This window comes from Schistocerca piceifrons, unplaced genomic scaffold (assembly GCF_021461385.2).
Source record: "Schistocerca piceifrons isolate TAMUIC-IGC-003096 unplaced genomic scaffold, iqSchPice1.1 HiC_scaffold_2357, whole genome shotgun sequence".
NCBI lineage: Eukaryota > Metazoa > Arthropoda > Insecta > Orthoptera > Acrididae > Schistocerca > Schistocerca piceifrons.
Genome location: NW_025728291.1, coordinates 3,441,262 through 3,513,350, shown reverse-complemented (window position 1 = coordinate 3,513,350; position 72,089 = coordinate 3,441,262).

Here is a 72,089-nt window from a genome sequence, read left to right as displayed (position 1 = left end):
TTGCAAGTACTGGACATCTTGCCAGGTAGATCAACAAAAACATCCGTAGAACATTGAGGTGGCTACCATTGTCATGTCAGCATCCACTACGAGGCCGTCAATCTTCTCCCGCTTCTCGATGGGACGCACAGCCAAATGGTCCAGCCACAGTCCTGATGAAATCGAACTACAGTCCTCCAAGGTCCGAGACACTGGAGTCCATCAGCGCCAGCTGCCACTCTCCAGCTGCCTGTCCAGGTCTTGACCCAAGGCAACACCGCCGACAACTGCTCTGGCTGCATGTTGTCTAACTGAGCTCAGCGTCAAGGGAGCTCCAGTCCAAGGCAGCTTGAAATGAACTGCAAGCAAGTTCGCTGTAGAGTTCAGTGGACGAGATATACTGACACCGATAGGTCCACACCAGTCCATTCTAAGCTGAGGTTTATCGCTCATAGCCTGATGTGTGCATCCTGTGCGCGCACATTTTCTTCGCCTTTGTAGTAAGGCAAAGTGTAAACTGAATCAACCACCAGCTACAGGGATATTCAGCACCCTTGCTCCACCTCCACAAGAGAACCACCCTCCCACACTCACATTCATTCTCAAGTGATTACCATGTGAGTATCCTTCCAGATTCAAAAAAACTGAATCGTATCATGATTTCGTCATTTTACTTTTGTGTAACAATTTTAGATCATTTCGATTTTCATTTTAATGTTGTAGTTCTCGGTTACCAACTTGTTAACATTCGACTGCGTGTAAAGTCTCTGCCACTGACAACCTTAATATATTAACAACATTTCTTGGGATATGACACTTTCATAGGATTGCAAAAAATGTTCGACATTGTCAAATGGTTCAAGATGTTCGGCAAAATGAGAAAAATAAGGGTAAATTACAGGGAAAGGCAGGTAATATACAATATACACAAGAGCCTAGAGGGAAGAAGAATGAACGTGGAAAAAAAAACTGCTCGTAATGAAAAGGATGTCAGGCAGTGATGCAGTCCTTCGCCTCTCCTGTCCAATCTACACGTCGAAGAAGCAATGATGAAAGAAAAGTTCAAGAATGAAATTTAAAATTCATCGTGAAAAGATATCAACGATTAAGATTTGCTTATGACATTGCTATCCTGAATCAAAGATGAATCATAGAAGAAGTGTAGAATTTGCTGATGAAGTGAATAGTCTAATAAGTACACAATACGGACTCAGAGTAAATCGATAAAGGATGGAAGTAGTGAAAATGAGAACAGCGAGAAACTTAACATCAGGATTGGTGATCACGAGGTAGATGAAGTTAATGAATTCATCTACTTATGCAGCGAAATAACCCAAGACGTTCGGAGCAATAAGGGCATAAAAAGCAGACTAGTACTGGAAAAAAGGGCATTCCTGGCCAAGAAGAGTCTAGTAGTATCAAACAAACGCCACATTTTGAGGAAGAAATTTCTGTGAGTGTATATTTGGAGTACAGCATTATATGGTAGTGACACGTAGACTGTGGGAAAACAGAAAAAGAAGAGAATCGAAGCATTTGAAATGTACTGCTACAGAAGAATGTCAAAAATTACATGAATTGATAAGGTAGGGACTGATGAGGTTCTCCTCAGAATTGGCGATCGAACGAATATATGGAAAATACTGGCGAGTAGAAGGGAGACAACTGTAGGAGATCTGTTAAAGACACCACAGAATAACTACCATGGTACTAGAAGGAGCTGTGGAGAGTAAAAACTGTAGGGGAAAACAGAGATTGGAACACATTCAGCAAATAAAGGAGGACATAGTTTGCAAGTATTACTCTGAGATGAAGAGTTTGGCATAGGAGAGGAATTCGCGGCCGGTGGACTCCCTCGTTTACTCACGTCCATCACACCCCAATCTGAGCTTCTGATTGTTCTCTAATTAACAGCATCCGACTATTTAACGCCTAAATTAAAAAATAATAATACTGGTCATGTTGAGTGGTCATGGACTCACTTCGAGGGAAATCGAAAGCCTTTCAAACGTATAGTACTGTTTTTTTTTTTAATATTATGGTTTGTCATATCGTCACTTACGGATTGTTAAATGGTCATACTTGTAAAAAAAGGGTTCACCTAAGAACTGTGATACGTTTTAGGTGACCATTTTCTACCAACAGTACATGAGCTCTTCACAGCACCTTAAAAAGACATAGTTCCCACTAACTCTAAATTTATTATTGAGTGCCTATATGAAATAAAACGTCTGATCTGACCTCCATGATACCCTCACGTGAGGTACTGTGTTCGTGCTGAAAATGACCATTATTATACTCCATCATCTCTCAATAAATCGTTTTAAGCAGAAATATTTGCAAGCATTAAAAGATTGTACAAACTGATGTTCAGAAATTTTCAGGCCATATGGTTCTAGATAGGTTTTAGATTGATATATTACGTCCCTGCGTTTGCCTTTCTTTGGTGGAACATAAGTTGGGCACATGAATATCACTCAAGAACTCACTTTGTCTTAAATGTAAGCAGATGAAATCTTTTACATTTTGCTTCAATTATACAACAGTTTATGTCTGTTCGACAGAATATTTACGTCAGTTTTCTCTTGCAGATACGGCGGACAACCCTGAATCTTAGAAAGCTGAGACACCCTACCTGTATAAGAAGAAAATCCGAAGCTGCACGTCATTTCAGCAATTTTTCATATACACCAAGCAGACATCAGAATGGAATATGTTTTATATCGACATAACACTGCTGTGCGACACAGCATGAATTCCTCAACTCTGTTAGCAGAAAAATGCCGTATTACCTTTTACGTCAGCAAACTAATCTAATTTTGAAATCCTAACGGATACTTTAAAAAGCTATAGATGGGCTGGAAAGAGCAACAAACTACGTTGAATTCATCACAAATGAAGTATTCCCAGAGGTAATTAATTAAACAAAAATCAGAGATATACCTGAAACGTATATGTAATACAAAGCATTGTAACATAAAACTCAATAAAAACGCACGAGAAGCTTTCATTCAGATACCACAAAATTTTATAAAAACATCTTGGTAATACAAAGCATTGTAACACAAAATTCAATAAAAACGCACGAGAAGCTTTCATTCAGACGCCACAAAATTTTGTAAAAACATCTTGGTCAAATTTTGACGAAATGAATGAGCGCAGTACATTCTCAGTTTCCTTTACGGGGGCAAAAGCTTGAGGAACTCTTAGCAGAGAGTATCTTCTAAATTATTGAATAAGGTGTTACTACCCTGGAATCCTATATATAGCTTTACCCTTGTACGTTCTACGCACTAATTTGATGCTCATTCCTCCCGTCGCGTCAGAAATTCGATAGGTGTTTTTATCCATCGCTGCTGCTGTATTTGATTGCAAGTGTTCCAGAGCTCTGTTGAACTCTGACATTTGTAGTTTCTCCGCTATGTCTACCACATCGACTATAATTTCTTTTTACATGCGTTCATATTTACACTCCGTAAGCCATCTTAAGGCGTACGGTGTTGGGTACTTTGTGCACCACTACAATTTCCCCCTTATCTCCTTTTCCAGTCGCGAATGATTCGCGGGGAGATCGTTCGTTTGTAAATTTCCGTATGCGCTGGAATCTGTCTCATTTTACTTTCATAGCCATTGTGCAAGATGTATGTAGTAGGAAGCAATAAAATGACTGACTCTTCCTTGGCCACGCCCGTGATGATTTCACGCTTTATAACTTCTAACGAAACTTTTGCTCTTCTTATGATGTTCTCCACTCTTCTATGAATCCTGTCAGGTACCGGTCGAACAAGGTTTCATAAGCTACCTCCTTTGTGGTTGGACTGCCTACCCTGACGAGTTTCAGAAGGAACAGTGGTCTGGCATCTTCCTTATTTGGCTACTTCCTTACTTACGGTTAGTTTCGTGTTCCTTACATTTGCTCCAAGAAATTTAGTGGAGGTTATGATTTCCAGACAAAATAGAGATCTTCCCCTAATAGAAGCCTTGAGTAACTTTCTGCACCTACCACTCCTCCAATCGACGTTTTACAATAAAAACCCTACCGTACTCTTAATATTAACGCCTTTACTTTCCATTTCAGCGAAGTTTGAGCTGACTTTTCTGATATGTTAATCTGCGCTTCCGTCGCCCGTATCCTTTTCGATTTTTCACATTTTTCTTGCGGAAATTTTAATTTAGCTTCCATTAACTTTCTTTTTATTTCATTTCTCGGTAATTTATATCACTGTGTTCCTGCCTGTCGTCGACTTTTGTTTCTTCTTCTTCCTCATCTAATGCCTAATGTCGTATTTACTATCGTAGTATAAACAGGGTGATTTTCTCAACCGTGTACAAACTCTTCTGATCGATCTATGAGACGATACTTAACAAAAAACGTCTAATGAACTTAAATTCGTAAATGCATGCTTTCCGCGATTGAGACCGTTTATTCAACCGTACTTTGTTACAGAGACTCCGATACGCGCTGTACCATGCAGCCACTGTAGCCGAACAGTGTCAAAGGCAGCGTGAACACGCTGATCCAGTTTCTCCACAGTTGGAATGGGTTCTGAATGCGTAATACTAATGAGATGGCTGCGTAGCCGGTAATCGCAAGGGGTGGGATCTGGTGAACGACTAGGCAATGCAACTGGACCTCCTCCTCAAATCCATCGACCAGGGAGGGCACGACTGAGATACGTTCGGACGTTAACGGCAAAGTGAGCTGAAGCACCATCAAGTAGCAGTCACATAATCCTTTGAATCATGAATGGCACTTCATCCAACAGTCGGGGCAAATTCACCCGCAAGAAGCGCCGATACTTACAAGTGTTAGGCAACATGGAAGGAAGACTGATCCCCCAACATACAGTAGCCAGTTATCCCGGCTCATACATTATGGCTGCACCAGTGCTGATAATTTGCTGTCACCAAAACGTGGGGGTTCTGCATACTATCACACAGATGACTGTTGTTAAAGTTGAGGATATGATACCGCGTAAAGGTGACCTTATCTGTGAATAGGATGGATGACCAAAATACCAGAATAGTGTTGCCTGGTGAACAAAATAGTGGCAAAACTGCGCCCGATGTGGAAATTCTGTCGCTAATAAGCACTGCACGCGCTGTATGTGATAAGGGTAGTAACAAAGTTCGTGGAGAGTGTTCCACACGGTCATCCAGTTTACCCTGTACTGGCGGGCCAACTGGCTGGTACTGACACGGCGGCCGCCTTCCATTGTAAATCACATTTTCCTCCAAGTCCGGTGTCCTAACATTTCGGGACATCTTTCTCGATTTCCTGCTTCCCTGTCAAAGACAAACGGCGAAACAATGTTGCAAACTTTGAATGCTGTGGCTGACGGCAGGGATAGGTCTCCTGATACAACCTTGCTCCCTACCGCCAGTTGCCATTTACCTTTCATTAAGTAAACACCATGTCCGAAAGTTCTCGATTCGAATACGGAACCATTGCGTACAGCGCTGTATTACATCCACTACAAGGTGAGTCAGCAGGAGAAGTGAAGCGGACACAGCATTACCTGTTACTGTGGCTGGAGAGGGCGCTAGGGCATGACGTGTAAGATACAGTACCACCCTCCAAAAGGAAATAATGCTCATTGTAACTGTGACTGCATGGTACAGCGCATATTATACCACAATAAATGTAACAAAGTATGATTGAATAGATGGTCTCTATAATAGAAATCATGGATTTCCGGACATAAGTTCATTAGACACTTTTGTCCTGTATCCTCTCATCGATCGATCTCTAGAGTTCGTACACGGTGGAAAAAATCACCCTTTATGTAGCCTCAGAGAACTTCAAACCCACATCATCTATCCTTACATCACTTTCCCCTTGTTTCCACATTGATTTTTCCCATGATTCTCTTAAAACCTAGACTACCTTCATCACGCCTTATCTGATATAGGAATTCTGTTTCAGTGTGGTATAATGCGACTAGTATCTCCCTGGTCTCCATGCCTTTTCCAATACACTTCACACCCTTGTGGTTCTTGATCACTGTATTAAATGCTGAAATTTTCTAAACAACTAAAGGAATCCTTGTCCTATCTCATTCTACAATAACTATTACTTACGTTCATCCTCCCACTACAGCTTTCCAGTCCTTCAAGATTATTAGACTTTATGTCGTTTCACAGACTGAGTTCACATTTACTTCCTCAGTCTCTTCAATTGCTATTTATAACGCCCTTATGTTTAGTTAAACAATTGTTGTTTGTGATGGTTATCTGTGACAATGATCAAAATAATCCTATCACCAAGACATTTCACAGTGACTAACTCTTTCTCCTGTCCTACTATATGAGATTGTCCGCACTTTGTATTGGCACAGTGAGTAGACCAATGTGTGCGAACCTAACTTACCACTTAGAGCATAAATGGACAAAACGTCTGATCTGTCTTCTCAAGCTCACGGTGTTAAGCAGACATTCTATATAAATATGAACCTGGCCCTGTAAGTCAGCTGATATCATGTCCTGATAGTAACTAAAATCATTAGCAATGCTGCTGTCTCTTAACTAGAATGCATGAATTAATGAAAGTGAAAGTTTTGGGTATATTCTAGAAAGACAAAACAGCTATTTCCTTTTTTATTCAGCACATAATTTAACAACTGTGCTTTCATGGGTCAAGTGGTACACAACAATCATGTTCAGTTACATTCAACACTCAATAACAAAATATTTAACTCTTGGACATAACGAATTGACGATTATTAAAATCGTTATATCTGTGTATGAAAATTTTTTTATCACAGGAAGGAATGATTAAAATTTTCATTAGCTCATTCACATCTATAATGTTGTAGCTGGTCAGTGCATTGAGTTTGTGGATGATACTCTTTTAACCAATGAAAAAACTCTCCTGTACTCAATGTGAGAGTAGGTTAGTATCCTAGTAATTGATACGAAATTGTCAAATTGTACGCAAGTTGGAGTCAGCAAAATCTCGACTACTGTGGCGTAATGCGCAATGGTACTTTAGCAAGTGGGATCTGCAACGGCATTGTCTCCGTGCTTGATCTGAAATGCTAATTCCCTACTCTGGCCTTGACTGAATTCACTGACCCTCAACTTTCCTGCATTCTGTAGAACATTAATTTTTACCTAGAAGAAATAATGGCTATTACACACTCGCTAAAGGTTGGAGCAAAGTGCACAGTTTCTTTACCCAAAAAAATCCTGCAGGTATAATTAACTACCTCTTTGGTATCTATCGCCATGATACGTGAAGCGTTTCGTCCACGCTTCGCAGAGAGCAAAGCTCTCAATGCCTTTGCTATTTTCCACAGACTTGTGTGGTCTGCCGTGAGATGAGAGAGATATCTAGAAATTTTAGTTCTCAAAATGCTTTTATATAATGGGGATCTCTCCACTGCGCTGCGTCTGCGTCGCCCAGTATAGCTCCAGGAAATTGCTATCTCGTTAAAGATGTCCAGCCACTTACCCTCAATCCCAGCCGTATTTACATCAAAAGGAATAATCCACTGTTCCGGCCTTATCCCTTTCTGCACAGAAGCTCGCCGTTCTCTTGTTGAGTGGGGTTTTCTGATGCCATTAACCACCTGCTCGAATCGTCTCCTAAATGTGTTTCTTTTTAACTTATTTATTCATGCCCCTTTCCATATTGGTAGATATTGTTTTGTTAGTTTTTGGTATATGAGATTACTGAAATTGGCCTCTGTTGATACAATATATGTATTATTTTCTGAGGATCTCATACTGTATTGTACAGTCGTTATGGATGAAGCTCATGTAAGGTCTGTAAAATCCAGACGTCTTACACATGCCATCCCTTCTGAATTAATTTTGTGTTGCTGTAATCAATGGTTGAGACATTTCTCATTGCAGTGCAAAATTATAAAATTAGTTCATTTTTATCATATCCAGCTACTTGTCTATCTTCTGCTAGATGATGTCGACTCAAAATTCTATTTTGATTTGAAATTTATTGCTTTATATGGCTTTTTCTATTTCGATGATTATTATGTGAGTTTACAGTCCTTTGTAGCAGATATTTGACTAAACTTACAACATTTTCCTCTAATGCTTGTGATTAAGTTCTATTAAAATGGTTCATCTACCCTTTAGATTCTTTCTTTACGATAACTTAAGGCATTCCATAATTCTCTAACATTCATGTAATTTATGATAAATACTATATCAATATTGAATTGTCATCAATTTAAAAAAGTAATACTTTTGCATAACTAACTTTATATTCATTCACATTATTTATCATTATTACACATTTCCAAAATATCTACAATAGACAAATTTTTATTAACATATCTTTAGATGGAATGGATATACACAAATTTACACATGAAATACCAAATATAAAATTTGGTACATTTATGAATATAGTTTAACAATTTAAAAATTGAATTATAGAATAGAAATGAAAAGCATAAGGTACAGATTCTAAGTGCTACAGGTGCGACTGAATGTTTATAGGCATCTACACTGCTAGCTGCAGTGATTATCTTTTGCACTCATTATAATATTACAATGAGTCCATCACATGCATCACTTTCTTTCTTAATGCACTTCACACTTTAAACTTTGGGCGTTGTTTGCTTCCCAATGCTACTGTCGATCAGTGGTGGTTGATGCTGCTAGTCATTTGCAGACCCTGTGCGATGTTGATGAAGATTATCGACATTTACAGTTCTGAGTGTTTGATCATGAATACCATTACATGGTCAATTCCATGTTTGTTTGGACAACATACTGCTATTCCAAGGCAATGTCATGATGTGATAACATAGGAGGCATCTTCCTTTATTGTTCTTGTTACCATTGAGGTTGATGAGCATCACCCCTTGACGATTGCTGCAGTTTGATGTCCCCATTATGCGTACTCTGTTTGATGGTTTGACTGCCTTTGGTTGGTTTGATAGTTAGAATGAAATAACTGCAGTGGTTTTGTTAAATATTGCTTTCTGTTGATTCTGCCAAATCTCATATTGGTTTAAGGTATAGGATTTAGAAAAGAATCTGGCTGTCTTCTGCCATCATTTTGGGACCCTACCTTCTCTTCATTTCTTGCTGTGTCTTCTTTCCTGGAACTTCAGCTTCTCGGGCATTTGGGGTAGGATATGTTATTCAGTGAATATTATTTGGAAGGATTACCAGTAATCTTGTTATGTGATATGGCCTAGTCTGAATAGATAATTTCGGAAGTGATATTTCTGTGGTCAGTTATTAGCTTCTCCATCTGGTATTGAGAGAAATATTCTGAGCTTATCTTTCCAAGCAGTGTACTACAAAGCTGTTACTGACAGTTTGCTATTGTTAGTCACTACTCTCTATGGAAGTTGTTTCACTTTCCTTGCAGGTGTACATCCTTTGTCCCTCGCTGTTCCTGGACTTTCCCTGTCCTCTCGCCATTGAGGTGAGGCATGGGATAACATTCTTCAAAATACACCAGGCTAGGTCTCCGCACTAATGGGAAGTGTGAGTCAGTAAATTCCTTACTTAGGTCTCCTGTTTGTCGCCAGTGCCATATTGTGCGGTTGTATAAACTCTCACACTCAGACCATAGCCTCCCATCCACCTTCCACATCTGTTGTCAGCTTTTCTTCCTTCCCCAGACGATTGTAGTGACGTGCTGCTGTGTGTGTTCTCCGTTTCACCTGGTTACCTTGACTTTTTGTTTAGTACTACTACTTACAAGTTTCTTTGTCTAAATTTAGAATGAGTTTTACATTGAATATTTGCATGAATAATACAATGAATATTTAAAGAGATTTTTCAGTTATTTACAGAAAAATTATCACATATACCTTAAGTTACTTTATTTTGTAACGGTTCCTTTACTTCTTCAATGGGCATGGATTGATGACATGTAGGTTAGCTAATTAGTGCATCATGCAATTAATTTCCTTTTATTCCTTTCTGACCTACCTTAACGATTTAAAATAATTGTATTATTGTATGTATATTTGAATATTTACATGTTTGTTGCTCGCCCTATCTGCCTTCTGAGATCTACTGCTACCTGAAACATATCTACATTCTTTTGATGTATCATCTGTGCTACATTTACATTTTAATTTTCATGGCTAATTGCCATGGGTCCCTTATAAATGGGATAAAATATATGACAAACCTGTTTTCCTTTATTAGATAATAATTGAGTTTTAACAAGAATCAACTGCCCCACACTCAATACCTGTGTGGATGCCCCGCTGTCTTATCTGAGCTTCCTTTTGTCAGCTGCTTGTTCGATGTTTTCGAATGCTAATTTTATTATCAGCTGGTGTGATGATCTTCTGGAAGGAGGAGACTGTACTGCTTCTCTTACCCTATCCACAGGTCTTTTATTTTTGAGCACTGTGACTGGTGGTAAGTGTTTAGTATTGTGTGGCATTTCGTTAATAATAGTCTTTAAATGATGTAAATTGGCATCCCATGTGGTATGTCATGAACTACAGTACACATGACACCATGTCCCAATATACTTCATCGTTCTTTCTGCACAGTTGGCGTTAGGTTTGTACCTGGATATGAAGATGGGTTTTCCTTTATGTCTTTTTAAAGTTGCCAACCAAGCCTTAGATCTACACAACTGGCCATTAAAATTGCTACACAAAGAAGAAATGCAGATGATAAACGGGTATTCATTGGACAAATATATTATACTAGATCTGACATGTGATTACATTTTAACGCAATTTTGGCGCGTAGATCCTGAGAAATCAGTACCCAGAACAACCACCTCTGGCCATAATAACGGCTTTTATGCGCGTGGGTATTGAGTCAAACAGAGCTTGGACAGCATGTACAGGTACAGCTGCCCATGCAGCTTCAACACAATAACACAGTTTATCAAGAGCAGTGACTGGCGTATTGTGACGAGACAGTTGTTCGGTCACCATTGACCAGACGTTCTCAATTGGTGAGAGATCTGGAGAATGTGCTGGCCAGGGCAGGAGTCGAGCATTTTCTGTATCCAGAAAGGCCCGTACAGGACCTGCAACATGCGACCGTGCATTATTCTGCTGAAATGTAGGGATTCACAGGGATCGAATAAAGGGTAGAGCCGCAAGGTCGTAACACAACTGAAACGTAACGTCCACTGTTACTGCCGTCAATGCGAACAGGAGGTGACCGAGACGTGTAACCATACCATCACGCCGGGTGATACGCCAGTATGGCGATGACGAATACACGCTTGCAATGTGCGTTCACCGAGATCTCGCCAAACACGGATGCAACCATCATGATGCTGTAAAAAGAACCTGGAGTCATCCGAAAAAATTACGTGTTGCCATTCGTGCACTCAGGTTCGTCGCTGAGTACACCACCACAGGCGCACCTGTCTGTGATGCAAGGGTAACCGCAGCCATGGTCTCCGAGCTTATAGTTCATGCTGCCGCAAACGTCGACGTCGAAATGTTCGTGCATATGGTTGTTGTCTTGCAAACGTCCCCATCTGTAGACTCAGGGATCGAGACTTGGCTGCACGATCCGTTACAACCATGCGGATAAGATGCCTGTCATCTCGACTGCTAGTGATACGAGGCCGTTGGGATCCAGCACGGCGTTCCGTATTACCCTCCTGAACACACCGATTCCGTATTCTGCTAACAGTCATTGGATCTTGACCAACGCGAGCAGCAGTGTCGCGATACGATAAACCGCAATCGCGATAGGCTACAATCCGAACTTTATCAAAGTCGGAAACGTGATGGTACGCATTTCTCCTACTTATACGAGGCCTCACAACAACGTTTCACCAGGTAACGCCGGTCAACTGCTGTTTGTGTATGAGAAATCGGTTGGAAACTTTCCTCATGTCAGCACGTTGTAGGTGTCGCCACCGGCGCCAACCTTGTGTGAATGCTCTGAAAAGCTAGTCATTTGCATATCACAGCATCTTCTCCCTGTAGATTAAATTTCGCGTCTGTAGCACGTCATCTTCGTGGTGTAGCACTTTTAACGGCCAGTAGTGTACATTGGGGCCCATTATCTGAAGTCAACCTTTATACATGCCCTACTTGCTTGAGGAAATCACATCGTAATGTGTTACTGATCGTAACACCAGTTGCACATTTCGAAGAGGTAAAAGTGACACACTTTGATATTAACTCTAAAACTACAAAAATAAACGTGTTCTTATTCCTTATCCTTGGTAACGGTCCCATCAAATGCTAGATGTTTTAGTTTTTTCTGTATTATTGGTGATAATGGCGATCTAGTCTGAAAAGTAACGTGTTTGACTCGTTGGTAGTCCTTACAATTTTTGAGTACTGCTCTTAATATGTCTTTCCATGTTGGGGAAATGTGTGGCCTCTTTAAGTTTCATAAAACATTTATTTGCCCCAAAGTGCCCATTACTTAAGTGAATGAACCTTATATACTTGTTCACGAGTTTATCAGGAAGACATGCTGTCCTTAAACTTGTTCAGGGTCTCGTCTGAGGAACATTACATCATTCTTCAGCAAATAATGCTGACGAATGTCAACCGAGTTCTTGTATTTCCTCTTATGTATGACCCTTAAGACCTCTGGATCTTTGTTCTGTTCGTTTGAAAAGCTGTTGTTACGTAATTTTCAAAAGGAACTCCTCTTATATAATATAAACCAATTTGGTCTTCATCTACACCAAACTTCACGTTACTTGGGGTTGTGCCACGTGGACGCCGTGAAAAATTCTTCTAAGGTGTTTAATGGTCCTGGGGTATGTTTTACACAGAAAACATACTCTTGCCAGATTAAAATCCACCTCGTTAGCCTACCATGTGACAATTTCGCTGTGAGTAAAAACTCAAGAGCTTTATGATCTGTGTATACAATAGTTTCCCACCTAAATTAGAAAATATCTAAACTTTCGGAAACCCCAGACTACCGTTAAAGCTTCCAGGTCTATAATGGAATAATTCCTCTCACTTTTTGGTAACACATGACTCCCAAATGAAGTGATTTTATGCATTATCCGTCCATTTTGTTCGTAGTGTTGAAATAAAACCACGTCTAACCCAGTCTTGGCGCGGTCCGTTGTCATAAAAAAGTCTTGCGTGAGATCTGGGTGTAACAGTACCGGTGCTTCCGCTAACGTCTTTTTCAACTTCTGAAATTCTTGTTCTGCAGTATCATCCCATATCCATGGAGTGTTTTTACCAGTTAAACTGCATAATTGGGGTGTGGCTATGGTGTCTATACAGACGAACCTTGTAACAGTGTTACTATTCCCAGAAAGCCTCTGAGCGTCTTCCTATTAATGGTATTACGAAATCTCTTATTGCCTCTAGTTTTTCTGGGTTCAGTTTTATTGCCTGTGCAGATATGACTTGTCCTAGGAAGTCCTTGCGTTGTGTTTCAAATTTGATACCAAACTGGCACTTGGTGAAAACAATTTTGTTCAACAGGTTGTAATATTATTGGTATTTCCGTACTACGAAAGCTTTGAGCATTCTTTGAAAGACATTTGTTTTGTATAATTTACGTAACTGTAAAGATGCGCATCTAGCGCGGACGCTAATACATCGATTGCGCAATCAAAGAAACATTTTAACAGAAGCTGAACTGTCGTTCCGCTTCGATCTAAATAAAAGATGACGGTAGAAAACGTTTGTAGATCTTCAGATTTTAATGTACTTCTGCTTGTGGTGTGAAAGCGTGGAGAAGGTCGACTTTAAGCTAAAAGAGTGAGAGGTCTTGCCAGCGTGCAGACAACATTATTAATTAATAACATTCAAGTAATTTATGTTCGAAATTGTAACTCAGCAAGCTGTTGTTATCGGAGGTGTTGAACAGTGCAAGAATTGTCTTTAACGAAGGAGAAAAGTGACTGTAACTTGTGACAAAAACGCGAACATAGGAGCTAGTAAAGGACAGGCTGAAATGTGATCGCACCATAGAGTTAGATAATTACTTATGTAAGTTATGCTGTCTATAAAGTAGCTCTAATTGCTTGTGAGAACTATTAGAATATATTTAGTGTTTACCAGATTTCTTATTCTATTCTTTTCCTTTATACTTCTTTTTTAACCTCCAGGCCATATTATTTTTAGAAATGTCAAAAAGCCTTTACTACAGCAGAAAATACTGCGGCATCCTGGTCGTAGACAGAAGGCCGCTCCTTGTCTTCTATACAATTCATAGCTGCCCCATTTATGAATGATTTCATTTGCAAATGCATTTTTTTTTACTGTTCATTGTTAAAGGTCCCTTAGGTAATTATAAAATTCATACTGATTACGTAAAGAAATCCGGGTTGTTCTTTTCCAAGTAATAAAAGTCTTTGCGTAATCAAAAACTAGCCTCCTTCTGACAACGATCAGGAGCCGACCAGAAGACGGACGTCTTCGACCGCTTTCGTGTGTCCTGTGGCAAAGCTGTGCCAAACTGGGAACACGGCATTCTAGTATGAAATACCGATCTAAATTGAAAGAATTGAAATATATTTAATAGTAATAATAATTTTTTTTTATCATACTAGATCTGGCGCCCGAACAGGGACCTGATAAAAAAATTTTAATCTGTTCTGTTATTGTTTCATGACATCATCCGGTGGACATCGGGAAGCCGTAAAGGAAGTACTGAACGAAATCGAAGAAGTATAAAAAACAAAGAGAAAAATTCGAAAAATAACAGCAGTGCGCAAAACGACTGATGTAAGTACGGTTTTCATTACGCATAAAATCTCGCGTCTTGTATAATATAACTGATTTCCGGAATTTCTTTCCTTACTGCTTCATTTTATCCTATCGCTGTTATTTCCTTGCAGAGTAGCTTATTTACGTAGTTAGAATTCATTTCTGATCATCTCTTCATGCAAAGTTTATTTGTTAGTATTATGAGCATCTTCATTGTTGCTACGGTTAAGAACAGAAGATGGATGCCATAATAGCAGGATTCAGTGTCTAGTAGGTGTTTGTAACTTATTTTCAAAGTTAGGTGCCATCTTGTCTTCTACCCGGTATAGCTCTGCAATTGTCACCTACCGCGGTGTGACGTTTGACTATCAGCGCGCGCATCTGAGAGTTGACGATCGGCGTACCGCGAAATATTTCTTTGAGCAGTTACGTCACAAACTTGAAAATAAACATGGCAGATGACAAAGGAAAGCCGACAAACAGTCTGGATGACGGTGATGACACAGTTGTCAAGTCATACCCACTACGTTCGCGAACGGGAACAGGCAGACCCGAATCGCGAATGGAGACAACGGTAGACGATGATGGTGTGCGTGACGTATCGTCACAGCAATCATCGTCACAGCAAGCGGGAGAAAATTTGATGGTTGAAATGATGAGAATTTTTTTTCAAGAAAGAGAACAGGAGAAACGGGAAAGGGAAGCTTATAAATTACAAAAACAACGAGATAGACACGAAAGGGAACAAAAAGAAAGGGAAAAGGAACGGGAGACAGAGCGAAAATGGTTTGACCTGAATACCATGATTGGTACAATGAAAAATAGGTTAGATAATATTGATGCCAACTTAGAGGCAAGAATTAGGACAGTCACGGTGGAATATATTTCGGAATTAAGTACTAAAGTTAATGAAAGGATAGAAGGTATTCTGCAGAAGGTAGATGCATGTGAGAGCACAGTAGGTAACGTGCACAAAGACATCAAAGTACAAATCGAAAGTTGCCAGGCAGTTACAACAGAAGTTTCAAAAAAGTCCGCTGAGGTCGGAGCTAAAGTAAACAAGCTTGCAGACAATGTCGTCACTCTGCAAGGCCAGGTCAAAGACCTGACACAGGCGCTATCCGAAATAAACATTGAAAAGAGGGTGAATGATGCTGCCGCCAACGTACGTTCCACGATAGGAAAAGAATTTGTAGAATGGGTCGAGACTAAGGAACAGTACATAGCAAACAAGTTTCAACACGACTTAAAAGAAGCCGTTAAGTCAGCCACAGTTGAAGTTTTAGCTGCTCCAGGTACATCAGGAGATACGATTCTCACTGAATTAGGAGAGATTCGTAGAGTTTTTCACCGAGATCTTCCCGAGTGGAAACGACACCCCACTGAGGAAATCGAGCAGTTGAAACGACAAGTCAATGATTTTCCTAATGACAATAGAAGTGAGCATTCACACTTGCTTTCTTCAGAACATGAATACAATAATAATCCCGTGTCTCGTGTAGAATTCTCTTCACTTGTACATGGACACAGTAGTAAGAATCCTTTAGTACGCAACCAGAATGATCAAGTAACTCTTGTCGAGCTCATGAAAGAAGAAACCGTTCTCAAGCACCGCGTATTCCAGCCTTTTCTGCCAGAGAAACGCAACATCCACCCAATGGTTTTTCTGAAGTCATTTAATGGTGTTTTTCCTGAGAGCTGGGATGACAAGCAACGTATGCGCTTTATAGTAGGTTACATTCAAGGAGAGGGTTCTGTCTGGGGAACAGAAGTAATTGACAGATGTAATAATTACGCTGACTTCGAAAAGCAATTTCTGAACAAATTCTGGAGTTCAGGCATACAACAACGCCTTAGAAAGGAGGTATATAATGCTGAACCATTTAATACGAGAAGTGCTGGTCTCCGTAGGTACTTCGAGAAATACCTGCGAAAAATACAATATTGGGACACGCCCATTTCCCCGAAGGACGTAATTATGATTCTTAAGTCAAAGCTACCGGTATCAATCAGGGAGAAGTTAGTAAATGTCAGTGACGACGACACGGAGGCTTTTCTGTCAGTACTTGACAACCTTGACATGATTCAAGAAGACGTGCGTGCTAGTGCGCGGAGTAATTGTAATCTTGGCCCGCACACTACACAGCCGCACGGTGTAGGCGCAGACTCAGGTATGTCATACCAACCCAACAACAGTAAAGGACACGACGTTCCGTGCGATAATAACAACTACTATTGCCGTAACGGGAAGCAGAAACATAAATTCCAGGATCAAAATAGGTACCACCCCATATACCAGACAACACAACAGCAATACGGTAATTCACCAGTTAATTACAATGATCGCTATAATAATAATTTCAATGGAAAAGGACGTTGGCTTAACACCAACAGTCAGCAGCAGTATGGTAACCAGCCTACATTCCAGCACCGTTCTCAAGGGAGAAATCCTCCAGATCCTTCCAAGCAATACAAACAACAGTATGCTCCAAACTTTAGGAATAGTCCTCCGCCTTTTACCAACTATCAAAGTCACAATCATGAACCTCAAAATTCTCGCATCTATTATGCCCGAGCAAACCCGCCAACACACACCATCTCGACTGAAATTCCGGCAAATAGCTCGCAACTTAGGTGGAATACGGAAGCAAACCTCGTACCGAGCGTACCGCCCGGTACTTCAAAAGTAATTGTGAGCGAAATTCAATCTAATGAACATGCGGAAAACTAAAAGCAGCTTCTTTTTCTTGCCTCCTTGGGGAAGCTGCGGAACATGTTGGGGGCGATTTCATTAGGGGGCAAATCAACCTTATACGATATGACAATGACTCTGACTTACGAGATGACTTGCTGAAGGAGAATGACGTTTCGAATGGTGAGGATTTATGGGAAAACCAGGTTCAGGCATCCACTATGATTCATATTCATGATGTACCACTTGTCGCTATAATAGATACTGGTGCCAATATCAATGTTTTGTCTTTATGTGTATATAAGAAAGTGTGTTCTGTAGCAAAAGTTCTGTCATTGCCAGTACAAGGGTGTACCGTCTCCGGAGCTGTAGGCTCTCTAGTTCAAAAGGTGACGCTACAAATTCATGTACCAGTGAGATTTGCATCAGACACCATACCATGTACTTTTCTAATTGTGAAAAATCTGTCAGTACCTTGCCTCCTAGGAATGGAGTTTCTACGTAAGAATCGTGTCATCATAGATTTGCATGAAGGTACATGTACTTTCAGATGCAGTGATAAGAGTATAGTGATTCGACTTATGAGGACCAAAGTTAAGTTGTCCAGCCAAGAACATAAAGTAAAGCTCCGCAAGCTCACATCTCGGCAACAATATTTCAATTATTTAGACGAGTCAATAGATGCAGCCGAAGACTTTGACTTATTACCGACACATGAAGAATTACTGACGAAGGTTAATGAATCTGAAGGATTAGGTGACCGACAAAGAAAGGAACTATACGATCTGTTGACACAATTTACCAAAGTGTTTTCTAAGAAACCGGGAATCATAGCCAACTATGTATTCGACATGAAGGTTAAGCCCCACAGCACCTACTGTAAAACCACCTATGCAGTTCCGCATTCCCGCAAGGAAGCAGTACGACAGGAAATCCGCAAAATGTTAAACTGGAAAATAATTGAGCCCTCTGACTCTCCATATTCGAGCCCATTATTGTCTATATTTAAACAGGACGGAAGTGTTAGGCTTGTTCTAGAAGCTAGGAACATCAACAAAATTATTGTTCCTGTGTGTACCCGACCGGAAGCATTGGAGGAGCAACTGCAAAGGTTTTATGGTATCAAATTTCTAACCTCCATCGACCTTCGAAGTAGCTATTGGCAGGTGAAGTTGTCGCCTTCTTCAAGGAAGTACACGGCCTTTATCTTTGCGGGTCGGTCATATCAATTTCGTGTCGTACCCTTTGGCTTGAATATTAGTTCAGGTGTCTTTATTGCCGCACTTGACCATGTCTCAGGTCATGATTTACTGGACAAAATAACTGTCTACGTCGATGATATCTTAGTAGCCTCGACTTCATGGGAGGAACATCTTGACTTGATTCGGAAAATCTTCGTGAGGTTTGCTAACTTTGGCGTTACTGCCAATTTACAGAAATCAAAGTTTGTAAAAAAGGAAGTAAAATTCCTTGGTCATATTATCTCTTCTGAGAGAATCTCTCCCGATCCTAACAAACTGTCTGCAATAAGGAACTTCCCTGTGCCCTGCACCAAAAGACAATTAAAAGGGTTTCTAGGGTTAACGTCTTTCTTTCGTCGCTTTATACCAAATCAATCCATGAACAGTCCAGTGTTGCACAATCTATTAAAGAAAAACGTTCATTGGGTATGGACCTCTGAATGTCAGCAAGCCTTTGACAAAATCAAACAAGCTCTTCTGAATAGCAATATCCTCAGTCATCCGGATATGAACTCCGAATTCTGCATTTCTTGTGACGCCTCATTTCAAGGTTTGGGCGCTTGTTTGTTCCAGCTAAAGAAAACTAGAGATAAAGAAGAGATTAGGATAGTTAGTTTTGCCAGTCGTGTGCTGACGGAGTGCGAAAGATCGTATTCTGTTACAGAGTTAGAAGGATTGGCAGTTGTGTGGGCGTTCCGCCGTTTTAATTATTACGTTTATGGCCATCCGATCAAAGTGTATTCCGACCATCAAGCTCTTAGCTTTCTCCTTTCGTGTAAGCTCTATCATCCGAGGCTTACTCGCTGGTGCCTATTTCTACAGGAGTACAATTTCGAAATTGTTTACGTGAAAGGCAAGAACAACATCGTTGCAGATGCACTGTCACGCATGCCGGAAGGTATGCCGGAGCCTACGGAACTTGTAGAACAGATTTCCAATCACAAGATACTCCTTATGAAAGATCCCTTGAATCGTAGTTATTTTCTACGTCTTTGCCGACAGATGGGTACTCTGCAAGAAAGTGACCGAAAATGGAAGAGAGTCAAACAGCTTCTACAAGACAACCCCAATCATCGTTTGTCGAAATTTTATAAATCACACAATGGTGTTTTATTTCATCGTACATCTATGTTGACGGAGCAATGGTGTGTTTGTATTCCTGAGGAGTACGTTGAATATCTCATATGGTACACTCACCTATCCTGGGGACATTATGGCCCCGAGAAGTGTAAAAGAAAGATCTCTGCCTATTGCTACGTACCCAATCTGCATAAGAGAATTCACAAACTGCTAAGCACTTGTGTAATCTGTCAGAAGGCAAAGCCCTTCAATCTTTCGAATGTCATACCATTGAATCCTATCTACACTGAGCGTCCTAACCAAATAGTCAGTCTCGACTATGCAGGTCCACTTCCTAGAGGAAGAGGAGGTGCTAAGTACCTTGCTGTTTTGCTAGACCTCTTCACTAAGCACGTGCGTTTATATGCGATGAAGTCTTCCAGTGCAAAATGTTTAATAAGACGAATAGAAAAGGATTATTTTCCTCGTTTTGGTAAGCCGGAAACCATGTTGTCTGATAATGCTTCAAACTTCGTTGGAAAAGAGTGGAGACAGTTTCTTGCCAATAATGGTATTAGACAGATTCTAATCTCAAGATTTAGACCGCAAAGTAACCCGACAGAACGAGTCTTCAAAGAATTTAATCGTTTTATTCGCACCTATGTACCGAACCAGCAAACACGGTGGGTCGATTTCGTTACTCCATTTGAAGAGATTGTAAATAATCTTCCGCACACTTCGACCGGTTTCACACCTTCAGAATTAATCTCAAGGCAATGGGAAAGCAATGAATGGACTGATCCCATTCCCAAGATAGAAGGTCCAGAAGTCAACCTAGATAATAAGTTAAGACAAGCCCTGATCTCTCTCACAACTCATGCCAATTTAAGAAAAAAGGCATTTGACAAGCATGTCAATAAAGTTCTGTCGTATCGCCTGAACGAGCGTGTTCTTCTGAGGACACACTTCAAACCATCTCTCATCTTACGTAAAAATCGTAAGTGGCAACACTTATACGAAGGACCGTTTGTTATAGTCAGGAAGCCACATATTGGTTGTTACGTGTTGGCAGATCCAGTTAGTGGACGAATAAAAGGACTTTACCACCATGTAGACCTGAAGAAGTACCATGAAAAACATTAAAAAAAAATATCATTTATTATGTTAAGCTGCAACTTGAAACAAGATTGTGATCTGTTTAGAAAGTAAGTGAATCAACAGCATGTACATGTATTCTGCAGGTGACGTAATCATTTGAGTGAAGTGGTCATGAAGTAATGATGGAGCTTGAAAGATATGAAGTGATTGAAGAAGGTACTCTACGTATTTGGAAAATAAGATTTGCTTTAGTTTTAAGGTAGTTTTAAGTTTCTTGAGCACGAGAAGACTGCAGTCGTTGGATTGAGTAAGGGATGTGCCAAAGTGCCACCTGCTGCTTTAGTTTTAAGTTATGGCAAATCTCCTTTCTACCAAGTAGTAAATGTTTTCTTTAAATCCCTCATTCAGACCAGAATGTCCGTATATGTGAAGTATTAACCTAAGTTAAGCCTTCAAAGGATTGATATTTTAAGTCGCTAGAACCATGTACGATGCAAAACTGATACATTGTAATCTGTAGATTACACCGAGTATAAGCAGCAACATATAGTTAATGTACAAAGAAATGAATAATGGTACTCGCAACTGGAGAGCAACCTTAATTTATTTGTTATTATGAGTCAACCAGTTAATAAATTTGCATTTATAATAAGAATTAGGTCCTGTATTGGAGATACTTAGAGAGACTATTCCTATGTCACGAGTATTATACAGAAACCTTCGATATTAAGACACCTAGTTGAGGACTGAGATAATCTGCTTATATTCTTCTGCTATGTCCGCATGCCGTGATGTTGAGATATATTTGAAGATGCTTTGGAAACGGATTTGTGCGAAATTTTAATACTGAAGTCAAGTTATGCCACGTGGATGACATTAAAAACGGTGGAGCCGAAGAATGAATTTGCTCAACTGATTATTTCACCTATTATCTATCTTCGTATCTTTCATTTCCTTGCACTATCCTATTGTAGTTTTCTTCTTTAGCGTTCTTACCTTTCTACCCTACCCGGTAGGGGAAGAAATTTGGAAATTGGTTCAAAAGACTTGACGTGTGTATATTGTGTGTATTGACGATCGTGGCTCGTTGGTTAATGCGTATCTGCGGTTACTTATCGGAACGTGATGTAAATCTGATTTGCTGTGAGCAAAAGCATCCCAGGAAATAGGAATAATTTTCCCGATTTCTACTAGATGAAGTTTTGAACGTTATAGAACAATAAGAAAAGGAAAAGAATCAGATTTAAAATATATATAAAATCTAACGTGCTTCAGAAGCACCATTCAGAATAGCAAACACGTTTTTCGTTAGGTCTTGGACAGTAATTAAAAAAAAACTATGTATATTTTGTAAATGATCCTTTCATGATAAGTAATTTTAGCATTACCTGTGCTACTCTGTGGTATAGAGAGACCTATACGGACACGTATGGATTGCTGCGTGTGACTCTGTGACAAAATGATGGACACGTGTGTAAAATAGTAATTTGACACATGTATGGGCACGAGAAACTAGTTATCTCTTGTGTGAATCACAACTGTAATAAACTTATGGACACGAGTGATGTGCCGCGTGTGAAGTAGCATTACAAGTATTCTCACGTTGCAACGACGATACAGTGACTATCAGTCAAAGGATAGACAAGCTATTGTACTTACTGCAATAGGAGACAGTAGTCATTTTCATCGATGACTGTTCTTCGTCGCTGGTGCAGTCAATTTACCGTCCAGGTTGACCATGTCGCCTTGACGAGCTGCTCCAGTACCCACGATTCAACAAAATGCACAGGTTAAAAGAAAGGTTGGCAGCCACAGAACTATCTGCCTCGTGCAGGACGCGGACTGCCAACGCTGTTAAACCGCCAGTTCGTTACCACGTGACTGTGAAGCACTGTGGCAACATTCAATGACTGCTCGCCGGCCCGTACTCAACAATAAGCATTCCTCTCCATAACGGGCGCAAGCGTGCTCCAGATTTGAGATGAAAATGGACATAAAAATAATAAAACGTTGATAAACTACGCACGATTTTACTATATTTACATTTAAAGGACACTAATGATGACTTTTCCTTAACTATAAAAATTGCTACGGCAATATTGCTAAATACATTGCTTAAGAAAGACCTGTACCAGATGAAACGTGTTTTGCTAATATTTGCTAACGAAAGAACATAAAACCTAGACACAAAATATGAATAATATATAATGTATATGTACATAGTCTATGTAGTAATTTTTATTGTCTTAAATTCTTACTCTATATTCCCTTAGATTAAGATGCTAGTTAATGAGCAAGTCCTAATACAGATTTTTTTTCTGTATTTTCATGTGCTGAAACATGAATTTGAATGAGATTAAGACAGCCACCAAACTGACTCATTCGTCATTGAACCAGTCATCAACTTTCCTGATTCCCGACATGACCCGGTGGATTGTCGAGTTAAGAAATATCACTTCCCCTTCACATAGTGAAATTCCCAGTGTTTTTCCACCAGAATGTGAAAAGGTGATCCCCAGTTTTAGTGCAGTGAAAAGTGACAGGTGATGAAAGAATTCCCCTGTGAAAATCACCCGAGTTCATGGGAAATACTCCCAACTACAAAGTGAAGAGTGACGTCGCTACGAGAAAGACTGATAAAAGTTTTATGTTCTGTTCACAATTGGCGGAAATGCACCAATACTGTAATAGATTTTTTTCTTATTGTCAATATTTATGTGTTTTGTATCTGTATGTGTATTTAATTTGTACTTGTATCTATGTTAGTATTTCAATGTTTCAATTGACTGAATGAGAGTAATTCTTGAGAACCTATGTTAAATCCTTGAACACTTATGATGACATCATGCCACAACCAAGTTTGTTAATGATCAAGCAACTGTGAGTGGCTTTGACGACTTAGTATGAAACGCATATAATTCTATGTGCCTTATGTTATGTCTGTTTTGCTCCCTACAAGGAGACATCCTTAAATACTTCATTCATTAAGTACGTGAATTCAATAATATTACGACTGCGCGTGAGTCGTAACGATCTTTCAGACTCATTACTCCTCACGCGGGAAGCGATGTAATATTATTGGTATTTCCGTACTACGAAAGCTTTGAGTATTCTTTGAAAGACATTTGTTTTGTATAATTTACGTAACTGTAAAGATGCGCATCTAGCGCGGACGCTAATACATCGATTGCGCAGTCAAAGAAACATTTTAACAGAAGCTGAACTGTCGTTCCGCTTCGATCTAAATAAAAGATGACGGTAGAAAACGTTTGTAGATCTTCAGATTTTAATGTACTTCTGCTTGTGGTGTGAAAGCGTGGAGAAGGTCGACTTTAAGCTAAAAGAGTGAGCGGTCTTGCCAGCATGCAGAAAACATTATTAATTAATAACATTCAAGTAATTTATGTTCGAAATTGTAACTCAGCAAGCTATTGTTATCGGAGGTGTTGAACAGTGCAAGAATTGTCTTTAATGAAGGAGAAAAGTGACTGTAACTTGTGACAAAAACGCGAACATAGGAGCTAGTAAAGGACAGGCTGAAATGTGATCGCACCATAGAGTTAGATAATTACTTATGTAAGTTATGCTGTCTATAAAGTAGCTCTAATTGCTTGTGAGAATTATTAGAATATATTTAGTGTTTACCAGATTTCTTATTCTATTCTTTTCCTTTATACTTCTTTTTTAACCTCCAGGCCATATTATTTTTAGAAATGTCAAAAAGCCTTTACTACAGCAGAAAATACTGCGGCATCCTGGTCATAGACAGAAGGCCGCTCCTTGTCTTCTATACAATTCATAGCTGCCCCATTTATGAATGATTTCATTTGCAAATGCATTTTTTTTACTGTTCATTGTTAAAGGTCCCTTAAGTAATTATAAAATTCATACTGATTACGTAAAGAAATCCGGGTTGTTCTTTTCCAAGTAATAAAAGTCTTTGCGTAATCAAAAACTAGCCTCCTTCTGACAACGATCAGGAGCCGACCAGAAGACGGACGTCTTCGACCGCTTTCGTGTGTCCTGTGGCAAAGCTGTGCCAAACTGGGAACACGACATTCTAGTATGAAATACCGATCTAAATTGAAAGAATTGAAATATATTTAATAGTAATAATAATTTTTTTTATCATACTAGAAGGTGAAGACAGTAAGTAATAAATTTGTAGAAAATGAATCATTAAGTAACAACAAAACCATCACACTAAAAATTAGTGTTTATGTGCTGTGCCGAAAACTTGAATAATTGTCCAGTGTTGTAGTTAATAAAATCTTGTTAACAGTATTGGTATCATGTTTTGCAACATTCCAGTGCATAGCTTTTCAGGTCAATGTAGTTTACATTCTGCAAATTTTCTGCAGCATTACAGAGATAATTTTGCATTTAATATGACTGATATTATGAAAATCAAGTTTGTTAAGAGGTTTGTAGAAGGTGGAGCATTAAGCTGGGCTAGTCAGTGCACTAAATAGTGACACAACCTGTGCAGTTCTTGAGAATGGATTTTGAAATGGATTTAGGTCAGGGACTGAATAAGCTAGAAGAAAAAGTGAGTTTCTCAGTGGATCGAATTACAGGTAAGGTTGTGTTAGCATGAAGCAGTTTTGCAAAGACCAACTTAAAAAATTAGCTCATTTGAGCAAACCTTTCAATGAACTCACCCAGACTGATGCTTTGAAAAGGAGGTTAGCAGCTGAGGTACAATGGGACCTAGTCTATTGACCAGATGGCACGATAGACCAGTTTTAAAATATATAAATAAGTTAGATAGAGTTTCGGAAGGAATGAGCAAATGTAACCCCAAAATTTTGAAGATTGACACAGTACTAAACACAAGAGGAAGGAACATACTAACCAAACTGGTAACAACTGTCATCTGATGGAATATTATATGGCAAATGGTAAAATAATAAATGGGCATAAAACTGGATATTGCGTGACAAATGTACTAGGTGTTTTGGGATCTTAAGAAATGAGCTATTGCCAAGTTGAAGGCTCATAACCCAAAAATCCACTACCATACAGCTGGGACCTAGTGTCTCATCTAAGTATGACCTGTTTATTCCATCCACCGCCACCAACCTGCCTCCATCGGTGCGCTCTCGTCTTGTTCTTGATAATGTTGTGTTCCACGCGGTGCTGAGTTGGAAGCCACTATCTAGAGATAGGCCAACTCGTTCATTTGTGCTTGGTGTATGGTTCTTATGAAAAACTGAAAACTAGTAGTGTAGATCACTGAAGGATGGAGGGCACCAAGAGGGGGCACTTGCCTCCCCCCTGGAATATAGAGTTTTTATTCATTACAGAATTCTTACATACTTTTAGAAGTAATTTCTGTGATTCTGCAGAGCCTATCATTTAGCCAACTGTAGCCTTGGCGAACTACCCATCTCTACCACTATCCCAACTGACCAGGTTATCACTGACCCATACTCCACTACCTCTTTAATAATAGAGTCCCAGCTCTACACAGTTTCTTGGTTTCTTCAAATCGAAAAGTGTGTTCTTCACTGAGGTTGTGCTCCGCTACTGGGGATTTTTCTTTTTGTCTGAGGCGAAATCTTCTCACCTGTTCAGAGATTAGTTGTGGTATGCAACGCTTTATCTGTCCAATATATTGTTTCCCACATTCGCAGTAAATACTGTAGACACGTGCTGTTCTTAGACCCAAATTGTCCTTCATTGAGCCCAGCGTATTTCTGATTTTTGCTGGAGGATGGAAGATGGTTTTTATCTTGTTCATCTCCAGTATCCTGGCAATCTTGGCCTTGGGCGGCCCTGCGTACGGGAGGAACGCCAGACCTTTGTTGTTCTCTTCTTCCTGAAGGTCCTCCTTCTTCTTCTTCTTCTTGCTCATCTTGAGAGCACATCTAATCTGGGTTTCGGTGTATCCATTCTTCCAGATGGTTTTCTTTAGGTGCTAAATCTCAGTAGATAAACTGTCCTTGTCGTGTATGCCATGAGCTCTGTGGACAAAGGTAGTGAGCACGGATTTCTATTGTGCTGGGTGATGGCAGCTGTTTGCGTTTAGATACTAGTCCATATGTGTTTTCTTTTGGCAGACTGAGTGTCCCAGTGTGCCATCCGTTTCCTTCTTTGTTGGGATACCAAGGAAGGGTAGGCACCCATTTAATTCTAATTCCATTGTGAACTTGATGTTCTCGTGTATGCTGTTCAGATGGTTGAGAAATTCCGTTAGTGTCCTCGCCGTGCTGATATGTATTGTCTAATGAAATGACTGAAAATATGTCTGCTCAGCAACAGAAAGTCCACCAGTGTTCATATTATTTAACAAAAGGAAGGTGAGCATCATTTAGACTACGAGTCTACAACTTTCAACACTGAAAGACAATTAGAAGATGAATTTTATGACAACTGTTTATAGAAATTCTACTGTTGCTACTCTCTCTGCAGTGTGTCACTATCTCAGCATACTGAATGGTGTGAAATTATGACCAGCTGCCTAAATTATTAACTTACTTCAAAATTAATAGATCAGCTTTGGACTGCAAGAGGGTGGTGATAGACAGAATGTGCACGTAAGCAGGACTAAAAATATTTCTGTGGTTTCAGACTGTGCTCTTGTTCAGAGCTAACTAAAATAAAGCAAACAAACACATTCTAGGTTACACTGTACGGGCGCTGGAGAAAGTGCCCATTTATTTAGATTAGATAATGCAGTTGTGTGTGTGTGTGTGTGTGTGTGTGTGTGTGTGTGTGTGTGTATGTATGTATGAGTATCAATCACTCCACAGACCACTATAAGTTGCATAGTTCTTTATATGCTGAACAGTGATATGACCACATACACTTTTTCATATCTTATCTTGAACTTTTGGTTCGTGTAAAGTATTTATATTAACGATTTGTTTTGTAAAAATAATTCAATTGGACACAAACAAAATCCACTTACCAAGCGACAGCAGAACATACACGTAACAGAAGGATGCCATTAGACAAGCTTTAAGACAGTGCCTCCTTCTTCAGACAGAATGGTTCGAGGGGAAGGAAAAAGGATGAAAAAAGAAAGACTGGAGAGATCTAGCAAAAGGGACAGATTTTGGGAAAGCTATTCAGAACTGTGGGTCAGGGGAGATTTAGCACCTAGTATGAGAAAGAAAGACTGATTGTTGGGGACTGCATCAGATGAGGGTTGAAACCTGAGAACTTAAAGATGGAAGACTTGGTAATTTACAAGACAGAGTTTACTGCTTCAACATCTTGCCTGAGTTAATATGAGTGAAAAGCTAAGTGCCTTGTATGTAAATGAATTGGGAGGGGCAGTGAAAAAATAATTGTAAGACAATGAAAGACAAAGAAAGCAGAGTGTAGAAAACAGTAGTTACTTTGAAGAAGTGCTGCAATGAAAGAAATTCCATTAAGGCCAGGTGGGTGGTGTGAATGAAGGACACCATCCAGTGCTAGTTCCAACATCCAGAGCCTTGAGAAACTGACATCTGTGGGAAGAATCCAAATGGCGCCCGTCACGAAACAGGAGTCAATGCCATGACTGTCATGTTGTAGAGCATGATCGGCAACACAGTGTTGCATGTTGCCAGTGTACATCCTCTGCCTGTGTTTATTCACACCAGCTGAGAATTTGATAGTAGATGTTCCACGTTTTGTATGTTACCTTCATATCACATTAATGGTTCTGGTATTTTAATTCCTACTCTTCAGATATTTAATGTTTTCTGCATTCAACAAGTCGTATATTTGAGTTCACGTGACGAAACAGTGATGTTTACGTGATGTCACGGATCTTGTGTAGTAATTGACTGATAAGAGCAACCTGAGCAACCACCATAGAAGTTTATACAACATGTTTGTCGTATTTTCACTTGTACATTACAAAAATATGCCTTTTAATTGATGTGGCATGCACAACCACTCAGCTGCATTGTACCTTACTCTGTCAAAATTTCATTTTTACCCTAGCCAGGAATTACACTGTTTTTGTTCTAGATTCATGTTTACATCATATCTGGGTGCACAATGCTCCTTGCCTTTCATTGTAACCAAACGTTCCAAAGTTTTAGCTGACAAATTGAACACTCAATTTTTCTTCTATTGTTTGTCAACTTTTGGCAAGCTGCTGATATTTGAAAGAAAGTAAATTTCATTATACTCACAAGAAGCAAATGGCTAATAATCCACACTGTCCACATTCAGCATGCGAGGAAACCACAGTAATAGGACTTACTTCACGCCCTTTTTCCTGTAATCAATCAGAAATCCTTCTTAGGTGGCGATACTTACATTATCGTATTCTAGTGCACTCTGTGAGACATTTTCAAACTTATTTCAGTGGTGGATAGAATTTCCAATAGAAGAAACTAAAAATCTTTCTAAAACACTACCAAAACATTAACATTAAACATTGACTACAGACATACCAAACGATAAGAGAGATATACAGAGGCAGGTGATAGACTTCTGTTTATTGGTAGAACGTTGGGGAAGTGCAATCAATCCAGAAAAGAGATAGCTTACAAATCACTCTTGTTAATGTATACAGAAAAAGGGAAGCACATATGGTCACAGGTTTGTTAAATCAATGGAAGAGTGTCACAAAGATACCAAAGGAACTGAACTGGAAGACACTTGAAGATAGATGTGAACTCTAAAGAAAGTCCATTAAGAAAGATTCAAGAACTGGTTTTAAATTACTGGTCTAGGAGTATACTATGTATTGCTCACATAGGGATCATGAGGATATGATTAGAATAATTATAGCGTGTACAAAGGCATTCAAACAATTGTTGTTCTAATGCTCCATACATAAATGGAACAGGGATAAACTCTAAAAACTGGTACAATGAAATCTACCCTCTTGCATGCATGTCATGGTGGTTTGCAGACTATAGATGTAGATTTAGGTTTCACTACAGTAAGCAGGTTCACCTGTATGAGTTAGAGTTGTGACACAAAGATGAAGAAGCTTGCACATGATAGACTAGCGTGGAGAGATGCATCAAACCCATTTCCACACTAGAGTCCACAACATATAGGCAGTGTACTACTTGTGTGAAGTTTGAAAGTAATGGGTTCAGTTTATGGTGAGTTGAAACCTCAAGACACCAAGGTGTGCTCTCATAGTAGAGATGATTTTGCACTGCCTCGAAAGATCTGTATCCTTACTCATGCCCTGACGTTCTGATGTTTTCAACTTGGTGCCAATGATGAAGGAGTCAGAAATCACCAACAAGGGATTCATCTTAGAGCACTTTTATTCACTTGAGACAATAACACACTGAACAAGCTTGTGAAAGCCCACAGACAGGAGTAAAGCAAGAATATTTGTCAAAGAGCAGCAGCAGCTCATAATTAAAAGCTCTGAGAGAGAGCCACCCTAAAATGTACATTAAAATAAATTTGCCATTGATGTAATGCAGAATATAAATTTTAAGAACGCATCTCGCATATTTCTAATATGGATTTAAATAATGCCGGTAAATATTTCTACAACTGTTGATTTATGTCTCATGATGTTTATAAAACTTGTAGAAGCTAGTCTTAAGGCTGTACCTTGAAACCCCCTTTAGCTCTATGTGGCAGAGGTTCAGGGTGTGGTTTCCTTGGAGTACAGGATTATGGGTGTTTCAGCCTAAGGGTGTCCTACCAACCTACACATAATTTTTATGGTCCACTGCATACATGGAAATTTACGCAATATAACTGGTAAAACTTCACGTTGAGGAGGTCATTTTGCTCGAGATACCTCACTATGTTTGAGTTCAGAATATGTTCTAAGATACTACAACATATTGATGTCAAACATATTGGATGGTAGTTTTGTACTACCCTTCTTGTACACAGGTGTTACCTTTTGTCCAATAATTGATCACAGTATTTTGTTTGAGGTATCTATGGCAGATTATAATTAGAAGAGGGTCTAACTGAGCATCAAGTTCAGTATAGAATCTAATAGGAATTTCATCAGAGGCTGGAGCTTTGTTCAATTTTAAGATTTCAGCTGTTTCTCAATACTAATACTTATTTCAGTCATCTTTCAACTCGCATTCGGGAGGACAATGGTTCACTCCCGTCTCCGGCCATCTTGATTCAGGTTTTCCGTGATTTCCCTAAATCGTTTCAGGCGAATGCCGAGATGATTCCTCTGAAAGGGCACGGACGATTTCCTTCCCAATCCTTCCCTAACCCAAGCTTGTGCTCTGTCTCTAATGACCTCATTGTCGACAGGACGTTAAGCACTAACCACCACCACCACCATCTTTCAAGTGGTGTGAGGATTAAATTGTGGCAATTCTCCTTGGATTTCTTTTGTAAAGGCACATTTGAAAATTGAGGTGCTGGTGAAATTTCAACCAAGTAACAAAAAAATCACAGGGGACTGAACATTTATTTCATCACATTTCTTTGCATGTTGGATTCAGTGGATAAATCCAATTTACTGAACAAAATTTTTTCATGTTATTGGACATTTGAGTTTTGGAAAAATAAATCGATATTTCTTCAAATCGATATGTGGGGACTGTTGGCTATCATGTATTCACAAAAACGTTATGAGCCAAAAATTTCCAAAATTGATGGAGGATGGGATTTTTTCATTTTATCCAATCCAAATATTTTTTAAAGAAGTTGATGTATAGCGAATTACTTAACAGTATTTAATGGTGGGTAAAAAGTTATAACAATTCTGTATTTATAGTACATGACACGGATTTAGGACACAATAAAATTACTATAGCATTATGCAATCTTTGGCCCAGCATGAAGGAAAAATAAATAAATCACGATTTGATACTTTGGAAAATTGTGTTCTTCATTTTCAGTTTACATATTACATCACACAGTTCCATCTCCACTGCAACTCCATGTGTGGTCATCAGCCATGGGTATAGCTCACACATGGAAGAAAAGTGAGTCTTTTCTGGTGGGCAGGTGTTACATCATCAATGGTCACCTAGCTTCTGCATTGTGATATACTTGAGAGCCTGCAGACTGCAATGTGATACCTCGATAGGGTGTGTAGGTATTGTTGAATGAATAAAGTTATGTAAACTACCTGGACTGTAAACTAACTGCTAGCCCTGAGAACCTCACACTCCACTGCCACCTATCCTGAAACAGAAAGCTTTATAATGAGTCCACCATGAGCTTAAATCTACATGTCTGGAAATTGCAAAAAAAATGGGAATTATAGTTACACCTTTTTTATATAAATTGATTTCAGATGTACATGTAGACTAGTGAAATAAGCATAGATGTTTATAGCTGTTTGTACAGATTATGCACTATATGGGCTTATTCATATGTAATTAATGTGTCAATTAAATTTCTGCACTGTATCTATTTTTTACTGATAGAAAACTACTTCAACTTTCTTGAATAAATTAAATGGTCACAATAATAAGTGCTACTTCTCCATCAATTTGAAACATTTTTTGCTCATACTTGTTCTGTAAATACATTCTGTGACAACTAACAACCTCACAAAGGGTTTGCAAAAACAGATTTTTTCAAACCCATAGAAGAATATGAAGATTTCATATTTCGAATTAATAAATTTTTGTAACTTTTTCAAGGTATATTAAACAACAGTTATGTCTATGGTTTCTCCATCAAAGTGAACAGTATTATTTTATGATGTACTATTTACAGTTACTAAAGTTGAATAAAAGACACTAGTCAACCACATTTACAAGTTTCCTTTGATGGAACAGTTATTCATTTTTCACAGGATACAAGAATTATCACTCATTTGAAATTATCTACTAATTTATATTAGTAAAAGTTATGTGAAAAAATTATAGATTGGGAACCAAAAATAATAATCCCAGAAAAGAAATTAAAAAAAACCATGGTAAACTTTTACCAAATTTTATTGATTGTGTGCAATTCTAGGATCAAGTGGTTGTGGAAAAACAACATTGAGGATTGATAATTAAACTTCAGCACCTGAATGGCTAAACTGGAAAAAAAGTTATAACTTCATGTTTATTCTAATAGTTAATATCAACCAAACATCAAGAATTTATAGAAATATCTGAGAAAAATTAAGGACAAATTTAATTAAAAATTATTTGTTGTATTGAAAATAGTGATGAAATCATTCCATTACATGAATGTGAAGACAATTTAATTGCAGTTTTTGATGATTTCATTATTGAAAATCAAGAAATAATTTAGAGAATATTTTACTAGAGGATATATAAAGTAGTAGTTTCTTTTTATTTAAGTGAAACTTATTCAAAAAAACCAAAACAATTAGATGGGGATAATTTTAATTTCTTAAATACATTGTGACAAGATGATATATATTTAAAACATATTTAACATGTATTTGTAAGTGATCATTTACATGAATTTAAAGAAATATGCAGGAAATGTTGGCATAAGGATTTTATTGCGATATATATGACAAGAAAAATTACTGAACATTAATATAGAGAAAAGGTTAAGAGTTTATGAAATCTTGAATGTAAACATTAAACATAGACGTTAAACATAAATGCTGATTGTATGTCATAAACATAGACATTACATGTAAAATTAAAAAAGTCAGTAACGTATTTTTGATTCATAGTAAATGCCTACAAAATATGAACCAGAAATTGTAACAGAAGGTAACTGAAAGAGAAAACTGAAGGAACGGTTAAAGAAATATTATAACAAAGAACAGATAATGAAAAATATAAAACGGAACATGAGCCAGTTATCGATAAAGTTAACCAAGGAACTAAAAGATTAGGGGAATAAGCTCGAAAAGCAACTGAAGAAAATAGAGAAGTTGCAAAACATTTGCTTCCTTACAGACCTTTCAGATGACATCATTTAGAAGAATTTATTGATATTGTGTCAATTGATTAAAGTGATACTGATAAAATAGATTGTATTTTAAATGAATCAGAAAACAATTATGGAAAAGAAAGAAAATTAAGTGAAAAACATGTTAAAAAGTTAAAGTAAGCGCTAGAATGTTAAAATTTGATAATCATTGTAAAGATAATTTTTTTGGATTCAGAGAATTTAAATATGGTGGAATTAGGAGGACAATTGAATGGTGAAAAATTAAAAATTTGTGAAAAAGAATAAGAAGGAACAGATAGATTAATTATCTCTCAATTGGAAAACATATAACTATGTCTTTTCTGGAACAGAATATGATTCTCTAGATTAACAAAGTAGTGCAAGATTATCATTCGACTCAAATGCTGTATATAATTTAAGCAATTAAAATACTATAAAATTAAGTGTAATAAATAAATGTAATAATTTGGCAAAAACAATGGTTGAATAAAATTTTCCTACTCTTGCAGAAAGAAATCTTTGTTACTTATTTGAAACAGCTGAAATACGTTTCATAACAATATAGTCAGCAAAACGAATCGAATATGTCTTGATGGATAATGTTAATGAATTATTTGATAGGTTAACAGTAACTTCTAGTGAAGAACTAGCTGGAAATGAATAGCATCACAATGAAAAAGTTGGAATATCACAAGTTACAAGAAACAATTTTATTGATTTTATTATTAATGGTCCAAAAGGAAATCTTTATTTAACCAGAGTCAGAAAAAATTTTAGGTGCTTCATTTTGGAAGATTAGAAATTGTGGAAAAGTTTCAGATAATACTCTGATTATCAAATTACCACTTCAAATGCGTTTTCATGGTTACCTAGTATAGAGACAAAATTAGAAAAAAGATTATCCTGAAAAGATAAAGGAAATAATCCAATAAACAAAGAATGTATAAAATATGATATTTTAAATAGAGGTAATAAAGAATCAGGAAACGATGTGAAGCAGATAAATAACTTCAATAGCTTGCAAAAGAAAGAATATATTGTTAAGATTTTTCATTAGAAGAAAAAATTGCTGTGATTGCGTTTAGCTGTTCAATGTATGGAAAAATAAAGTCAACAATGGGTATACATGTTGTTAAAAATCGAATGGATTATAAAAATTCTTTATCTTTTGTAGACTGTAAAAGTGAATAATTTTCCAGTTGATATTCTTTGGGACCAATGGTAAATTAAATCATAACCAATTTAAAATTAAACTGAATAATGAACAACTAAATATTATTACCGAATTTAAACTGGAGTTCAAAAAATAGAAATAGGAAAAAAGTGGTTGAATTTTACTTATTTCATTAGATATTGCTGTTGTGATGTTGAAAAATTACTTAAAGAAATAATAATTAATAATTTTCATTGTGTTTTATTACTGACGATTTTCCTAAAGAACCAAAAAATGTAGAATATGGTTTAGTAATTTTAGATAGTCCAGATCACAATGGTACTCACTGAATTTGTTATTAAGAAAATAAAACTATAATATTAATTTCTTATCCATATTGAGGAAACATACCAAAAACAAACTACTAAGCTATGTGTAAAAAATAATCTCTACTATAATATCAGAAGAAAACACAAATCTGGAATTTAGTGTTTAGTCGTTTGTGTTTATTTTTTTGGAAATTATTATGTATGAACTCTAATTTTTGACGATAGTTCACATTTAAAAAACGTATTTTTTAAATAAACTTAATAAAATTACTCAATCGTCAGAACAAAAGGTAACAATGCTATATTTTCTAAAATCAAATATATTCAGTCATCAGTAGAGTGAATCTTAAGAGGTTGTCAATCATTAGAAGTAAAAATAAAAAATTATTATCTATCACTAGACTCAAACATAATTACTATAATTAAACAAAAGAATTAAACAACATTTTTAAGGTACTACTGGGTACGTAGGTTTTGAAGGTAGATTAATTGCAAATGTAAATGAACCAATAGATCCAAAATATGTGGTGAACAAACATTATTTATAGAATCAGTTATAAAACATTGTTGCAAGACCGGAATATACAAGTATTTTAAGACATTTAAATATTTATATAGAGATAAACAAGAGCTGAGTAAATACATGAGAAAAAAGATATTTAAGGATGTTAATTGAGAAATAGATTTAAGTGTATGCTCAAATAATTAGAAACTTATTTATGAATGTATATATACACAAAATACTGACACTAATTTTATGATTGGAGGCAATTAAAAAATGCACAGTTTTAATGACATTGTTTATATTCGTAAAATGTTGATGTTGATGTTGTTCGTAAAAACCAAAACCAAGGTTCAACATTTAATAATATTGACATTTCCATTAGTGGTTTTAACAAACTTAAGAAAATAAATCCTGAAAGTTAATCAACAAAAATAGTTCACAAATAAAATTTTATAACTGTTACATTAAAATATTCTCCTGAACCAATTATAGCTGATCAAAAGATAATTACATTTGGTGAAATAATTATATTATTTTTTATTCTATATGAATGGTGAATGATAATTACATTTACTATCTGAATTGCCAAGTGTTTACTGAAACACACATCTTCACAAAATTAACAACTACAATGGAAAACAAAGAACTGAGGTGATGTGTTCTATTTGTAAAAGTAAAGAGAGTAAATTCTTTAAAACAAATTGGTTGGTTATCGTCTAAATTTTCGTGAACAAATTATTTATGAATTACATAAAACAATTACAAAAGTTTTTGAAAGATAAATGTAATGTAAAATGGAAAAAATCATTTATGCCAATCTAATTTGGTCTAAATGCATTCTGGTAATCTGTCAGAAGTTTCAAAAACAAATGAACGTTATAAATGTTTATTAAATATTACAGATGTATTTTCAGTGTTTGCATTTAAAGATAAACATGTAGTTGACTCTTTCGACATAATATTCATCCCTAGAAAACAAAAAGGTTTTAATTAGGTAATTTTAAAGCATTTTAAAACAAAGATTAGTAATAGTTGATGAAAACAATGAACATTAATCATAATCCTACTAATCAACATTTGTTGAACGATTTAATGTAATATTGAAAAAATGTGGAATAAATTTGCTCTTCAAGGAAATTATAAATGGCTTGATGTAGCTTTTAAATTAATCGATGAAAATACTAACACAAAATATGCAACTATAAACCAGGCACTGAGAGACATGACTAAAGAATATGAAAACTATTTATGTAACACACTTACTAGATACTGAACCTAAATATTGAATTGGCAATAAGATAATAAGAAGTAAATTGAAAATAATTTCTGAAAAGCGATTTACAGCAAATTGATCAACTGAAATTTGGGAAATTCATGTGATTCATTCGATTTCAACTCGGTGTAAGTTGAATGCTCTTAATGATGAACTAAAAGGAAATTCTTATGAGCAAGAAATAATGAATATAGATTTACCAGATGTTTACCTATTTGAAAAATATAAATGTGAAAGTTAATATAACATATGTTAAATGGTTAGGTTTTGATCATTTTCGCAATAGTCGGGTAATGTAGGTAATGCAACTTTTTTAAAATGTTAAATAACAATTTCATACACACAAGGACATAGTTAAGGTAATTTTAAACATGTTTGGTATTAAAAATGACTTGGATATTCTTATGATTTTATGAAAGTGTTAGTTATTTTTTTTATTTAATAAACGTTAATAAACGATTTAATATCAAAATAATTTCATGATTTATTCTTAGTAGCATTATTAATCAATTTTATTTATTAGATTTACATAACAATTTTTATGATTTGTGTTAAAATGTAAATATGAAAAAAGTGCTTGGAATTTTATTTTTAAAGTTAAAGAAACGTTTCCTGGTTAACTTACATCTTCACATAATTGTTCTTATGAATACTCAAACAAAATATTGCGATAATTTCGGTGGTAAATATTTCTTAAAATACATAATTAATTCTTATAAATTCCTCACAAGTTGAATATCTATTTCTGATAATATACATTAGCGCTTGTACATTTTTAAATTGTGTTCATATTACATAATAAATTTAATAAAATTGTTAAATTTTCATCAGTTATTTTACAGCAAAATGTAGTAATAATGAACCTATTTAATCATTTATTTCGTTTATTATCCCCACTACATCATGAAATATTTGTTTCATATCTTCAGTACTTTCACATTTGAATTTATTTAAATATCTAAGTAAGTTATATTATATTATTATTTTATATCCAAAATGAGTTCTAACAGGTGGTAGACTTCTTCTAAACCCACTCTTGACAATTTTCTACAAAAGGCATTTTAGATTTCATAACTTCAGAATATAAACCAGGTTCATTAACAATTATTGTGTATGTATGAATAGTTTTAAATAGCATGATTTCAGTGCTATAGAAATTTTCATTAGTTGTACAAAACACTAGTTGTACATGACATGTTTACTATGAGTTGTTTGTTATTAAATATAAGTTTATTATTTCTTAGATCCACATTTATAAATAAAATAAATTATATTTTGATTTTTTTAGCTCTGGTAAATTTTTCTTATAGTGGAAAAATAAAATGATTTGTCCATTCTGCAGTCAAGAAAAATTAATTCATAAATAAATTGAAATTAAAAAATAGAATAGTCTTCCAAAGTAAGGTTTTAATTATTGTAAAAGAAACAAATGAAACGAACTTTTTCATAATTGGCATATTAAAACACTTATTGGTGAAAAAATGAAAAGCAAATTAAAAAAACATTCTGAATATATTCACAACAGTGGTCACTGGGAAGATGAGAAAGTAGCTAAAAAATATCGAAACATAAATAGAGAAATAAATGTTGATCGTTTTCTGGAAAACCTGTTGGTAAATTGTATTTGAGTGGACATAAAGACCTACAATATCCCAAAGAACAGTAAGAAACTGATTACTTATATAATTTTATTTAATCTTCTGTATATCTGTTTAAATCTCATGAGAAATTCTTTTTTAATTTATAATGACCATATATTAATATATTAATTCAATTTTGAAAAGCAACATGTTTATTAACACCAGACCATAAACTAATTTTGTTATATTCAACTGTAAATAATTCATGAGTAAATTATATAATACATTGATTTTTCTAGATTGTTTTGTTTGGTCAGTTAACCCTTTTTTTATAATAACTGCAGGAATTTTCATTTTTCACAATAGATTTCGAAAATAAAATTCATTTTTTTCCTTCTTTATCACCAATCTCGTATGCATACATTTTCGATCTTAAGCTACCATGTAGTAACATAATTTTTGAATCATTTTCATTTTTCATTTTTCATTTTTGCCAAGTCCATAAATATTAACATTCTTGATAGTCACTTGTATGAAAATAGGCAATCATTGATTTCAAATCTTAATTGAAATCTTCAGTTCTTACACTGTAAATGAAAAAATCAGTATCCATATAACGTAAAACTATATTTTCTTCATACTTTCCTTGCATAACATGTAATGAAAGCCACACACTTTTTTAATTTTCGAAGTGTCTGGAATACCCATTCCAATATAATTTTATTTATTGAACATAATTTTTATTTTCTTCAAATGAACTGCAGTTAAATTTTCTGAAAATACAGTAGAATGTTCATAATTTGGTTTTGAAATATAATTCCTTTTTTTTAATCTTCTAATATTTTCCATCGTTTTTCCAAGCACTGAATTATTCATTAAGTTGTAGAATTGATTTTGAAAATCGTTTCCTGCGTTTTTTCTCATTTCTGTACTAAAATCAATACTTTTTTCAATTAATATGTTTGCTCAGATGGTATAGTTCTATGAACTTTCTTTACTTTTAATCAAGGTTTAAAGACTGTTTAAGGTATCTATACTAAAAATATATTTTGATTTGTTATTTAAAGTGGTTATTTATTTGTTTCATCCTTCTGATGCTGAAGGTAACTCTGATGGTGAAACGTGTAACTTTCTGGATATTCTACATCAACTTTTAAATGTGACCATATTTATAATCATATGGCATTTTAAGTATTTTTTTCATAACGAAAACACACTTGTTCTATCAAACTGAAGTGTGTAAATGGTAATAATTGAGTAATTTTCCAACCATATAAATTATTTGCATCAAAATATGCAAGATAATACGATTTTTTGGTGATATTATTTCTATATATTTGTTACTTGATTTTTCAATAATTTTAATACTTTGAGAAAATGCACCTTGTATTTGTTTTTGTCAGAAATAAAATCGTATCATAATGATGTAATCAATGTAGTTTAAGTTTTGTCATTTTCAATGCAGAATCCAATTATAATCGTAGTGCAGTAAAAAACCGACATGTAACGTACCAAGATGGAACTGCTAAATTTAAAACATCATATTTCTAAGACATTTTGAATATTGAATTATATTTATAATATTCATCAGAAATAATATATTTGTTAATTCGTGAATAAAGTCTTCCTTTTTGGGGAATTTAGTTACTTGTAATTTTACTTCAAGATCCATATATTCACTATCAGAAAATACTTCAAGTTATTAATTTTAATGCATCCAAAAGTTTTAATATTAATCCATTTTATAAATATATTCTAGAACAAGTGTATATACGGAAATTTGTAATTCTTTATTAAAAAAATGGTTGTCAATATTCGGTAAAATTTTCAATATAAACTGGATCAAATTTAGGAAATATGGTAATTAAGATTGCAACATTTATGTGCACTTACTAAATATTTTCCTGTTATATGGCAATGATCTTTCACTTTCTTTTCTAAAGGATACATTCTATTTTACAAATATGACACATCTCTGAATGTTTAAAAAATTTTATATACTTAATTGTCATTATCATTGCAATATTTCGTTCACATATTCCAGGAATTTCTCTTCATTCTTCTCTTAAGATTTCAACGAATTTTTTGCTGAATCTTTGAAAGTGCAAGTAACCAGAATTTTATAATCACCATGCGAATATTTAACGTAATAATAACATGTATCTGGTAAATATATTTGATATTTTTTCATGTAAGATTTTTGGAATTTTTTCATAAGTTTTAATATCTTTTAACAATCTTTCTAAACATTCACAAACTGCAAAAGGAACCCTTAATAATTTGATATAATTTTAAAATCAATTTTTTTATCTTTTTCAGTCAAATACATTTTACTTCCTTATATTCTTTACAATCGTTTACATGAATGTCTCAGTTTTCTTAAAAATAAAAATAAAAATTCTTCCATTTTGTTCATTTCGGATAAACTAATTAAGCTACATGGATATACCCATTATTAATGTGAATTATATTCATATTTAATTAAAAGAAGAATGACATGTATTACTTATTTATTTAGCATATGGTATAGAGAATGTAGGATGCTTTTTCCTTTTCTTCATTGTTTTCATATGATTAAACTTTATTTGATATACATCATTTCTTTTCAGATTTTGGATATCTGTCAATTTAACTGAAAAATTAATGTTTTTAAAAAAATTTCATGTAGTTCTAATCCAATATTATAATAATTGTTAACCCTATCCACATGATCCCTTGCTCAGTATATAGCCTGATGTTATTGAAAAATTGAAACATATTTTGGCTTGATTTTTTCCATTAAAGACAGTTTTTATCTTTAATTACTTTTGGTAAATCGATATAAGGAGAACAAAAATTCGAAAAGATGTGTTAACACTTAATTCCAAACTATCTATGCAAAATAAGGACCCACTGCATTTATTCTTTGCATTTCCTCCATTTCAGTTAATTGTTTAAAATATGATTTTTGTTAATAGCCATCTAAATTATTTGTTCGTAATAAAACTTGATTGGTTGAATTAACGTTAAATTATTATATCTCTTCTTCTCTTTTAAAATTACAAAAAAATTCTTGTTAGCTTTAATTGCTCACCTTTGTATTAAAATATTCTTAATTTTGTGATTTTTTCTTCTTTAACTCAGGTAATAGATTTTTGTGATTCAATAATATGATCATTATTGGTAGTTTTATAAGTTATTATTATTCATTTAAAAGTACAAATTTTGTAAAATTTGTTTAATGGATCTAAAAAAATATTCACCATTCAAACCTGATATATTTGATAACTGGTATATTTTTATGATATTTTTTTGTTAAAATTCTAGCTATTTTTCTACTACAAGTTTTTAAAGATGTTTCTAATTATCGATAGTAATAATACTTTACGATTGTCATCATTATTAATTTTGTTCTCAGATCTATTGTTAAGGTTTGGTAATTGTTGTTTATTAATATATTAATAATTTTTTAAATATTTTGTTTTATATGTTTTAAGAAGATCATGTAATGGTTTATTTACACAGATAATTATTATTAATACTTTTATCTATAATATAAATTAATGGACTTTTGTAAGTTTGGAACAATTTTTTGTTGTGGTTTTACGGATTTGATGAAGTTATTTTAAATTTTTTTTATTTACTTCATTATCGTCCATCTACATCCACATCTTCATGATTATTGTTATATTCACAATAAAGTGCCTGTTGGAGTGTTCAATGAACCACCTTCAAGCTGTCTCTCTACCATTCCAGTCTCAAATGGTGCACGGGAAAAAGGAGCTCTTAAATTTTTCTGTGTGAGTCCTGATTTCTCTTACTTTATCGTTGTGACTATTTCTCCCTAAGTAGGTTGGGGCCAACATAATGTTTTCGCAACTGGAGGAAAAAATGTGACTGAAATTTCATCAGAAGACACTGTTGCAACGAAAAACGCTTTTGTTTTAATGATTGCCAATCCAATTCTTCTATCATGTTGGTGGCACAATCTCCCTCATTTTGCCATAATACAAAACGAGCCGCCCTTCTTTGTACTTTTTCGATGTCATCTTTCAGCTACTGCGATCTGATGCAGATCCCACACTTCACAGCGGTACTCCAGAATAGGGCAGACAAGTGTGGTGTAAGCAGTTTCTTTAGTAGAGCTGTTGCACCTTCTAAGTCAGTAGAGCCTTTGCACCTTTTAAGTGTTCTGCCAATGAATCGAAGTCTTTGCTTTGCTCTATCCACAACATTATCTATGTGATTGTTCTAATTTAGGTTATTTGTAATTGTAATCAATAAGTATTTAATTGAATTTACAGCTTTCAGATGTGTGTGACTTATCGCATAATCGAAATTTGATGGATTTCTTTTAATACACATGTGAATAACGTCATCCTTTTCTTTATTCAGGGTCAGTCGCTACATTTTATGCCATACATATTTCCTATCTAAATCATTTGCAATTCGTTTAGTCATCTGGTGACTTTAAAAAATGGTAAATGACAGCATCATCTACAAACGATCTAAGACAGGTACTAAAATTGTCTCCTATACTGTTAATATAGAATAGAGCACCAGAGGGCCTATAACACTTCCTTGGGGAGCGCTGGATATTACTTCTGTTTCACTCGTTGACTTTCCATCTATTACTACAAACTGTTACCTTTCTGACAAGAAATCACGAATCCAGTCACACAACTGAGGTGATATTCCATAGGCACGCAGTTTGGTTAGAAGACACTTGTGGGGAACGGTCTCGAAAGCCTTCTGAAAATCTAAAAATGTGGAATCAAATTGACGTTTCCTGTCAATAGCACTTATCACTACATGAGTATAAACAGCTAGTTGGGTTTCGCAAGAACGATATTTCTGAATGCATGCTGAATATGTGTCAATAGATCGTTTTCTTTGAGGTACTTCATAATGTTTGAATGCAGTACATGTTCAAAAACCCTACTGCAAATCAGTGTTAGTGATATGGGCTTGTAATTCAAATGGATTACTACTACTTCCGTTTTTGGGTATTGGTGTGACTTGAGCAACTTTCCATTCTATAGGTACGGATTTTTCTGTGAGCGAGCAGTTGTATATAATTGCTAAATATGGAGCTATTGTACCAGTATACTCTGAGAGGAACCTGACTGGTATACAATCTGGACCAGAAACCTTGCCTTTATTAAGTGATTTAAACTGCTTAGCAACACCAAATATATCTACTTCTATGTTTCTCATCTTGGCAGTTGTTCTTCATTGGAATTCAGGAATAATTACATTGTCCTCTTTCAAGGAGTCTCGCATCTTGCCACTTATGTATGACCAGAATCTCTTTGGATTTTCCATCTGATTTCGAGACAGAGTTTTGTTATGGAAATTATTAAAAGCATCTCACATTGAAGGACGCACTATATTTGAAACTTCTGTAAAACTTTGCCACTCTTGGGGATTTTGCTTTCTTTTAAATTTGGCGTGTTTTTTTTCGCTGCTTCTGCAACAGCGATCTGAGCCGTTTTGTGTACTATGGGGGATCAGTAGCATAACTTATTCATTTATGTGCTATATGTCACTCAATTGCTGTCAATACTGTCCCTTTGAAGTCATTCCACATCTTTTCTATGCTAACATGGCTAGATCAGAAAGAGTGAAGGCTGTCTCTTAAAATGGCTTTAAGAGCATTTTTATCAACTTTCTGAAATAGATATAATTTTCGTTCCTTTTTTATGGTTGTAGGTGTTACTGCATTCAGCCTACTCACTTTTTATCCAGGATAATTTGTTGCTGAGAGGTCAAGTATGCTTTCGCAATCATTTATGGTTTGAGTTGGCTCATAAACTAGTAGTTCAAAACAATTTTTTTATAAAGCATTCAGTACAATTTCAGATGACTTTTTAGGCCTGCTGTAGGTTATAAACGTAAAATTTTTCCAGCATATCAAGGGTAGGTTGAAGTCATCGCCGACTAAAACTGTATAAGTGGGTTGCCTATTTTAAATTAGACTCAATTTTCCTTTGAACTGTTCAGCAACTATATCTTCTGAGTCAGGGGTCAGTAAAACGATCCAGTTAATAGTTTAGTCCGATTTTCAATTATAACCTCTAGCCATACTACTTTCTGGGAACTAATTACTTCAATTACCCTACAAGGCATTCTGACAGCATTAAAAACTCCATCATCAACTGTATTTAATCTATCCTTTCTGAACACAGTTGGATGTTTGAAAAAATTTCATCTGATCTTATTTCCAGCTTTAGCCATCTTGAGCTTCCATGCTCTCTATTAGGGCTTGGAGCTCTAGTTCTTTCCCAACAGAGCTACAACAATGTAAAATACCGATCATTTCTAGAACTAACTTACTGTGTTTTGCCTGTCCCCATTCAGACAGACACTTTTTCTCTGGTTCCCTGAAATCCCCTAACCAAAAAAGCAGCCCAGTTCCTTCCACACAGACCCTGCTACCTGTGTAGCCACTTCCTGCGTATAGTGGACTCCTGACCTATTAAGTGAAACCCAGAAACCCACCAGCTGGTGGCGCAACCTACATGGTCACAGAACCACCTGAGCCTCTGATTCAGACTCTCCACTCGGCTCTGCACCAAAGGACTACAATCGATTTTCTATGGACTATCGTTATAATTGTTATTAATATTGTGAACAGGATTTACATTAAGATCATTTACATTTTTATATTTTAGTTCTCTCTTCTTCATTTCATTATTCGTTTCTTTCCATTTAAAATACTCAATACATTCCATTAGACCTTCTCTAGTTACATTTGAACAACCATTTTGTCTGCAATAATTTTCTAAATGTTTGTAACTCAATCCATACTTTCTTTCACTATAATTTTCCACATTTTTAAATAACTCAACTTTATAGTCTATTTTTTTTGTTTGTATTTATATAGAATTTAATTCGATTGTCAGTTTTATTAAAACTTTTACCATTAAAATGTATCTTTGGGATTTTAGGCCTGATGGTTCTAATTTATCAATAATAGAGTTTATTAGATTTATAAATTTTTAAATGATAAAATAAAAATTCGCTTCTCTCAATACAGGCAAATGAATATTGATGATTCTTATTGACAAAGAATAAAATTTATTAGCTTTGAAAATTTTTAAATGAGAAAATTGAATTTGGATATAGGAAAATGATATGTTTTGATTGGGGAAAACTGCAAAATTAGATTCTTGGTTGGAAAACTGGAATTTTTACACCAATATTGTCTTTGGTCCACAACACTCTCCAATATAATACTTAAAAATAATAGAGGATTGAGTATCACTGTAGAAGAGCTTATTGTCTGTCTATAAAACTTAGAAGCCTTTACAGATATAGTCATGGTATGCCGATCTGAGTGCCACATGACTACAGGAGTAGATGCAGCTTACACATGGAGAACATATTTGGATAAAGGAGGAGTTGTTACCCATATTAAAACAGAACCACATATATATATATATATATATATATATATATATATATATATATATATATATATATATATATATATATAGAGAGAGAGAGAGAGAGAGAGAGAGAGAGAGAGAGATAAGTAGGTTTCATAGGGGTCACCACACAGCAGTCTGAGATTGTGAATTAATCCTGAAAAATAATTCACTTTTAAATGTGACTCTATATAAATCTCTCTGTGAAATTTTGAACTGCTTATGAGAAAGTTGGGTTCTTTAGTATCCTTTATTTACTCCTTTTTTGTGTTCATGACTATATCATGCTTTTTTAATTTGAAGACTCGATCTGAAGCCTCTTCTTTGTTTAGTCCTCTTGTGTTCTGTCTACTTACCTTAATCGTTCCTAAAACGCCAAGTCTCTTGCCCTTTTGTTGACTAGTTCATCATCTTTTAAATCCATCTGGCCTTCTCTATACGTGGAGTAAGTGTGGATGTCCCTTAGTAGAGCAATGAGGCCTGATGAACTGCTCAATTTTTTGTTACGTTTTTCTTATTTTATGGGAGCTGAACTATGGACAATCGTCAGAGTCTCAACTGCCACGAATTTATTTCCCATGCTAGACCTGAAAGGGTTGCCTGTTACACCATCTTTGTCGCATCAGAGTCCCTCTCTTCCATCATCATAGCCGTTTCCGTCTTTGTCGCCACTCTGACCAGCGGCCACTAAGAGGTAGTGTCGTTTGCCGCGAAGGATTAGCCGAGCGGTCTAAGGCGCTGCAGTCATGGACTGTGCGGCTATTCCTGATGGAGGTTCCAAAACTCCCTTGAGCATGGGTGTGTGTGTTTGTCCTTAGGATAATTTAGGTTATGTAATGTGTAAGCTCAGGGACTGATGACCTCAGCAGTTATGTCCCATAAAATTTCACACACATTGGAACACTTGTAGTGTCGTTTGGAATCAGATGATCCCCCTTTCCTGAACTAGGCTTGAAACTAGTTATGCCGTTGATGTATATTCTCGCCAAGGAAAGTCTAATAAAATCAAACATCTGCCTTACTTTGAGTTAAACATTTCTAAGAATGTCTGTAGTACTGTATTATATTGTAGTGAACCATGACATGTGGTAAACCTGGAGAGGAAATGATGAAAGCATTTGAGATGTTGATATTAAGTGGACGGATTAGAAATGCAGAGATCCTCTGCAGATTTGATAAGGAAAATTATAGAAGCAATGTTGAGAAGTAGGGACAGATGATGGAATATGTGTTAAAGGCATCGAGGAATAACGTCCAAGGTACTAGAGGGAGATGCAGAGGATAAAAGCTGTAGAAGAGGACAGATACTGGAATATATCCAACAAATAATTAAGGACGTCTTTGAGGGGGGCAGGGAAAAGCACTGAAAGTTTTCGCGTGAAAACTCCGTGGTTTTGTTGAGTTGTAAAATCCCCAAAGCTTGAAGTGCCTAATTCGGATCTCCAAGAAGGGCGGCGGTGGGGGGGGGGGGAAGGGGGCAGGACTGAGAGGAGTCTTTAGATCAACATCATAGAGAAAATTACACCTGAACTTGTAGAAAAGATTGCAACATGGTATGACTAATTCAAACGGGAATATTTGCCATGAGCAGAATGAGAAACGAGCACAGATTACCTGGATATTCTTGGTCTTGATATTAATCACTGGAGAGAAACTGACATTTCGTAACCCAGGGAAGGATCACTGTGTAATTTTCAGGGAGTAGTGAGTAAAACAGAAATGGTGTTGCAGTATCATTCCTAGAAATACAACTAACTGTTTTACCAGCTATAAACCAGTTAATGACAGAATCATTTCTATCGAATTGAATGCTTCTTCAGGTAAACTCAACATCATGCCGATCTAAGCTCTAACTACTGTAGCGTCGGACAAAGGGATACAAGAGTTATATGAATAACTGGAACAAGTCCTTAGTAACATCTGTAACTAAGAACAGCCAATAAAACTAGGAGATTTCAGTGCAAAACTTGATGGTAGTACCCAGACATGCACTTACAATCTGTGGTTACAGCTGATAATTCAAGTGAGAACAATGAACAAGGCAGGTACTTGTAGTATTACTGTGAAAGAAATGACGTGTATATTTGTAACACTATTTTCCAGCATCACCCAAGACGACTGTAAACCTGGATATCAACTGGTGATAGATTTAGAAACCAGAATGATTTAATCTTGGGGCGAAGATTTTGGTCTTGGACTGTGAGACCATTCCTGGAGCTGACTATGGAAGTGAGCACAATCTGCTGCCTATGAAATTACAGATTAAGCTCAACTCCACGAAGAAGACCATAGAAAGACGTTTAAGACTCGCAAACAAGGAACAGATTTGGCAAACATGAAAGACAAAACATCAGGGTGCTCTTAGCCAGCAGCGGAGGTGAACTTATCGAAATAGTAACAAAATTAACGAAAATTAACGAAAATCATATGGATGAGACATCAAATCAGCAATTCGAAACTCACGGCAATTGATCGGTGTGCACAGATCCAACTCACTAGTCGATAAAAGCAAATGGAAGTCCTAAATTCTTTCATTTATCTTTGGTTAAACATCTGCGACAGGGGAAGCTGTGAAGATGAGGTCAGAAGACGGATCACACTGAGCGATTGAATTTGAAGAACTTACCTAAAGACGAGAGAACAGAGTGATAACGAATGGCACAAAAATCTGGCTTGTTGACACACTCATGTTTTCAGTATTCTGTTATGCCTGAGAAACATGGACTGTTAAGGCGAGGGACAACCAGTGTACTGATGTATTTGAGCTTTAATGATAGCGCTGAATGCTGTGCATAATATGAATCGAAACTCAGTATTCTCGTGCCAGCCGAACGTTTCTCCAGTTATTTGGCCACATTGTGAGGAGATTCAGCTGTGATCGATACAAACAGGGAACTAGGTAGGCATTAACAGGATACCAAAGTGAAATACTCCAAACTAGTGGAAGAACAGCATTAAGATTTGCTCGTGAGTGTGGAAACTAAATTGTGAATGTTAGCCATAGTTGCCTTGAACGTGACGGAAGGAGATTAGAAGACGACACTACATCGTGGTTAGCACCGGCGCTGGGGTTGGAAGAAGACGGTGTATCACTGCAAGTTATCTGAAAGCTACTGAACGCGCTCAAAGGCGCCCAGGCCCCACTTGAGCTACTGCAGTAGGCGATAGCCGTCGCCATCCTTACAGCCTTACCCGCTGCTGCTGCCTGCATTACATTGCAACGCGTAGCATCAGGTATGCTGGTAAACCGCGCGGGCATCTCTCGTCGAGGTCCAGCAATTAAGTCAAGAACATTTTAAGTATTTGATAACTACTTGTAACAGGCTATTAGAAATGGAATCTGCTGATAAGTATGACGTGAAAGTTAAGATGAAACCAGTCGCTGGCGAAGAATCCTCCGAAATAGAAATTGGAAATAACAAGGATGGCTCTTTCGGAATGATAAATTGAAAATCGGGCGGCTATTTGTCAAAAGCAGAATCGGAGGTAAATTTCAGTGTTACTGCAAAGTTTAAATCAATTACTAGTCTTGGTGTAACTGAAGCTGAAGTGGAAACAGAAAAAGTAGAATTACTACAGTTATCAGATAATGAAACTGAGTTCAGTATTTCTGAAACTCAGTCAAGTCAGAGAATGCAAGAATCTACTTCTATACAGGTTGAAATGTCAAGTAAGAAGGTAGAGGCATCAAATTGGGTGCAATTACTGTTTTCTAAACCTGAAACGCACAATCAAGAACTGAATAATAAGATGAAATCCAGTAGTAAACAGTTAAATAGTAATAAAGAACTAAGGATGAAATGAATTCAAAACTGAAGAGCTTAAGTTATAAAACTGAAAGGTGAAAGGTAGCTAAATTCCATAGTATTTTCAAAGGATGGATGGATGGAGAGGTTTGTATGGGCGCAAGACGGCAAGGTCTTCAGCGCCCGCGCAAGAACGGGTTGAGACGGGTGTCCAGAAAATACCCAAAACAGGAAGATAAAACAGAACGTAAAACACAGGTAACAAAGTTTGGAAAACTATTCCCATAGCCATACGGAGGCGTGGTACGAAGCATTGCGTCAGTAGTAAAACATGAATGGCACAGAAACAAAGTGGCAGAAGGAGCTAAAACAATAAGGCAGATGGAAGTGACTGGTTTACCGCAAGGAAAAAAAGGGAAGAGCCGGTCTCTCTGCACTACACTAAAACCTGCAGCCTAAAAGTTTAGGTCAGAGTCCAGACACACTGAAAAATTTTAAAACCCTTGTTACACTCGTCTCATCATCAGTTAAAACAGAGGGCAGTTCCCCATCAATTTTTGCTTCTGTCCTTGCACTCCGTTAAAATGTGGCGGACACAGGTGTGCACACCACAAGCATCACAAAACAGGGGATTCTCCAGCCTTTAGAGAAAGCTATGTGTGAGAGGGCAGTGCCCAATCCGAAGAAGCATGAGGGTCATTTCATCCCGCCTGAGCAACCGGCAGGAGGAACGCCACTGCCGAGTTGTTGACCTCACCAACCGCAGCTTATTGGCCCTCACCGCCAGCAATTCATCTTCCCACAACTGCATGCACTTTCTGTGGAGTGCAGGAACGACAGCCTGCAAGGGAATACGACTCTGTGCCACATCAAAATCGAAATTGTTGAAATTCGTTAAAGTTTCAAAGACGCAGAAGATCTTATGGGAGGGTGGATGCCAGAAAGCACAGGCATTGAATCAAAACATTGCTCTCCTCGGTTTGAGGAAGTATCTAATAAAGTAAAAGCTTGTCTGAAGGATACTAAGAAAGTAAAATCTGAGTGTTTGAAATTATGCGAGGATACTGATAACAGATTTTCTGACAGAATGGAAGCAGTAGAATTACAAGTAGAAGAACTGAATACTAGTATTACTGACATAGAAGATAGAGTAACCTCTGGCGCCCCTTGTAATAGTACTGCACAGCATGTTGCTTCAGTTGACGCAGCTTTTATCGGATGTCGTCAATTCTTAAGTTTTGATTCAGATAAACAAATTGACCCGTCAGAGTTCTGGAACGACTCTGAGGATGTTTCACCAAATGCATAGTTATAACGTGAGGAAATTTCTGTCATAAGAAGTCATTTGTCAGAGGTACGTTACGATGGTCATCTGACGTAATGATTAGATGTAAAACTCTTTCTGTACTTAAGACACCGTTTCTTAATGAGTAATGGTCAGACAACAAACAAAAAGATGTTTTCAGACAATTTTAGAGTTATAAAAGTTTACGATTGGAAGTGAATCAGTTAAACAGTTCTCTAGGAAGTGGGTTTCACTGCTGTCACATCTGACACAAAGACAAAAACGAAAACGATGATCATGGGACGAGGGGGTATGCTGCCCTCGTATTGGCATAAAAGAATGATTTCCGCACCTAGAAATAATGTGGACAGTTCATTGAGTACCTGGAGCGAGTGGAAAGAATAGCTACTGTTAAGAAGCAGGTACAGAATAATAAAAGATCTTTTAATAGTCATACAAAGAACCGAAATAATTACAGTGGACACCTGAGTGTTAGAACTACGGGCGTTCTGAAAACACGATGTAAAGAACGTACCATTGAGATCAGATGGAAAGTAGAATGCTACCCTATCTAATTCTGAATCGAATGAACACAACAGATGGCGTGTGGGAAACTACGAGGAAACTGGCCCTCACCAAACGGAAGCAGTGACACAGCCAGTAACAAAATGCAGACCTCACTCAGTCATAAAACGCAGACCGATAACAGGAATGATGAAATAGTAATAGTCGGTACCAGTAATGTGCTAAACCACTCTCATCATCTTTCTGACTGGATTTTGAACACATTAGAAAAATGGGACAAGAAGGGAAAAGAAAACGCTACAGATAACGGGGAAGAACAATTTAAACGGTTTGAATAAAATAAGGAAGCAGATGAAGACTTACATCTTCGTTAATGATAGCACTCTGAAAGCTAAAGATTCGGTATAGGAAGTAGAGTCAGTTTTGCAAGATTTTGAGGAGAAGGGAAATGTTAATGAAGGAGGTAGTAATAATAATGGCGATGTCAGAGAATTCGTTAGCTATACTGACTTGCCGCAAACTGTAAAAGGAAATGACAGTGTTATAGACAGCAATGTTGGGCAGGGATGCAGTTGCTTTTAATCAAATGTTTAACGTTATTAGTTCTGGAGTGATTACGGAGCCTTTCGTTATAAATTGTGCGGGTAGTAATAACGAAGAATGGGAACTGCCCATTAGAGTAATGACGAATAAAGAACGCGTACAAGAAGATACTAAATTCGGGAATAAGGTGCAACATGCAAATTCGAAAGAGAACTATATCCTAGAAGAGACAAGGACGTTTATGCACATTTATCAAGCACAATTCAGGATAGCAGATAAGCCTCATACAAACACATGCCAATTGGAATACTGGAAAGTCAGAAAGACCAAGGCCCACGAAACGTAGTAGATCTGAAGCCTTTAAAAATTGACAGTAGTTAGATTCTGTAGGGAGTCTGCCACTCTTAGGTGGATACACAGTTTCGCGTACTGCTAGGTACCAGATGGATGAAACTTATTACACTTTGAAGTTTCATTCTCTGTCTATAGTAAGTAAGGAATATATACCTTCACGCTGTGCATATGCAACTAGTTTATGGTATATTCCACAAAGTAATAAGGATTTCCGAAAGTGACTGTACCTAAATGGTGACTTATAAGAGAATGTGAGAGGTAGTTTGCAACAGTAAATTATAAATGTTAAAATAATACTTAGTAACTTAGGAGCATTAATAATAGAGTAATAATGGCTCAAGTAAACAATAATAAATAAGATCCACAAAGAGGATTAGTAACAACAAAATACAGATATGCTGCGTTGAAAGAAGTAATTGAAGCTGAAAATCCCAGGAATCAGAAAGAAGAGACTCTGTATAAACTAATAATTTTCATGTTGTTAGTAAGATCGTGTATAGATAAGAAAGAAATTATATAATGCCAACAAAGGCAGCGTTTTTATATTAATTAAAGAAGATGCGTGAATGTGGTGTGAAGATCACACCAAAAATAGGTGCAAATAATGAAGTCAGTCGGCTGACAAAGATAGAAGGCAGAAAGATAATCGAAATATTTATAATTGAAAATAGGGAAAAATTGGACCAATGACGTCAGTAAGCTGACACAACAGGTACAATGGTGAAAAAATGGTGTGTTATTCCATCACGTCCCATCTTGCTTAAGGCAGATCGTCGATTAACAGAGAAACATTATCAGATACGGCCATCAATACAGATGAGGAATCTGTTAAGAGATCACATTGTGACCTACTGGTAGGTTATAATTAAAACAGCTTTTTCATTATGTGTGTAACAAAGCAAAGTAACAGCTGTCGAACATATAACTTTAGCTTACTAACTCATATGATAATTGAGTCATATGAAGATAGAGCTTACAAAGGTTGCCCGGTTTTCTAAATAAAGTAACATCTACGACAATGAAGTAAATTGCACTCTTGTCCAAAATGTGACTATTTTCAAACTAAAAGTTGACTTTCAGAACCCAATAGCTATGGTTTATAAAAAAGTTTCGAAGTTCGTGATTCAAGCTTAATGATGAAATAACTAGTAAAAGTGAGCTAGAGTAAAGTCACAATCTTATGAAGCGGCGTATTATCAATGATAATTTAGAAAAAACTAATACTTTTCGAAATAACAGATTTTAAAAGAAAAAATTCCTTAAGATAATTTCTCAATTAATTATTTAAACAATCGATGGAAAATAAAAATTTATTTTGTCCTCCCTTAGATATAAGTTGAGAGCAGAAGTATAGGCTGTTTATGTTTCTCAGAGATATGAAGTCTTCATGAAAGGCAGCATACAAACTGTAAGTAGAAGAAATGAAAAAGGCCACAAACTTGGAGACTTCTCTCCTTCTCCTTTATGTTGTAGAGTGTTGAGTAGAACACCAGCTTTAGTGACTTCCAGTCCTCTACCTTAAATGTTTTAGTGAAAGTGGACACACATAACAGTGCCTATGCCGTGATTAAATGAAAGAGTACTGAGAAGCTGTAAAAGAGCGAAATGTATTTGTTAATTTCTCTCTCAGGTAACACAGGTAAATACTAAAAAATCAGAATCATAAAATTAATTATTTGATAACTGAAAATTTTATTTCGTATTTCTATGTTATTTTACGTACATGACTCTAAGAACACTATATATACATACACACACATATATATATATATATATATATATATATATATATGTGTGTGTGTGTGTGTGTGTGTGTGTGTGTGTGTGTGTGTGTGTGTGTGTGTGTGTGTGTGTGTGTGGTGAATTGGTTAATTCTGTGGCTGTAGCATTAAGGAAAATTTAACTAAAATCCATTTCATTTAAAGGAGATCATCTATAGTAACATCACTTGTTTATAATATTTAATTTTGTTGAAAAATAATTTGTTTCAAAAATTTATTTCAAAAATAAATTCAGGATGATGAGGCGAAACAAGCGCTATACCACTGTAATGGGTATAGAGGCGGGTGAGTGTCCTGGGGTTTACCCCAGTTCACTACCAGCAGCTCCATCTCATTACAATATGCTTAAAATACAAAGGACTGCACCACAATCTGAGAGTGAAATTAAAAATTAATATTAATTTTCCAAATTTCGTCGGTGGGTGCTTAAGTACATTAATGTTAACATTGTTAAGTCACAGAATGAAAGAACGAATATCTTAGGTGAAGTATATGATCTTAAGGAAAATTGTGGTGATTTATTTTCCACTTACAAGGCGAGCAATTAACTTCTGGTGATTAGAAGTCAGAGTGATAGACCATTTTTCTTGGAACTTGCTGCAGAATTCGCCTCTAATGTGTTTATAATGTTGTTTCCGTTAGTATTATTACTTACAATACTGAGACATTTTGTGCATGTGAACGTCATATATCAATCAGTTAAAACTGAAGACTTTTACTTACAGCCATAGTTTCTGATCCTGCTGAGTAAATAACAAGCAGAAACATTTGTCAGTGAGCACAAGGAGTAATGTGGAGCTGTAGACTGGAAATAAGGGTCAGTATATCTGTTTTGTAAATAAAAAACGCCTTCTGGTGTTCCACTGGTCTGATTCTCCCAGAACGCCTTTCGCATTTTTTCACTTTAAGGCATCATCAGCAGGGTACACCTTCGCGTTTCCTCCCATCCGGCCCATGCTAGAGGTCGCACTAGCGCTCTGTTTACGAAACATAAACACGTTTTCTGAGTTTCGAACATTTTTTGGCAAACTTTTCATTTTGTTTGTCCTTGTTGTTGTCATGCAGTATTAGTCTTCTGTCAACTAATGTAGACATTTGATCGAAAACTGTAACTTTAAGACGTAACAACTTTTAGTTCACTGTGTATCCCATGTTCAGATGAGAGGAAGCGCAGATGACAACTATAAAAGAGAAGAACTGTCCCATTGATGATGCGATAAAGTAAAAAAAAAAAGGCGAAACGCATCTGGGAGAATAAAAACAGAGCATCAAGGGAAGGGGCTTAGTTATTTACGAAACAAATATTTCTCTGCTTGCTGCAGAGGATGGCCACTCGTTATGGTCGATATGTTCTCTATCGCTTTTTGGCTGATCTCAAAAATACTTTTCAGCCTCCTGTAAAGGGTAAAGGCTGGTGGAAAGCAGACACAGACAGTTTGTCTCCTTTCATAATGATGTAACGAAGTAATACATATTTCCAGAATGTGATTTTCTCTCTGCAGCGGAGCGTGCGCTGATATGAAACTTCCTGGCAGATTAAAACTGTGTGCCCGACCGAGACTCGAACTCGGGACCTTTGCCTTTCGCGGGCAAGTCCATCTGAGCTACCGAAGCACGACTCACGCCCGGTACTCACAGCTTTACTTCTGCCAGTATCTCGACTCCTACCTTCCAAACTTTACAGAAACTGTCCTGCGACCCTTGCACATATTTCATTACTGTCTGCCACCCAACAAGTGGTTCTTGGGTTGTGTAGCACTTCGCCAGAATTGATCAAACAAGAAACGATTATGGATTATAGTTTTTTGGTAAACGTGGAACGGCGTATTTTTTAAATTTTTTTATATGTGGACTGGTGCTTTTGATGGAAGTTTTTGAAGACTGCTTTCGGCTGAGGGTTCCTGCAGAATAATTTTCATTGTTTTGTGAATGCTTAGGAGCTGTTACAAATGCTATACTTGACAGTGAATGAAATTTTCTACAACAGTTCTCTAGTCCTTAACTTAGATTGTTGCTGAATACTAATTTCACCGGTCTGACAGTGATACCTTAATTTCGCAACCCATGATTATTAGTAGAGTTCTTGTGCACTACTGGCCATTAAAATTGATACAACAAGAAGAAATGCAAATGATAAACGGGTATTCATTGGGTAGATATATTATACTAGAACTGACGTGAGATTACATTTTCACGCAATTTGGGTGTATAGATCCTGAGAAATCAGTACCCAGAACAACACCCTCTGGCCGTAATAACGGCCTTGGTACGCCTGGGTCTTGAGTCTAACAGAGCTTGGATGGCGTGTACAGGTACAGCTTCAGCACGATACCACAGTTCAAGAGTAGTGACTGGCGTATTGTGACAGTCCCCCAGCCAAAACATCACACCACACAAAATCCAGAGAGCAGCAGGTCGTAGTAAACATGTCGAGTCGGTTTTTTCCAGCAGCTGGCATAAAATAAAGAGAGATTTGAAGGACTAGGCTAATTCGTTGGAACCATGCTCGGTATATAAGAAACCCGAATAACGTGTTCGCTGAGTGATTTAATGACGTCATTTGCACACAACCGGATCAATGAGTAGGTGTGTTAATTTCATGAGAACGACAGTCATCGATAGCAAACAAAGCTTCAGCGTCAACCTTGTCTGTTGATGGAGGCATAGCAGAATTTCAAAGAAGAAACAGACCAAATGGGCATCTACATAATTCAGTGGTGAAAGTTGAAAATTGGTGTCAGACCAGGACTCGAACTCGAATTTCTCACTTAATGTTAGACGTTGCCTTAACTGCCTCGGTCACCTGGACACGCTTCCGGCTGACCCAAATTCTCGGCCGGTCTCAAGCTAGTAGCGCCCTCTATCCATTCACTTACTTGAAACTTCCTGGCAGATTATAACTGTGCGCTGGACTGAGACTCGAACTCGGGACCTTTGCCTTAGGACACAAGGTACTGGCAGAACTGAAGCTGTGAGGACGGGTCGTGAGTCGTGTATGGGTAGCTCAGATGGTAGAGCGCTTGACCGCGAAAGGCAAAGGTCACGAGTTCGAGTCTCGGGCCGGCACACAGTTTTAATCTGCCAGGAAATTTCATATTAGCGCACACTCCACTGCCGAGTAAAAATCTCATTCTGGAAACATTCCCCAGGCTGTGGCTAAACCATGTATCTGCTCATCCTTTCTTGCAGGGCTGCTAGTTCTGCAAGGTTGCGGAAGAGCTTCTGTGAGGTTTGAAAAGGAGGAGACAAAGTACTGGCAGAGTTGAAGCTGTGAGGACGAGTAGTGAGTCGTGCTTGAGTAGCAGAGCTGGTAGAGCAGTTGCCCGCGAAAGGCAAAGGTCCCGCGTTCTAGTCCCGGTCTGGCACACAGTTTTAATCTACCAGGAAGCATCATATGAGCGCACATCCAGCTGCAGACTGAAAATCTCATTCTGGATTCACCTACTTGCTTGCTGTGAGTCCTGTATTCGCGCAAGGGGTATGGAGCGTGTTGTGCATCCGCACTAAAGTTATCAAGGCAAACATGCGGACATGTATACTAAATATATGCGTGATTTGTGTTCTGTTTTATTTGTCTCATAAAATAGAAATCGTGCATTTATACAGCATGTATCAGAATTGTAAAATTCTTGATTTACAGGAACCGCTGAATACAAAAATAGATTCATATTAGCGTCAACATATGTTTTCGAAACTACCTTACTAATATTTCTATTGTAATTCATGTGTACAGACGTAGTTTTTGCCAACTGCAGCTACGTAGGAGTCATATGCCGGTTCTGTTTAATGAATATCTGATTATTTTAGAATTATTGTTTCTGGATTGTTTGTAAGGCGTAGGAACTTGGGGAAGAAGGATACCCACAGATATTGTGCTGGCATGGGCTTTCTTTGACAAACTACTTTTATTAAACCATAATTATATTCTTCAACAAATAACAAAATAGCCATTTCGCAGACTGAATTAAAATATGTAGTCCAGTTATAGTTACTGAAGCATGGACATTAGAACAACACATTTCTGAACTAAAAGTTCCCCAGCACAGTAATAAAACAATTTAAAATTAAGCTACTCCAGTAACACTAAAATTAGGTGCACAATAAGAACACAATCAATTCACAACATTTGATCTCTTAGACAAAAAATACAGTAATTATCAACTGAAAATAGCTTGCAAACAGTCCCACTTAACCCACCAAACAAAATGAGAGAAACAGCCCTCGGACTGCAGTGGGCATTCTCACGTTTACCTTTAAATGTATAGCACCTCCACTAGCCATTCTCTTCATCAACTACTATTAGCAACACTCCTACCAACCATCTAAAATATTACATGTTCAAAACTAGCGACTGTAATTTTCTGTACAACAATCTATTCAGAATTGTTTACGATCGTAGCGTAATAATCACAAACGAAATTGAAACAGCTTTCGTTTCGAGAGAACAACTGCGTTGCCAGCGTACAAGAAAAAGTAGTAAGCTCACGCATCACGTTGTGCACACCGCCCTTTCTCCTGGAATACGACTGACAAATCGCTACTCTCGGTGCACATTGCTTGTGCCTTCTCACCGTGCACTAAAGAGAACTTAAATCAATTCAACCGACCAATATTTCACTGTTGCACATTTATGCTACTGCTGTCTTCCGGATTAGGCAGATGAAATTTTCACGAAATGTGATACTACGTCTCCAAACTCATAGTTCTACACGTCAACTTGATTAGTCGCTTGGTTGCCACTTCCTTCAATGATTTAAGGAATTCTGAGGGAATGCTATCTGTTCCTTATATTTTATTTGTTCACAGGTTTTTCGAAAATCTCTTAAGTAGTAATAGTAAACTGCTTATGTCTTTCAAGTGAACTCCTGTTTTCTCCAGATATCAGACAAGTCCTCCTCGTTTCAGGGACATTCAATGTGGCCCTTCCCCTGCCCCCCTCACCTCTTATCCGACCAGTTTGCTTTACACTCTTTATATTGACGCACTTGCCTTTAATCTCACTGAGTTTCTTTAAGTTTCCTGTATGCTGATTCAGCTCATCAAACTATCATTTCCTTTATGATTCTTTCACACATTTCCTGCAGCCCGTTCACCTTCGCATCCTAGAACATTTTGTTTATTTCAGTTCTGTGTGGCTTATATTTCAGTGTCCCTGCATTTCCCTAAATAATTTTCCCCTTTTTTATTTCGCCGATCAGATTTACTATTTCTTCTGTTACGCAAGATTCTTAACAGTTACATTCCTTCAGCCTACGCTCGTAAGTCCAACTAAAGTGATTGCTTTTTTTTTTTTTACAGATGTCCATTCCTTATCAGCTGAACTGCCTACCGTGCTATTCATTATCGCAGCATGAACTTCAAATACATCTGATAATTACTCAGTATCACTGTATCTCACTACTTTGCACAACGAGTCCCTGGACAAGTGTGCTTGACTTAAGCCTAATTTTCATCACCACTAGCTTGTGATCCGTGTCTACAGATGGCCTTACAACGCAGCATCTGATTTCTGAACGTTTGTGTGACTGTGATTTAGTCCAACTGATATCGTCCTACATCTCCAGACCTTTTCCAAATATAAGTCTTCCTATTGGGATTTGTGTCGTTGTATTGTCTACCACTAGTTGAACTTTACTGCAGAACTCGATTAGCTTTTCTTCCTCCCATTCCTGCTACCAAGTGCATATTGTGCGATAACTGTCTTCTGTTCCTTCCCCTAATTCTACCTCCCAGTCTTCCATGGTGCCAGCCGAAATGGCTAAACGGTTCTAGGCGCTTCAGTCTGGAACCGCGCGACCGCTACCGTCGCAGGTTCGAATCCTGCCTCGGGCATTGATGTTTGTGATGTCCTTAAGTTAGTTAGGTTTAAGTAGTTCTAAGGTCTAGGGGACTGATGACCTCAGATATTAAGTCCCATAGTGCTCAGAGCCATTTGAACCATTTCTCTTCCATGGTTATGAAATTATTATTTGCTTTCACTTACTACGTTATCCGTTCAATATACTTATACACTTCCTGTAACCGTTCATAGCCTTCGTGACGTAGGAAGAGGACAGCTGATGCAGCTTTGTGAAGACAATAATTCAATTTTTCTCAAAATAACATTGTCTGACAACAAAATGAGACAAAGTGGTTGCAATAATTGTCATTTATTGCACTTAGGACTGTATTACAAGTGAGAAATGCAATACACCAGAAAATTTATTTCAAGCACAAATTGAAATCGTTATATATGGTTGACAACTGTATCTACTCCAACTAATTTTTTACAAGTGTGTATAACGCTTGTATGTGTGTGTCTGACTGTAATTAAATGTGAATCACTATGCGTAAAAAAGAACTCTGGTAGAAAAGTCTAATGGAAAAAACTATTGTACAGATAGTCAGTAAGTTATATTTTTCCTTGCCAATGGGCATTATAAGTGTAAACTAACTCGTTCAGCATTACAATGAGAGAACGGTTTTGTGGTCCATGGAACAAGCTAACAATCTTTTGAAAATAACCTGAGGGAATGCTGACCGACACCGTCGAAAACCAACGCATCTGACAGATAATGCACTCTGTCATTTTAAGGCATTTTCCAATTTGTGCCTTGGAAATTATGTGGGTTACTTGTCATAATATCGGATTTTGACATATTTATACGGTCACATTCTCGTGAGTGATAGGAGCATGCAACACGCTGGGAAAACTCAACTTCTTCTTGTTCAATTTGCTGAACATTTTAGTCTGCATACCTCATAAGGTACAAATTCCTAATCAATAAAGTCTGGAAGTTCTCACATACTATGTATTCTATTGATAGGTTGACTAACAAACTTTTTAAACTATTGGTCTATAAAAACCTAGAAATATTATTGCTTCACTTATTTCCAAATTCTACATCGTAATACCATCGTCAATGCTATCTGATACCATGTCCGAAACACCTGCTTGTACGTTTAGGATGATAGGTTCAGGGCTCATATCCGTCTGGAACACACTATGAAAATGTTCCTTCTGAAACTTTTCAGTGGACCCACATGATTGTTTCACGCACAAGCGATTCAAAGTCCGTTATCTTAAAAGTTTAGTTTTTTTATCTCAGGTACCTTTTAATCTGTGCCCAAATGAGTTATATCGGTTTATACTGACATGATATTTCAGTAAACGTGAAACTGCATGACGACATTCACGTGCAAGAAAGTTAAATTTGTATGTTCCTTCACTTGACTTTTATAAATTAACGAGCTACAGAAGTTCGGCACTAGTCTGGCTTATACAATGCGGAATATTTTTATTCCTAAGCCAGAGCGCAATATGCGGTTTCCTGGTTTTTTTTCGTGTTTTGTCTGTAACAGCTGAATGATAATTGTCATGGTAATTACAGTGACTGACTTCTAAAAAAGATATGGCTAGAATTGTTCATTGAACCATTTCTTCAAACTGATGGCGATAAAATCTGAATAAGAGTCACTGTTGTTGATCTTACACCCAAATACAAGTTTACTCTCAACAACAAATCTAGAAGAAGAGAATAATTATTTTAGAACACTTTCCAATGGGAAAGTTAAAACCACCAGTATCATCACTTATTTTCCAGCAGGTAGTCATGAAACGATCCTGATTCATCGATGATTCATCGAGGTACTACACTTCTAAACAACCTCTTTCTCTTATACCGTGCACCTTGATAAAGCATGTGGTTCGTGCTGCACCTATGTCAGTTCTTTCAATCAAAAACACTTTTCTTAATATATTTCGAACAAATATCACTTAAAATTCATTGCATTGACGAAGCGCTACCTTTGAAGCCAATTTTCTCATGCATAATTTAACAAGGTTTTGTGATGTCGGGTATTCACTACTTGTATACATTTCAAACACGGACCGTTTTAAAATATCGTTGTCAAAAACCAATCATTTGTGCTATAGCTGTCTTGTGGTTTCGATGTTTTTCAGGTAAAATTTTCGTGAGATTTCTGTAGCTTTGACTACTTGATTTCTTATTCTCTGATCAGTTCTCTTACCGGCATGTACCTGTGCAGTTCATTTCTGTGTCTTCCGAACGTCAAAAATAGGAATGCCACCTTAAGATCCACGTTTGAAATAATCGTAAATGCGATAAATAAACTTACTCGCCTGCTTCTGGAGCTTTCACGTTTATTTCCGTCACCTGGCACATTTAGTAGGAAATCGCACTAAAATATTTACAGGGAGACATTCACAGCTATACTGCAAAAAGAAAGTAGCGTTGAAAATTGAATGAATAATTCGGTTGCTCCGTGAATGAAGTGCATTGTCGTCGAGTGCAACAACGCGAAATGCGGGAGAGAGACTCTCGCAGTCTAGTTGTAACACGCGGCTTGGCGCTGGCAGAATGAATCTTATTTTCTGCTTGCAGCTGATGGAAGGGGATTCGCAGTACGGCTGAAAATTGGGCCGCCGTCGAATTATATGAAAGGGAGACATAGTCAACCGCCATGTCGCTTGCCGAATGAAATCATAACATTAATACAATGAGAATGGTAGCATTAAATCGCAAAGATAAATCATGTACGGCTGCCAACATAAACACGTAGGTGTCGCGTCGGGATCGTGGATCTGTTGAATCCCCGTCAATGGTTCAACGACTTCAGAGAAATCGACCAGCAAAGAATCTGCAACTACGAAATACGAGAGGCACTCCTTGAAAGAATCTTGTCACTCTATGCTCATACGATACATGTGACTCAAGAGCATAATCAATGAACGAGGTTAAAACTTACAAGTTTTATGTTTGAAAAACAAGCATAATTATCAAGAAATATCGTGAGATGAAAAGAAACTTTATTTTAAGAGGATTCTCCTGCGAGTGAATTTGAGTGGATAATGGTACCAGCGAGTAATTTTGGAAGGAGATGTGTGATGTACATGTCAGTGTTCAGCTTAGGTGGCTAGTGAAGCTCGGAATTTTCTGTTTAATTTACGCCAACAAAATCAGCATAGAACGTTAGCCAGAATTTTGTTACTTCTTTCTGTCTGTGTGGCTTCCCCCACCGTTCAGCCTAATTCCAAAGACGCAAAGAGATACATAGCGAGCAAAGAAACTGGATTTCTTGTGAATTAAATTTTGTCACTGGATGATTTCTCCTATCAGAGGCTTCAGTCATTAATAAGATAAATAATATGTGACTGCTTTCCTTGAGGAATTTTTTTACATGTAATGACTATTCTGACAATCCAATATCAAGCTCCTTGTTTAACCATAGCAATAACAACGTGTTTACCATAACGCACATTACCAGAAGGCTAGTTTATTCCCTCCTTACAAAAGGTGGTAACAACACACTGCTTAATGAGATATTGATGTTCAAGTAAGGTCCTGAACCTGAAAATATTGAATATGAAGTTCACTGGGAAAGTGACATCAACTAGTAACATCTAAATTTTTGGGTTATGTTTAAGTGAAAAAACAACATTTAAAAAATTTGGCAGAAGACTTAATTAAAAAAAATATTTTTTCAGAAATTTAAAATGTAATGTATCTGGTTAGATTAAAATATTTTCATAAAATGTACATATTTTACTTCTCCCCCCCCCTCTCCCTATAGCGGTTGGTATCGCTAAGGTTAATGCGTTGATAATTGTAATTGTAATTGTTTACTTAAAGCTCTAACCTTAATTGCCGAGATATTGCAAAAAAATTTTATTCGTTGCAACAAATTGTTGATTCATGTGCATTGTTTAAAGTATGTTGAATTACCTGGAATATGACTTGTAAAAGATTGCGACCAATTTCCTTTGTGGGGGCCTCTAGAAAATAAAAATCATTTATTGTATTAAAACCTTTCTCTCCTGCAATCCAATACCTACCGCTTCCCTGCTTCATTCAGGTGCTACCATGGTAATAATTTAAGAATAAGCATATGGTAAACATTAGTTCATTGGTAGAACAGCAGGAAAATGTTATCAGTCTGTAAAGGACATCGATTACAAAACACTCATGGGACGTACAACAGAATAATGGTCATGTGCGGGAGACCTTTACCAAATACGACTAACTAAGGATAGTCAATATATACTAAGTTTAGTGGGACACTCTGTCCCAGCAACTAGATCACAACTGCGGGTTAATGACAAAACAGGACTTGAATGTAAGTTCCACAGACATTAAACAAAAAGCATTAATACGCATACATCTCCACTGGTTATTCTGCTCTCATAGAAACAAGACAGAGCCAAGCTGCAAAAAGGCTACCCACATAGATAACCGAAGCAACAGTAGTACTTCACTGTTTGACCACAAGCCTCTTCCACGTAAATCACGTTAATTACTTAAATAAACTGACGGGACCCAAAACTCAGTTAAAATGATAATTGAAATTAAAACCTTGATTTCCCAAACACTTATATCACACGCCCAAAAGGGCCTTACAAAAACAGAAATACTGAGTCTATTACTTCCTAATCCGGCCTCACACCCGCCGTGGCACAATACAAAAAGGAATAACAACGGACTACTCAACTTAGTGCTGGAACGGAAGAGCACTGGACGCCGACTTTTCCCGTAGATCCGTCCAGCTCCGTGTGCGACACGCCACTCGACACCACACAACCCCCGGGAGGAAGACATGACGCAGCAGATATGATACGACAAGGGCCATAGTCGATGGCGTCAGTACGACCACGAGCGCGCCCTTAAGGAAGCCGCCAGGCTCACAGGGTGTCGATATCGATGGAGACGTAGGTATTCTCGGTTTCTTCCGTAGACCGGTGATTTGGCGAAAACAGCACACCTTAATCGTGTGGAATGTTTAGGGGTGTCCACGCGATACATCATTCCAAAGACTGGTAGGGTTTCTGGATAGTGATACCGATACCGTATATTTTCTAGATTTCCCTGTCTTTCTTGTAAGTGGAAAAATTCTGTTGGCACCCACATACATAGGGAGGGTTGATCACCACGATAAAATAAGAGAAATCAGGGCTCGCACAGAAAATTATAAGTGCTCGTTTTTCCCGCGCGCCGTTCGAGAGTGTAACGGTAGAGAGACAGCTTGAAGGTGAAACTTCCTGGCAGATTAAAACTGTGTGACGGACCGAGACTCGATCTTGGGACCTTTGCCTTTCGCGGCCAAGTGCTCTACCATCAGAGCTACACAAGCACGACTCACGGCCCGTCCTCACAGCTTTACTTCTGCCAGTACCTCGTCTCCTGTGGAGCTGTGAGGACGGGCGTGAGTCGTGCTTGGGTAGCTCATATGGTAGAGCACTTGCCCGAGGAAGGCAAAGGTTCCGAGGTCGTGTCTCGGTCCGTCACACAGTTTTAATCTGCCAGGAAGTTTCATGTCAGCGCACACTCCGCTGCAGAGTGGAAATGTCATTCAGCTTGAAGGTGGTTCACTGAACCCTCTGCTAGGCACTTTATTGTGAATAGCAGAGTAATCACGTAGATGTAGATGAAGGGCGAATGATGAAGAATTTGCTGGAATATAAGAGTCTTGCATTATTTACAAGAAATGATAGGAAGAGTGGCACAGAAAGGAATAAAAGCCGATTGATTTCCCATTACTAAATTACTAAGCCGTTCTGTATATTGCAGGCAAGAACAATTAAACACAGATCTATTGCACTTCTTATATGCAATTGACAACACGATTTTACAAGTTGAATGACCAACTATTAAAAACCTCGGATAACTACAGCATCAAGAAATTTTATAAAACAGATATATTCTAAAAAATTGTAATGTAGAATAAATTCGGAATTATTTCATTACATATCACCACACAAACAAAATAAGACACAATACATTTATTGACGTTCACTGAAGTTGTTTCAAAAATAAAGGACTAGAAACTAGTTTGGCAACCAAACAAACAGTCTCTTACATTGATTTGACAAAACTCTTGGGATAGGGATATGCTCATATATAGATGGCTGTAGTATTGCGTACATAAGGCAGAAAACGGCAGTGCATTTGCGGAGCTATCATTTATACTCAGGTTATTCAAGTGAGAAAGCGTCCCACGTGATTGTGGGCGCACGACGGGAATTATCAAACTTTGAATGTTGAATGATTGTTGCAGCTAAAGGCATGCGACATTCCATTTCGGAAATCATTAGGAAATTCACTATTCCTAGATCCACAGGGTGAAGAGTGTGCCGAGAATACTAAATTTCAGGTACAACTGGTACAACTGACTCTAAGCACTATGGGACTAAACATCTGAGGTCATCAGTGCCCTAAACTTAGAACTTTTTAAACCTAACTTAACCTAAGGACATCACACACATCCATGCCCGAGGCAGGATTCGAACCTCCGACCGTAGCAGCAGCGCGGTTCCGGACTGAAGCGCCTAGAACCGCTCGGCCACAGCGGCCGGCTTTCATGCACAACCTGCCACTACAGACAATGCAGTAGCCGACAGTCTTCACTTAATTAGCGAGGGCAGCGGCATTTGCGTAGATTGTCAATGCTAATAGACAAGCAGAAATCAATGTGGGACACACGACGAACGTATCCATTAGGACAGTGCGGTGATATTTGGCATTAATGGGCTATGACAGCAGACGACCGACGCGAGTATATTTGCTAACAGCACGATAACGTCTGCAGCGCTTCTGGTGGTCTCGTGACCACATTGGTTGGATCCTAGACGACTGCAGAACCGGGGCCTGGTAAGATGAGTCCCTATTTCAGTTGATAAAAGCTAATGGCAGGGTTCGAGTATGACGCAGACCCCATGTTGTCAACAAGTCACTGTGCAAGCTGATGATGGCTCCGTAAAGGTATGAGCTGTGATATACGAGACAGACTGGGTCCTCTGGTCCAATTGAAGTAATCATTGACTGGAAATGTTTATGTTAGTCTACTTGGAGAACATTTGCAGCCATTAAGGACGCCATGTCCCCAAACAAAGACAGAATGTTTATAAATGACATTGCGCCGTGTCACCGGGCCACAATTGTTCGCGAATGGTTTGAGGAACATTCTGCACAATTCGAACGAACGATATGGCCAGCCAGATCGTCGCCCGATTTGAATTCCATCGTATGTTTATAGAAGGTAATCGAGAGATCAGTTCATGCACTAAAACCCGCAACAGTTTCGTAATTATGGACGGTTAGAAATTTCTGCAGGGGACTTCAGACATGTTGAATCCACGCCAAGTCGTCGTGCTGCACCACGCCGTGTAAAAGGAAGGCCCACACGATACCGCGATGTATGCCATGACTTTTGTAACCACAGTGAATTTAGTCATAGAGAAGCAATTTATATCCTAATAAGACATTAATATTTCTCCTTCTGTACGAAAGATGGTGCTGCATTTCTGATGACTTCATCAGCAAAAGTTCTTTAAACCCCATCTTGCTTACTTCCCTTTTGTGCTTGTGAAAAACTCGTCACGTCAGTTGTGTTCAAAAAATGGTTCAAATGGCTCTGAGCACTATGGGACTTAACATCTGAGGTCATAAGTCCCCTAGAACAGAACTACTTAAACCTCACTAACCTAAGGACATCACACACACCCATGCCCGAGGCAGGATTCGAACCTGCGACCATAGCAGTCACGCGGTTCCGGACTGAAGCGCCTAGAACCGCACGGCCACCGCGGCTGGCACGTCAGTTGTGTGAACAACGCATTATACACCCACATAAAACAGGAAAGTGTAATTGCAACTGAGCCGTGGTAAAATTTGCTGTTTTGGAGCGTGCACGGCAGCGCGTAGTGTGAAGTACTCGTCCTCCGTTTCTGGCGGTGGCGCCGCTGTGGCAATCGCAGCTTTGGTGTCTCCCTCTGGTGTGAAAGTGGAAAGGTAGCCTGTTCGCGTGCATTAAAGGGGGCACCATGAGCTCACTAGGCGCTTCTCCAGAATCACCTTGACCTTTTAGTTGCATGGTGTAACCAGTGGCTCCTGAAAATCAATCTTTCCAAGACCCGGGCAATCATCGTAGGTCCTACCACTTACACAGAGAAGGATTATTATTCAAGAAACACATAGTACAATGAAATGACTTATCTTCAGTAATTTGTAGGACTGTAGCTGCGGCTAAGAACTGACAATCTCGTATAATGGAATACCATGAACTAATACAACATATTCTCAGGGACTAAGCGTGATGGACCCTCCTCAGAGAATCAATGCAAACTTTACAGAACTGGCTGAGGGTCGATTATGAAAGTGCGTCTGCCTAGGATGATATCTAGCTAAGAAGTGAACGAGGCACACTCCAGTTCCGCCGAGCTGCACAGCCCGCTAGAGTGCGCTGTGCTCGGCAGACAACGGGCTGCCAACCTTGTGTTGGCGCGGCGTTGTAGTAGTCTCTGTGGCAGTGATACTACACTTTCTGTAGAGTTGGCAGGAGAGCCAACACTGTGTTGCTAGAGGAGGCTGAAATGCACGCGTTTAATTACACGCTGACTGGCGTGAGGTCTGGAACAGTTAAGGGAATCAATAGTAGCAAATAAAGTACGTAGTTGATGTAATACTTAACTTTAATCCATGATTGGTGTACATCGCTCTTGTTTATATATGTTTTATAATCTCAATACCAAATGCTATGGCACCTTGCTAGGTCGTAGCAAATGACGTAGCTGAAGGCTAAGCTAACTATCGTCTCGGAAAATGAGAGCGTATTGGTCAGTGTAGCTTCGCTAGCAAAGTCGGCTGCAAAACTGGGGCGAGTGCTAGTAAGTCTCTCTAGACTTGCCGTGTGGTGGTGCTCGGTCTGCAATCACTGACAGTGGCGACACGCGGGTCCGGCGTATACTAATGGACCGCGGCCTATTTAAAGGCTACCACCTAGCAAGTGTGGTGTCTGGCGGTGACACCACACTTTCTGTCTTCACTAATAAACTCTTTATAACATGCTTGTCTTGTACCTAAGTCAGAATATAAATTCATTATCTGTATGCCTTCGAATCTAAACTGAAAGCTCCGGCAATATTTACCGTTTACTTCCCGTGTCCTCAACAATGGCAAAATTACACCTCTACTCTTATTCATAAGGCTTACTTCCCCGCACAAGAGGTCACACCTAACCCCGTAACTACTAGGAACGAGCTTTTCATTACTTCATTTCCTACCGTAAACTCGACTTGCACCTGGTGCTTTATGATATGAGATTGTGCACCTATTGTACCTGTTACACGACAATTCTTCACTGGAAATACTGGTATTCTATTATTCTGACTCAAGTAGTTGTAAAGACTTGCACACACGACATTGGTTGACGCACCGATATCGACTGTTATCTGTATTGGTGCTCCGTACATATCTGCTTGCAATGTAACCCGCACAACACTTTTGTCGGTTCGGTTACATTTCTGCTGTATGACTACAAGTTCATTTTCTATTTTTATTCCCTCATTGTATCTCAGCATAGAAAGTTTATCGCTGCCATCAGTGAACGTGCCCTCACTACACCAACCTGCAGCCAACAACGGAGAGCGTATTGTGGCTGTCTTTAGTTTAACGGATGAGCGTTAGTGGGTTGACAGTTGTCTGTCACTTCCACTAATCTCACATTGTGGTTCTGGTTGTTGTAGTTGCTACTGTTGGGTTGGCCGCCCTGCCTCCCCGATGGTGTATTTTGATACTGTGCATGGCCCTGGTATTGCGGTGGTCGGTTGTAATTCCCTGACATGTTCTGTGATTGACCTGGGTTGGCGTTCCATTGTGGCTCTGTGTTTTGTTGCCACTGTGGTGTCGGTTCATTATAATCACGCCACTGGTTTCGGTTATTTCGCCAGAGGCGAATTGCCGTTACCATTATATCCACTAGTCATGCGTCCATCATGACGTCTCTTCCGATTTTGACGATTATAACCGTTGCCGTTACAACCATAGCCATTGTTTGTGCCTCGATTCTGTTACCGGTTCTCTTGCCTATTTCCGTTACCATTTGGTACTGAGTTACTACTGTTACTGTTCCTGCCATTGTAATCGGTTTTTTGTTGATTACAGCCTGCATGCTTTCACCTGTTTTCTGTTTTCATGTCTTCGATCAATAAGTCAACAGAATCCACATTTCGCCGGCCGGTGTGGCCGAGAGGTTCTAGGCGCTACAGTCTGGAACCGCGCGACCGCTACGGTAGGAGGTTCGAATCCTGCCTCGGGCATGGATGTGTGTGATGTCCTTAGGTTAGTCAGGTTTAAGTAGTTCTAAGTTCTAGGGGACTCATGACCTCAGAAGTCCCGTAGTGCTCAAAGCCATTTGAAGCCAATCCACATTTCCAGAAATTGTTCTATATCATATTCCGGTACACTGATGAAATATTTTTTAATTTCACCGGGCAACTTCATTTTTATTAATCTGATTGTGTCGCGATCGGACATGGGCTCGTCCCAGTACCTGGTTTTGTTTATATACTTTTCAAAATATTTTCGTAACGTGCTCTCCTTAGGATTGTATATTTTTCGACTGCACAACTCCTTGCGTAGTCTTTCTTAGACGCTATTGGACCAGAATTTTTGCATGAATGCACCTTCAAACAGTTGCATCGTTAGACATTTTTCGGACACGTCGGTGGCCCACAGTGCCGCAACACCTTCAATAAAGGAGATCACGAACTGTATTCTTTGTCTTTCCGTCCGTCCTGGGAAACACATTCCTGAAACTCTTAATGAATACCACAGGATGGATATTTGGTTTTTTGCTATTGAAGGTTTGGAATGTCCTGTGATTTATCACATTGTCCTCCTTTTTGAACATCTGATTGCTAGCTTCTGTGGCATACGTTACTTCTTGATGTGCGCTGCTCACAAGGGAACCTCCCCATCGCACCCCATACATTTAGTTATAAGTTGGCACAGTGGATAGGCCTTGAAAAACTGAACACAGATCAATCGAGAAAACAGGAAGAGGTTATGTGGAACCATGAAAAAATAAGCAAAATATACTAACTGAGTAGTCCATGGGCAAGATAGGCAACATTACGGATAAACTGAACTGAGGAGCGCCGTGGTCTCGTGGTTAGCGTGAGCAGCTCCCGAGTGACAGGTCCCTGGTTCAAGTCTTCCCTCGAGTGAAAAGTTTACTTCCTTTATTTTCGCAAAGTTATGATCCGTCCGTTCGTTTATTGACGTCTCTGTTCACTGTAATAAGTTTAGTGTATATGTTTTGCGACCGCACCGCAAAACCGTGCGATTAGTAGACGAAAGGACGTGCCTCTCCAATGGGCACCGAAAACATTTGTTCGCAAGGTCATAGGTCAACCGATTCCTCCACAGGAAAACACGTCTGATATATTCTATACGACACTGGTGACGGCATGTTCGTCACCTGACAGGAATATATTGTCGACCCATCTAACTTGTAGACTTGGCGAATGGGTAAAAAGATTCTTCTACCTTGCCCGACTTATGTTTTCTTGTCGATATGATAATCACTCCCAAAAAAGTGATGAAGACATAAGAGTTAGTCACATAAACTGCAACAAATGAATGCAACAGTTTCACAGTCGCACAGTTTTCCCTGTGCTCTGTCAAAACATACGTTTTTAACGTTTTCAAATTTTTCCGTGTGTAGACCGTCAAATCCTGCATGTGTCCAAGTAAATCTGAACATACCCTGAATGTTTGATCATGTTTGAGTGCATGAACTTTGATAATTATCTGAAAATAAAAAATTTAAATCTTCACTCGAGGGAGGATTGAACCAGTGACCTGTCGTTCCGTAGCTGCTGACGCTAACCACGGGACCACGGCGCTCAGCATTTTACGGGTTCTTTTGTGTTACCTAAGTTCCACACGGACTACTCAGTTTGTATATTTCGCATATTTTTTTCGTGGTTCTACACAACTTCTTCCTGTTTTCTCGATTGATCTGTGTTCATTTTTTCAAGGCCTATCCACTGTGCCAACTTATAACTAAATCTTAGGGGGTGCGATGGGGAGGTTCCCTTGTCAGTATCGCATATTGTTCGTGCCCGTAATCCGCGTTAGGTTGCGGTTGCGCACTCGCGCCCTGCATACCGTCTGCGTCATTATAGCAATCAGTACGCGGAGTGGGATTCATTATCTGTCCGCCACTGTTTACATTGTTTTCCGACACAGTCTCCGCGCGACCTCCTGTTGCCAATTTGGTAACTCCTTTGTCACACGGGATTTGATCTGTGTTAATTCGCCGTGTAGTGCGGCAGCGCTAGCGTCAATATTTACACTCGCGGCCGCAGTCGTTT